This window comes from Choloepus didactylus, chromosome 21, assembly GCF_015220235.1.
Source record: "Choloepus didactylus isolate mChoDid1 chromosome 21, mChoDid1.pri, whole genome shotgun sequence".
NCBI classification, from domain to species: domain Eukaryota; kingdom Metazoa; phylum Chordata; class Mammalia; order Pilosa; family Megalonychidae; genus Choloepus; species Choloepus didactylus.
Window position 1 is genome coordinate 5,203,806 of NC_051327.1, and position 72,089 is coordinate 5,275,894.

Genomic DNA, 72,089 nt, shown 5'->3' on the forward strand with positions numbered 1-72,089 from the left:
TTTGTTTTTTCCTTCAAAATGGCCAATCTTTCCTTGTTTCTTTGAATGTTTTGCAATTTTGTTGTTGTTGTTTTGAAATCTGAATATATGAACATTTTAATATGCTAGCTCTGGAATTCTGATTTTCTCCCAAAGTTTTCCCTTAGTTTTTAATTACTGAAGGTGTTGTTAGCATATTTGTTTAGAGATTTTTTCCAACCTATTTGTGCAAAGACTATATTCCTTAATGCATGTGATCACTTACATTTCTCTTTCTTTAGCTTGTATTCAGGTGGTGTTATGAAAATGATTCCTTGAATTTCAGGAACTGAATGAACAACAACAAAATACACCTTCCCCAGTTTTTACAGATCAGCTGTGTGCTGAGTCTTCCCTTTCAAGCCTATTTAACCTTCCCCTTGGGGCCAATATCAGTAGGGAAGATTTTAACATTTCACTGTTACATTAGATGTTTTAGGCAAGAATTTTATAGATATCCTTTATTAAAATGATGTTTCTGTCTATTCTGTTCTGCCAGAAAGTTTATTATAAATTGATGCTGAATTTTGTTATATGCTTCTTTGTCTGTTTAGATATATTATGTTCCCCACAAAGCCATGATCTTTTAATCCATTCTTGTGAGATATTTGGATTAGAATGTTTTCAAGGAGATGTGACTCACTGACTGTAGGTGATAATTTTGATTAGAGTATTTCCATGGAGGTATGGCCACACCAATTCAGCATGGTTCTTGGTTAGTTTACTGGAGTCCTTTAAAAACAGCTGCACAGGCCCAGATGCTAGCTGAGACACACTTGGAGATGCTTTGAGAATTCCATTTTGAAATGAAACCTGGGAGTAAACAGATGCCAGCTATATTCATTCTGAGTTGGCAGAGGTGTTCCAGACACCAACAGCCTTTCTCCAGTGAAGGTATACTCATGTTGATGTCTTAGTTTGGACATTTTTATGGCCTTGGAACTATAAATTTGTGACTTAATAAATCCTCTTTATAACAGCCAATCCATTTCTTGTATTTTGCATAATGGAAACATTAGCAAACCAGAACAGATTTTGGTACTGAGAGTAGGGTGCTGCTGAGCTTGTAAATACCAAACATGTTGAAATGGCTTTTTAAATGGAAAAGGGGAAGATTCTGGAGGAATTGTGTGGAGATTGGTAGAAAAGGCCTAGATTGCTTTGAAGAGACTGTGGAAATATGGACTTTAAAGATACTTCTGATGAGGTCTTGAGCAGAAATGATGGATGTGTTGTTGCAAACTGGAAGAAAAGCAATCCTTGTTGTAAAATGGCAGAGAATTAAGCAAAATTGTGTTGTGGTTCTGGGTTCCAAACATGGAGCCAGCCAGCCATTTCAATGCAAGCCAGGATTGGAGATGGAATTATTCAGAAATGATTTGTGTAAAGTTCTGTTTGATGATTTTGATCACTGTATACTTCATGCCAAGCCAAAAAAAAAAAAAAATTGTGAGTTCTGTATAGACAGAACCACTGTCAGTCTGGACTAGAGGGGATGGAGAAGGGACAAATTGAATGAAATATTTCTTCAAAGACAGAGCCATGGTGGTTGAGGTCTAGAGATAAAAAGTCTCAGACAGGGAGAGTGGAGTGGCTCATGCATGTGGAAAGGGTGAGTTTGCCCCTAGAGGGAGAGGGTGGAATTTCTGCCTAGATGCTCAGGAAGAATGCTGCCACCTCAGGCCTTAGAGATTGTGGAGAACATTCCCCAGGAATTAGAGAGAGCCTGGCTACTACCCCACTGTTTAGAGAGGGGAGAGTCTTTGTCCCAGTGAGGCAGAGTCTGGGTGGCACCTAGATGTTTGAGGAGGGTGGTGCCAAGAAGAAAGTGGCCTCCCCAATGCATGAATATGTTGTAGCAGTCACCCCAGCATTTGAAGAGAGGAAGGCTGCCATGTAAGCCTTTGGAAAGTGCACGACTGTTGCTTTCTCAAGCCCTGAAGATGCAACATCATTTTATAAATGACTCTCAGACTTTGAAATCTAATGCCATTTGCCCTGTGGGTATTAGGAACTGTTTTGGTCCTGTGAACCCTGTTTTCCTGCCACTTTCTCCTTATGGCAATTGGAATGTTTATCCTAGTACTGTCCCTCCTTTGTATATTGGCAGCACATAACTTGTTCTAAGTTTCACAGGTCCACGACTAGAGGGGAATTTTGCCTTAGGAGAGACCATGCCTGTAACTGATTTTGGCATGATCTTGTTCTTACCTATTGTTACTGAAATGATTTAAGGTTTTGTGATATTGTGATGTGATGAATGTATTTTGTATATGGAACGATCATAACTTTTGGGGGTCCAGTGGGTGGAATGTGTTGGTCTGGATATATTATGTCCCTCAGGAAGCCATGATCTGTTAATCCAATCTTGTGAGATATTTAGATTAGGTTTTTTCCATGGACTCACCCACTATAGGTGATAATTTTGATTAAATTATTTCCATGGAGGTCTGGCCCCACCAATTCAGCATGGTTCTTGATTAGTTTATTGGAGTCCTTTAAAAACAGCCACACAGGCCCAGATGCTTGCTGATGCTGACACTTATAGATGCTGAGAGAATTCCATTTTGAAATGCAACCTAGGAATAAGCAGATGCCAGCCATGTGCCTTCCCAGCTGACACAGGTGTTCTGAACACCAACAGCCTTTCTCCGGTGAAGGTACACTCATGTTGTTGCCTTAGTTTGGACACTTTTATGGCCTTAGAACTATAAATTGTAACTTAATAAATCCTCTTTATAAAAGCCAATCCATTTCTTGTATTTTGCATAATGGAAGCATTAGCAAACCGGAAAAAAATCCTTTAAGTTTTTCTATTAAATTATAATTTTAATTACATAGATTGATTTTCATATGTGAAATCAACCTTTAGTTCCTGTACATATGCAGTACTCATTTAACTGTATCACATGCTTTAAAAAAATGTGTAACTTTTATAAACTGCCTGTTTTTTGAGTCCAGCTTAATATGTCTTAGTGTAATATACACCAGTGTAAGATTTTTGGGGGGTGTTCCAGTTTGCTAATGCTGCCTTTTCCCAAAACACCAGAAATGGATCAGCTTTTATAAAGGAGGTTTATTTGGTTACAAAGTTACAGTCTTAAGGTCATAAAATGTCCAAGATAAGTCATCCATTGGGTACTTTCACTGGAGGATGGCAAATAGCATATGGAAAACCTCTGTTAGCTGGGAAGGCATGTGGCTGGCATCTGTTCCAGAGTTCTGATTTCAAAATGGCTTTCTCCCAAGACATTCCCTCTCAGCTCCTGTGCAACTTCAAAGTGTCCCTCTTGGCTGTACCAAGCTCCCTTCTTCTGTCTGAGCTTTTACAGGACTCTGGTGAACTAATCAAGGTCCATGCTGAATAAGCAGGGCCACACCTCCATGGAAATTATCTAATCAGAGCTATCACCTACATTTGGGTTGGTCACATCTCCATGGAAACATTCCATCAAAGAATACCTAATCTAATCAACACTAATACCTCTGCCCACACAAGATAGCATCAAATATAATATAATTTTTGGGGACAGAATACATCCAAACCAGCATATTTCACTCCCTGGACCCCAAAATGACATGATATTTCCATATACAAAATACATTCATCCCATCACATCATCACAGAAACTTACATCTTTTCAGTAACAATATGTAAGTACAAGTTCCCATTAAAATCTGTTACAGGCATGGTCTGTCCAAAAGCAAAATTCCCTTCTTGATCTGGACCAGTGAAACCTGGAACAAGTTAACTGTTTCCAATATACAAAGGAGGGGCAAGCATAAGGTAAACATTCCCATTGCCATAATGAGAAACAGTAAGGAAAAAAGGGTTTAAGGGACCAAAACGGTTCCTAAAATCTGCAGGGCAAACTCTATTAGATTTCCAAATCTGAGAGCCATTTACAGAAAGATGTTGCATCTTTGGGGCTTGAGAGGGTGGCTTCCCCACACTTCTCAAAGGCCTATGCATCAGCCTTTTTCTCTCCAAATGCTGGGGTGGGTGTTCCAACATATCCACACATTGGGGAGACCACCTTCTTAGCCCCATCCTCCTCAAACATAGGGGCAGCACCCAGATTCTCTTCCATCTCTGGGGCATATGTTCATCCCCTTCAGAGCAGTAGGTTGTCTGCCAGACTCTCCCCAGTCTCCTGGGAATGTGTCCCACCCTCTTTGGGGCCTGGGGTGGCAGAACTCTTCCTGAGCATCAGGGAGTAAGATCCACCCTCTACCTCCAGGGCAAACTCACTCTTTCCATGTATGTGGGCCACTCCACTCTCCCAGCCCAAGACTTATTGACTGCAGACCTCAATGTCCACAGCTCTGCCTTTGAAGAAAATTTTCCTTCAATTTGTTCCTTGTCTGTATCCTCCAGTCCAGACCACCAGCAGCTCCATCTATAAAGATGTCACAAAAATTCTATTGACTTCACATGAAGCACACAGGGGTCAAAACCATCAGACAATAGGACTTTCCACAAATCCTTTCTGGATAACTCCATCTCCAATCCTGGCTTATACTGAAATGGCAGCTGGTTTCCATGTTTGGTTAAATCCTCACATTGGGCTGTAGCTTCTGGGGTTCTACCCCCTGACAGCCTGGAATTTTCCAAACCATCAGTTTCTGGTTTCTTTGAACCCAAGAGTTCAGTTCTAAGTTAATCTCTCTCTGCTCACATTTTACTATAAGCTGCAAGGAGAAGTCATGCTATATCAACAACTTTTAGTTTCAAAATCTCATCAGGCAAGTATCCCAACCTGTTGCTCTACAATTCTTCCTTCCACCCAACACCAGGACTCAATTTTGCCAAATTTTATGCCAGTTTAAAATAAGGATCACTATTCTTACAGTTTGCAGTAACACATTCATCATTTCTTTTCAAGGCCTTTTTGGAAGTATCTTTAGAATCCATATTTATACTAACAGTCTCTACAAAGCAGTCTAGACCTTTTCTATCAAGCTCCTCACAATTCTTCCAGAATCTTCCCCTTTTACATTTAAAAAGCCATTCCAACATGTTTAGTATTTGCAAACTCAGAAACACCAGCACCCCACTTCACTGGTACCAAAATCTTTTCCTGTTTGCTAATGTTGCCTTTTTGCAAAACACCAGAAATGGATCAGCTTTCTAAAGGGAGGTTATTTGGTTACAAATTTAGAGTCTAAAGGCTATAAAATATCCAAGGTAAGTCATCAGCAATCAGGTACCTTCACTGGAGGATGGCCAATGACATCTGGAAAACCTCTGTTAGGTTGGAGGACACGTGGCTGGCATCTGTTCCCATGTTCTGGTTTCAAAATGGCTTTCTCCCAGGGCATTCCTCTCTCTGCTCCTGTGCATTCTTCAAAGTGTCTTTCTTGGCTGTACTAAGCTTGGTCCTTCTGTCTGAGTTTTATAGGGCTCACATGAACTAATCAAGGTGCAGGCTGAATGGGCAGGGCCATGCCTCCATGGAAATTATCTAATCAGAATTATCACCTACAGTTGGGTAGGTCACATCTCTGTGGAAACACTCAATCAATGAATTGCAACCCAATCAACACTAATATGTCTGCCCACACAAGCTTGCATCAAAGTTAATGGCATTTTCTGGGACATAATACATCCAAACCAACACTGAGGGTGTGATTTTTGCACTTACTGTTACACCTATGAGATCCATTCCTCTTCTCCTTATCCTTCCTTATACTTCTCCTTCTTCAATTGCAGTATAAACTCCATTTTATGAATGACTTAGTTTGTCAGGGCTACAGTAAAAAAGTACCATAGACTAGTTTGCTTAAATAAAATAGATTTGTTGTAACAATTTTAGATGCTGGAAATCTGAATCAAGGTATTGAGAGGACCACACTTCCTCTGAAATGTACAGAGTTCTGGCAGTGGGTGGCAATGCATGAGGTTCCTTGATTTGTGATATAGTTCTATCTCAGTCTACATCATATAGCCATCCCTGTTCCTCTCTCACTATGCCCAAATTTCCTCTGCTTATACAGATACCATTCTTATTAGATGAGGATGCACCTAATCTTTTTGACCTCATTTAAACTAATCACATCTTTCAAAAACCCTGTTTCTAGATAAGGTCACATTCACTGGACCAGGGATAGGACTTGAACTTGCCTTTTTGGAAGACACAATTAAATTCATAGCAGTCTGCCATCTGCAGAAAAAAAGAGCCATTTGCTACTTACATGCAAAAAATGTTCATCCCATCTAAATATCCCAAGACTTCAGCCATTTCAGTAGCACCTCTATGACAAAAACCTTATCTAAATCCACTTTGGATATGGTCTATCCTGATTTAAAGTTCAACCCCATCTTCAAACCTGTGAAACCTAGAAAACAAGTTATCTGCTTCCAAAATGCAATGCTATGACAGAGCATATGACAGGCATTCCCATCCCAGGAGACAGAAATTGGAAGGGAAAAAGGCTGTGGAGAAGTCACAAGGTTTCGAACAAGTTCAAAACCAAGCAGGAAAACTACCATTAGATTTCACAACTTGTGGGTAATCTGGATCTTTTTCTTTTTTTTTTTTTTCATTTTTATTGAGATTGTTCAGATACCATAGAATTATCCAAAGATCCAAAGTGTACAATCACTTGCCCCTGGGTACCCTCATACAGCTGTGCATCCATCACCACACTTAATTTTTGTTCAATTTTTAGAAACTTTTCATTACTCCAGACAAGAAATAAAGTGAAAGATGAAAAAAGAAAAAAAGAAAAGGAAACTCTAAACCTCCCCTATCCCTAACCAACACCCCTCAATTGTTGACTCCTAGTATTGATATAGTACTTTTGTTACTGTTTATGAAAAAATGTTGAAATACTACTAACTGTAGTATATAGTTTGTAAGAGGTATATAGTTCTTCCCTATATGCCCCTCTACTATTAACTTCTAATTGTATTGTCATACATTTGTTCTGGTTCATGAAGTGATTTCTAGTATTTGTACAGTTGATCATGGACATTGCCCACCATAGGATTCAGTTTTATACATTTCCATCTTTTGACCTCCAACTTTCCTTCTGGTGACTTATATGACTCTGACCTTCCCCTTTCCACCTCATTCACACACCATTCGGCGCTGTTAGTTATTCTCACATCTTGCTACCAACACCCCTGTTCATTTCCAAACATTTAAGTTCATCCTAATTGAACATTCTGCTCATACTAAGCAAGAGCATCTACATTTCTTCCACAAGGCAGGAGGGAGAGTCAAAGAAGGTAGAGGGGCAAAAGGAAGAGGAAACAAAAAAAAAATGACAGCTAGGAAGCAGCAAAATGAAAAATAACCTTAAATCAAAGTAGAAAAAGAATCAGACAATACCACCAATGCCAAGTGTCTAACATGCCTCCCCTATCCCCCCCTCTTATCTGCATTCACCTTGGTATATCACCTTTGTTACAGTAAAGGAAGCATAATACAATGATTCTATTAGTTACAGTCTCTAGTTTATGCTGATTGCATCCCTCCCCCAATGCCTCCCCATTTTTAACACCTTGCAAGGTTGACATTTGCTTGTTCTCCCTCGTAAAATAACATATTTGCACATTTTATCACAATTGTTGAATACTCTAGATTTCACCAAGTTACACAGTCCCAGTCTTTATCTTTCCTCCTTTCTTGTGGTGTCTCACATGCTCCCCATCTTTCTCTCCCAACCGTATTCATAGTTACCTTTGTTCATTGTACTTACATTGCTACCATCTCCCAAAATTGTGTTCCAAACCATGCACTCCTGTCTTCTATCACCCTGTAGTGCTCCCTGTAGTATTTCCTGTAGGGCAGGTGTCTCGTTCACAAAGTCTCTCATTGTCTGTTTGTCAGAAAATATTTCAAGCTCTCCCTCATATTTGAAGGACAGCTTTGCTGGATACAGGATTCTTGGTTGGTGGTTTTTCTCTTTCAGTATCTTAAATATATCACACCACTTCCTTCTTGCCTCCATGGTTTCTGCTGAGAAATCCGCACATAGTCTTATGAAGCTTCCTTTGTATGTAATGGATTGCTTTTCTCTTGCTGCTTTCAGGATTCTCTCTTTGTCTTTGACATTTGATAATCTGATTATTAAGTGTCTTGGCGTAGGCCTATTCATATCTCTTCTGTTTGGAGTACACTGTGCTTCTTGGATCTGTAACTTTATGTCTTTCATAAGAGATGGGAAATTTTCATTGATTATTTCCTTTATTATTGCTTCTGCCCCCTTTCCCTTCTCTTCTCCTTCTGGGACACCAATGATATGTACATTATTGTACTTTGTTTCATCCTTGAGTTTCCGGAGATGTTGCTCATATTTTTTCATTCTTTTCTCCATCTGCTCCTTTGCATGTAGGCTTTCAGGTGTTTTGTTCTCCAGTTCCTGGGTGTTTTCTTCTGCCTCTTGAGATCTGCTGTTGTATGTTTCCATTGTGTCTTTCATCTCTTGTGTTGTGCCTTTCATTTCCATAGATTCTACTAGTAGGTTTTTTGAACTTTTGATTTCTGCCGTATACATGTCCAGTGCTTCCTTTACAGCCTCTCTCTCTTTTGCGATATCTTCTCTAAACTTTTTGAATTGATTTAGCATTAGTTGTTTAAATTCCTGTATCTCAGTTGAAGTGTCCATTTGTTCCTTTGACTGGGCCATAACTTTGTTTTTCTTAGTGTAGATTGCAATTTTATGTTGTCTAGGCACGGTTTCCTTTGTTATCCAAATCAGGTTTTCCCAGACCAGAACAGGCTCAGGTCCCAGAGGGAAGAAATATTCAGTATCTGGTTTCCCTGTGGGTGTGTCTTAGAAAATTGCTCCACCCTTTGATGCCTCGGGTCACTGTGCTTTTCTGCCCAGCAGGTGACGCCTGTTAGCCTATAATTCTTGACTGGTGTAAGGCGGTATGGCCGTGTTCCCCCAGGCTCTGGGGTCTGGTTCTGAATGGAAAGGGCCCCACCCCTTTCCTCCTAGAGAAGACAGACCCCTCAGGTGGAGGTCATTATCATTTCAATGGTCTCCCTCTCTGCTTGTGCTGTCTCCGCCCTTCCCTGAGTCACAGCCCTGGAAAGTTAAAATGACTGGGGCTTTCTCCACTGAGCCGAAAAAGAAACAGATAGTCCCCTTCAGACCCAGTCAAGGCGACCCTCCGGCTCTCCCAGGTCAGTCGTCACCCAAAGCCTCTGTCTGTTTTTTGGGGCTGTGTACCTGTAGTGAGCAGTTCACACTCACTACTTAAAACCCCAGTTGGAGCGCAGCTGAGCTGTATTTGCTTGCTGGGAGAGAGCTTCTCTCTGGTACCACGCAGCTCCGCAGCTCGGGCTATGGGGGAGAGGGTCTCCCTACCTGGTTCCGCAGGTTTTACTTACAGATTTTATGCTGTGTTCTCGGGCATTCCTCCCAATTCAGGTTGGTGTATGATGAATGGATGGTCTTGTTTGTCCCCCCGCAGTTATTCTGGATTATTTACTAGTTGTTTCTGGTTTTTTGTAGTTGTTCCAGGGAGACTACTTAGCTTCCACTTCTCTCTATGCCGCCATCTTGCCCGAGTCCTGTAATCTGGATCTTGATGCTTTGCCCACCCGGGTTGATGAAGTGGCATCTCAACCATCTCTGACTGTCTAGATGACAGTCCCATTCTTTCCAAACACCTGTGTGTGGCCATGTTCTCCGTGAACACTGGAGAGAATGCTCTACCCTCTCAGTACAAGTGACCTTGGACCTAGGAGATCCCTGTGACCCAGACATCTGTGTCTCTGATTTTGTCCTTGGATTACTTCTTCCTTTACTTATTCCATCTCTGACCCTTTCAATCCAGGCTGGCAGTGTTTTTGTTGATTTAATATTTTCAAGAAATTTACTCATCTCTGTGCAATCCATGGGAGTGCAAACCATTGGACAGGAGAATCCTTCATAAATCTTTCCTGAATTAGCACAGGTTTATTGCTAAGTTTTCTGTTTCCTTAAATAGTAGTGTTTTCTAAAGGCTTATCATAGGTAGCAAACTGTTGTAAGTGACCTAGTTATTGTATATTTATTCTTCCTTGAACTTAAATAGGAAATTTTCACAGATATTTCCAGATCCTGTGTAGGGAAGCCTTTACCTCTTTGTTCCTCAAGCTATAGATCATGGGATTCAAATGGGTATTATCATGGTATAAAATACATAGGTCATTTTATCACTATCAAAGTAGAGGCTGGACTTGAGATACACAACATAAAAAATAAAGTCCCATATAACACAAGTACCACTGTCAGGTGAAATCCATGTGTGGAGAAGGCCTTTTGCCTGTCCTTTGCAGAGTTCATCCTGAGGATGGTCGTAAGGGTCAGCATGTAAGAAGATGATGATAAGATACCAGATTAAATGCTGAAAAGAGATCAGTATTATAAACACAATGTCATGGGTGCTTGAGCACAGCAAAGATAACATGGGGAGACTGTCAGAGTAGAAATGACTAATGGCATTATAGACACAGAAGGATGAAATAAAAATCTTTATGTGGGCTACACCTTCTTAACTGAAGTAACTTAAAAAAAAGGTCCTATTTTAAAAGGGTTCACACCCAAGGAATATATTATATTTAAAAACGCGTTTTACGGTACCTATGGCTTCAAACCACCCCAGTCCCATGAACAGGAAGGCAGGTTACTTACCTCTAATGAGAAATATGTCATTGTCCTCCATGTGCTCCTAACACAACCCAATAAGAATTTATAGGTTTCTCTCCTCCTTTGAGACCCTCCCTTAGAGAAGGCACACTATTTATTAATTTTGCCTAAAGCATTTGGAGTATTCAAAGCAAGCCAATGGGTATCTACTAATTACAAATGACATCTTTACATCCCCATAAGAGGAAAGTTATTTTTAATAACTTTCCACAGCTTCTCTTAAGTCTCTTCTGCTGTCATCTAGAGATTTGGCATTAAAATATTGTACTGTAGGACATGTATGTCCATCTGTCTTATAACCCTCAATATTCTTTTATTAGAGTGGTTTATGAATGGTTTTATGGCTTAGAAAAAAATGGAGAAGTGACTAAACACTGTCTATTACATTGATTTAAAAATTCACAAGGGAAAAATAGGGTATTGTATGTAGCCATTTTTCCTTTATATGTTGTATTTTTGAACATATTGAAATATGATATAAATATAAAGATATGCACATATCATAAATAAATTATTACGAATTTGCACACATATATAACTAGAATCGAGATTAAACAATATAAAAAAAAACATTATCAGGACCCCTGAGGAATCCCACATGGTTTGATGAGTAGTACTACTACTTATATTCTACAGCGCATTCTTATTAACATATAAATGCATTTCTATTATGTATTAAATTCATTTGCCTGGAATTGCTCATTCATGGGTGTACATATTCTTCCTTAGTAAATATTGCCAAATAGTTTTCTTATGTGATTATACCAGTGTACACTGACACCAGCATTGCATAGTAGTTAACGGTGCTCAAAATCCTTGTCCTCCTTTAATATTTTCCATCATTCTGATCATACATTATTTTCCTGATTCCTGTTTGATCATTGTCCGTGTGTGTGTGTGTGTGTGTGTTTTCAACTCTGGCCTTTTTAAAAATGCTTGTTTTAAGTCTTTATCTACTAAGTAAAATATTCTGAGATTTATCAGGGATGTTTTCTGTTTTTGACTTCCTTTGAAGTCAAAATTGTGTTTATTTGAATGTTTTGTGTTTTATTTTTTATTTTTTTGAAATCTGGACATTTGGATGTTTTAATGTGTTAATGTAGAATTCAGACTCTCTGACTTCCAATTTTTTTTTCTTTAATTTTTGAAGTTGATAATAATATATTCCTTTAGTGATTTTCCAACCTATTTTTGCAAACACTGCATTCCAAAATATATGTAATCACTGACGTCTCTGTTTCTTTAGCTTGCATTCAGCTTATTTTACAACAGAGATTCCTTGAATATAAGGAGCTAAAAGAACAGCAATAACCAAATAAACCTCTCAGGTTTATTAGCTCTAGCTGAGCCTCTCCTTTAGAGCCTATTCAGCCTTGGCTTTGGGGTGAATTTCAGAGGGGAAGCTTTTAACTTTTCACTATAACCTTACATGTTTAAAATAAGAGTTTTATAGATATCATTTATCAGATAGATAATTTTTATTCTATTCTCCTAGAAATTTTATTATAAATTGATGTTGAATTTTATCATATGCCCATTTTAATTTTAAATTATAATGATTTTTATTACATAGATTGATTTTCATAAAGGGAATCAACCTTGAATTCTTCATATATGCAGTACTCATTTAACTGTATCATACATTTTAAAATATGTATAACTTTTGCAAACTGTCCAAATGTAAGTGTACAGCTCAATATGTTTTAGAATAGTATATCCTAGTGTAAGCCTTTTTGGGGGTATATCATTTCTTTCATTTAACAGTATGCATGTGAGATCCATCCTTCTTTTCCTTCTCCTTTTCCTCCTCCAATTGTGGTATAAAACCCATTGTATGAAAGCCTTAGTTTGCCAGGGTTACTCTAACAAACTACCATAGACTAGTTTGCTTAAATAAAAGAAAATTATTGTCTCACCGTTCTGGGGGCTAGACGTCTGAATCAAAGCCTTGGCTAGACCATGCTTCCTCTGAAAGGCATAGGGTTCTGACAATGGGTGGCAATCCATGATATTCCTTCACTTGTGGCATAATTATATCTCTGCCTTCATTATATAGTCATCTCTGTCCTACTCTATATACAAGCAAATTTCCTGTGCTTATACAGATACCAGTGTTTAAGGCATGGCAAGTTCAACAATACTGATTGCAGAATATAAAGACCTGACGTAATTCCTCTAAGGACTGACCCTCCCTGGCCCTTTAATTGAGCTGATTTTAAACTCAGTTTGGCCCTCATTAGAAAGACATTCAGAGATATTTCCAAGCCTTGCACCTCACTGTCATATGGAAACACCTACAAATTTAATACAAAAAGTGTAGGGTACAAAGCACTTTACTATTTTTGCCTAAGCCAAAATAATTAACATTTTATTTTGACTCTGAAATCTATTTAAAACTGTAAATATCATGTTGCAGAGCCATCTGTCTCCATAATTCCTATCACATTGGTCCACTTCTGATATGCCCTGCAGCTGTGTACAAGCTGCACCTTCTCTAATCTTTGGAAAATTCCAAGATTTCTGCAGAGCATCTTAAAGCATTTCAAGTGACTGAATCTCACTTGCTTACAGCACTAACTTGCTCTCTATTGCATGATTTTTTTTTTAACTTTTCTCCCTTCCCTGTCTCACATTATTCATTCCTGCATTCATTGTTACTGGAATTATCTACAAATTAAACATCATATACACAGGTCTTTCTCAAAGGTTCTGCTCATGAGGGAATTCAAATTCTGAAAATTCCTGTCTCTTGTATGGTATTGGTAAAATTAGAGCACAGATGACCATGGCACAAATGAAACTGTGTAGATGCAACTAGTCAGAGACAATGATAATTACTGAATAACTGGAAAGTCTTATTGGAAATTATCAGTTTTTGAAACATAAACACTTTTTCAGTATCAATAATCCTGACCTGACACTCACCATCTTTGCTAAGACCACATTGTAGGTGAAGCTTTCAAACACTGCTTACACCTTTCCCCTTCAGAAATTTCATCATTCAAATTTCCAATATCAATAGAGAAATCATAGAAAGTAGAAACAGATTCTTTGCTTTACTCAAAAAGCATAATAATTGTGATAAAAATACCAAGTTACTACAGAAAACAACATTAAAAATGAGAACATGAGTATGTATGGCATGCTTTGCTGAGTCTGTCATTGGTATTATTGGCATTTCCATAATTTAAATTGAAACCAGGAGTCAAGAGTTTTCACTGGAGCTAATCTGATAATCATGATTAGAGTCCTCTACTCACCTTCAATGACAAATATGTTATTGCTCCCTTATGTGGTTGCTAACCTCACTAAAATCAGAGGAATTTATGAGTGTCTCTCCCCATAAATCTGGGAGATTGAATGCAATTTGTTTTTATTCCCAAAGCATCTGAGACAAGGAAATGATGCTACTTCTTCTTTGTTAATTATCTAGGGTTTCCTTGATTACCCTATTGAGAAACACCAATTTGTGTACAACTTCCCTGCTTTCCTGTGTTGTTTGGTACAACCCCATTTCAATCAACTTGATATGAGTGTATTATTTGTTGGATACAGACTTTAATTTACCAAACAATATTTCAGTACTCAGCATTTACCACATGACTTCCTCTAAGTTTTATGTTTGTTGGTGAAGGTAGATTTCTTTAACATACCCTAAAATATTTTTAAAGGACTCAGAAAGAATTCAAATTATGAAAATGTGTATTACTCATTTCTTTCTTTTATTCTCACAAATAAATTGAGTTCATCCTACCTTAATTCCTTATCCCATAATCATCATCAGTCTTCATTTCTAATACCACTTCACTTTTCCTTCCTATGTAGGCAACTCTTCTAAGAAGGTTGATACAGGTCCTTGGAAAGGCACACATCTCTATGTGTTTCTGGCCCTGGCCATAGCCATCAGGTCCAGTTCTCCACATTATGCGGGAAGCAGTGGGGCCACTGCTGGGAGAAATTGTAGGAGGGATCATAGTATGTCTCCTGAAGAGCTGCTATGTCTTCTTCCTCAGAACAGAATAGCAGTAGTAATGAAATGAAAACCTCAAATCTTCAAGCTTCAGAGAAATTTCTATGGGCCTTGTACATGACCAGTTCTCCCAACTCTCATAGTTATGATTGGCTTGCCAGCCCAGGGGCAAAACTTATGTGTCCAAGAAACTTACATGCAATCTCAACTGGATTCGGGTACCCACCAAAATTCTCAATCTTGGAGTGTTTGGTATGAAGCAGTCAAGTCCTATAAGTCCTATGACTTCTTCTGGCATGACAATGAGGAGGCCATGAAGATAGTCAAACAGTGCGCTCTAGTGGTGCTGGAAGACAAGTGTATTAGTTAGGGTTCTCTGGGGAAACAGAATCAATGAGAAGTGTCTCTGATTATCAAATTGTAAAAGTGACTCATGCAACTGTGGGTATGCACGAGTCCAAATTCTGTAGAGCCATCAACAAACTGTCAACTCCAAGGAAGATGTCTGATGAAATCCTCAGGAAATGAACCAGCAACTTTGATGAACTCCTCAGGAAATGAACTGGGATCTTCAACGAACATGTTTGATGAACTCAGGAAATGAACCAGCAACTTCGATGAACTCAGGAAATGCTTCACTGGGCAGCTGAAGAAGAAGTGAAGGTCCTCTATCTGTCTTGCTTATAAGTCTTCAACTGATTAATTGGATTAAATCCAGCCAATTGCATTCTCTCATTGTGGAAAGCATGCCCTTTGGTGAGTCATCAGTCACAGCTGCAGTCAATTGACTGATGATTTAATAAACCAGCCTGTTGGTTTATTAACCAGCCTCAAACGTCCTCACAGCAATTGTTAGACCAGTGTTTGCTTGACCAGACAGCTGGGTCACCTGGCCAAGTTGACACATGAACCTAACCATCACAGTCCACCCCTTGTCAACTTGGCAGTTATACACATCACCTAAAACCATACCTCCAAAATGAACATTACAGCTTATGCCATATGATAAGGGGATAAGACAGAGAAGAAAGCAAAGATATTTGCTTTACAGACAAATACAAACATAATCATAACAAAATGAGGAGGAAATATTCATGCCATCATAGTCCTCATTTCTGTAACTGGTCACGTGGTCATAGTTCATATTTATCATGACCTTCTTCCACTACCCATTCCATGTTCCCTTTACCCTCAGCAAGCACTTCAGCTGGCCATGGTTCTTTGCCTGGTGGGGTGACCCAAACCTTCATTCCTGAAGTTTCTTGGCCATTGGTAGTCCTGCCTGGATTGGGTTGTTGCAGTTTTCCATTGACTTGAATCACAGGGGATGGTAGTACTAAGAGACACCCTAGGGGATCTCCTGTATTCCAGGAAAACTTCTTTACTTCCATTGTGTAGTTGCAGTGCTATTTCCTCTTGATAGCCAGGATCAATCACCCCAGCCAGTACAGTAATCCCCTTCCTTGCCTGTTGATTCAGAGGCATAAGGAGCCCAAAGTGGCCAGGTGACAGCCTTAACTTCCAGTTCAATGGGATTATTGTTGTGTTTCCTGGTGGAAGCACTCCTCCTTTTGTAACCCAGACCTGTAGACCAGCAGAGCTTAAGCTTGCAGGGACAGGAAGCAAAAATTTACCTAGTGGATGACTAGGAGTGATAGTGAGTTGTGCCACTCCTGTTTCCACCCCTTGATTCCTGGACCCATGAATCCTGGCTATGGGAGAAACAGCACCATAGAGTGGACACTGATTCAGAGCATACACAGCCTCCTGGAGAACACTGCCCCAACCCTGCAAGGTATTGCTACCTAGTTGGTGCTGTAATTGAGTCTTCAACAGGCCATTCCACCATTCTATCAACCCAGCTGCCTCTGGATGATAGGAAACATGGTAAGACCACAGAATTCCATGAGCATGTGCTCATTTCCTCACTTCATTTGCTGTGAAGTGGGTTCCTTGGTCTGAAGCAATGCTGTGTGGAATACCATGATGGTAGATAAGGCATTCTGTAAGTTCATGGATCGTAATTTTAGCAGAAGCATGTTGTGCAGGGAAGGCAAACCCATATCTGGAGTATGTCTATTCCAGTAAGAACAAATTACTGCCCCTTCCATGATGGAAGTGGTCCAATGTAATCAACCTGCCATCAGGTAGCAGGCTGATCACCTCGGGGAATGGTGCCATATCAGGGACTGAGTGCGGGTCTCTGCTGCTGGCAGATTGGACACTCAGCAGTGGCTGTGGCCAGGTCAGCCTTGGTGAGTGGAAGTCCATGTTGCTGAGCCCATGCATAACCTCCATCCCTACCACCATGACCACTTTGTTCATGAGCCCATTGGGCAATGACAGGAGTTGCTGGGGAAAGAGGCTGATTGGTAGCCAACAAACAGGTCATTTTATCCACTTGGTTATTAAAACCTTCTTCTGCTGAAGTCACCCTCTGGTGACCATTCACATGGGACACAAATATCTTCATGTTGTTTGCCCACTCAGAAAGGTCTATCCACATACCCCTTCCACAGAATTCTTTGTCACCAATCTTCCAATCATGTTCCTTCCAAGTCCCTGACCATCCAGCCAAACCATTAGCAACAGCCCAGGAATCAGTATACGGATGCATCTCTGGCCAGTTCTCCTTCCAAGCAAAGTGAACAATCAGGTGCACTGCTTGAAGTTCTGCCCACTGGGAGGATTTCCCCTCACCACTGTCCTTCAGGGACATCCCAGAAAGGGGCTGCAGTGCTGCAGCTGTCCACTTTCGGGTGGTGCTTGCATATTGTGCAGAACCATCTGTAAACCAGGCCCAAGTCTTCTCTTCCTCAGTCAGCTGACTGTAAGGAACTCCCCAAGATGCCATAGCTATAAGCTGGGAATGACAAGGTAAGGTGGAAGGAGTGGGGGCCATGGGCATTTGGGCCACTTCCTCGTGTAACTTACTTGTACCTTCAAGACCTGCTCGAGCTCTTTCTCGTATATACTATTTCCATTTTATGATAGAGTGCTGCTGTGCACACCCAACTTTATGGCTTGGTGGGTCAGACAAAAGGTCTCATGGTAACTTGGTGGCCCATGGTTAAGTGTTCTGTCTCTACTAAGGCCCAGTAGCAGGCCAACGGCTGTTTCTCAAATGGAGAGTAATTATCTGCAGAGGATGGTAAAGCGTTACTCCAAAATTCTAAGGGTCTGCATTGTGATTCTCCTATAGGAGCCTGCCAAAGGCTCCAAACAGCATCTCTATTTGCCACTGACACCTCCAGCACCATTGGGTCAGCTGGATCATATACTCCAAGTGGCAGAGCAGCTTGCACAGCAGCATGGACCTGTCACAGAGCCTCATCTTGTTCCGGTCCCCACTCAAAACTAGAAGCTTTTCTAGTCACTCGGTAAATGGGCTGGAGTAGCACACCTGTATGAGGAATATATTGTCTCCAAAACCCAAAGAGGCCAACTAAGTGTTGTGCCTCTTTTTTGGTTGTAGAAGGGCCAGATGCAGCAGCTTATCCTTCACCTTAGAAGGAATATCTCGACAGGCCCCACACCACTGGACACCTAGAAATTTTACTGAGGTGGAAGGCCCCTGTATTTTTGTTGGTTTTATCTCCCATCCTCTGCCACACTGTGCAGGTTTGAATGTATTGTGTCCCCCAAATGCCATTATCTTTGTGGTCTTGTGGGACAGACGTTTTGGTGCTGGTTAGATTTGCTTGGGATGTGCCCCACCCAGCTGTGGGTGGTGACTTTGGTGGGATACTCCCATGGAGGTGTGACCCCACCCATTCAGGGTGGGCCTTGATCAGTGGAACCATATAAAACATGCTGACTCAAAGAGACTGGACGGAGTACAGCTGTGAGTGACGTTTTGAAGAGGTGCAAGCTTGCTAGAGAGGAGCGTCCTGGGAGAAAGCCATTTTGAAACCAGAACTTTGGAGCAGACGCCAGCCATGTGCCTTCCCAGCTAAGAGAGGTTTTCCGGACGCCATTGGCCATCTCCAGTGAAGGTACCCGATTACTGATGTGTTACCTTGGATGTTTTGTGGCCTTAAGACTGTAACTGTGTAGTGAAATAAACCCCCATTTTATAAAAGCCTATCCATCTCTGGTGTTTTGCATTCTGCAGCATTAGCAAACTAAGACACACACAAATACCTTACCAACAAATCTAGAGTAGTTGCTACTTCTTGCTCACTAGGTCCAATCAACATGATATCATCAATATAATGAACCAGTGTGATGTCTTGTGGGAGGGAGAAACGATCAAGATTCCTGCGGACAATATTATGACATAGGGCTGGAGAGTTGATATAACCTTGAGGTAGCAGAGTGAATGTAAACTGCTGGCCTAGCCAGCTGAATGCAAACTGTTTCTGGTGGTCCCTACTGACAGAAATTGAGAAAAAAAAGCATTTGCCAGATCAATAGCTGCATACCAGGTATCAGGGGATATGTTGATTTGCTCAAGCAATGATACCACATCTGGAACAGCAAGCTGCAATTGGAGTCACCACCTGGTTAAGCTTATGATAATCCACAGTCATCCTCCAAGACCCATCTGTTTTCTTCACAGGCCAAATAGGAGAGTTGAATGGGGATGTGGTGGGAATAACCACCCCTGCATCCTTCAAGTCCTTAAGAGTGGCATTAATCTCTGCAGTCCCTCCAGGAATTCGGTATTACTTCTGGTTCACTATTTTGCTAGGCAGGGGCAGTTCTAGTGGCTTCCACTTGGCCTTTCCCACCATAATAGCCCTCACTCCAGGAGTCAGGGAACCAATGTGAGGATTCTGCCAGTTGCTGAGTATGTCTATTCCAATTATGCATTCCGGCACTGGGGAAATAACCACAGAATGGGTCCGGGGACCCATTGGATCCACTGTGAGATGGACCTGAGCTAAAACTCCATCAATCACCTGACCTCCATAAGCCCCAACTCTGACTGGTGGACCAGAGTGACGTTTTGTGTCTCTGGGAATTAATGTCACTTCTGAACCAGTGTCTAATAATCCATGAAATATCTGATCATTTCCTTTTCCCCAATGCAGTCACCCTGGTAAAAGGCCATAGGTCCCCCTGGGAAAGGCTGGAAGATTAACAGTATATATTTTTGGCAGTGTAACAGGGTCCTTCCCCAAGGGTACCCAGCCTTCCCTTCATGCAAGGGGCTCTGGATCTGTAAACTGTCTCAAGTCTGGGAATTGATTAAGCGGCCGTGACTCTCTGTTTTTGTAATTCAAGGGAGACTTTTGTTCACATGACCTAGAATTCTTCTGCCTATATAGTTCAAACAAGAATTTAGTCGATTGCCCATCTATTTTACTACTTGGTACTCCATGATCCACTAGCCAACATCATAAGTTTGTGAGTCATATTATTTTGATTGCTGCTTTGAGCCTGTTTTCCATTATGGTAGTCATGCCCACCTTGTCTGTGGTGATTAACTGCAGCCACTTGGCTTCTACCGACTCAGGACCCAATTATCCCCATTGTGTTTAAGGATTCCAGCTCAGTGACAGCAGTTCCTACAGTAATATCTGACCTACAGAAAAGGGCAACTACAGAGCTCTTCAGGGATGATGGAGCTAGTCTCACAAATTTATTCCTTACAGTCCTGGTAAAAGGTGTGTCCTCTGGACATTCCAGGGCTGTGTGAGCAGGTCTTCCATGATAAATCCACTCTAACATTCCAATCTCTCTAAGCCTTTGAATCCCCTCCTCCACATTGTACCAGGGCAGTTCTGGCATTTCAACCTCTGGTAATGCCGGCCACCTTTTGATCCATGTTTCAGCCAGCCACCCAAACTGTTAACACCCTTTCTAACCCCTTGAGCTACAACATTGAATGCAGAATCTCTGCTTAGTGGGCCCATATCAGTAAATTCAGCCTGATCCAACCTTATATTCCTTCCACCATTATCCCACACTCTTAATATCCATTCCCACACATATTCCCCTGGTTTCTGTCTGTTTAAGTTGGAAAACTCATTCAGTTCTTTTGGAGTACAGCGTACCTCTTCATGGGTCACAGTTTGTATCTCACCCTTTGGGGCTTGTTGGGACTTGAGCCTAGTTATAGGTCTTGAAGCAAAAACTGGTGGTGGGGGTGGGTCATGAAAAGAGTTAGAATTATCTCTCAAGCCATTCACCTTAGGACATTCTGTTGCATTTTTATCTCTTAAAACAGGATTAATCTCTCCAGACAAAGGAGTGAGGGCTGCTTCCTCAGGGGAGGTGATTACAGGATTAGCAGGCACTGAAGGGTTAATCTCCTTAGGTGGGGGTTGGGTGGCATGCTCCTTAGGGCAGACTAGAGGTAGGGAAGCTGTTTCCCCAGGACAGCCCTCTACAGGTAAATCTAACAATGACCCAGCAGAATCCAGGGTTCCAATGTCCTCACTGCCATTGTTATCAATCCATATGTCCCCATCCTGTTTCCGAATCCCATTCTTTTCCAATCAATGCCTTTACTTTAACAGCAGATGCCCTGAGAGTTTGAGATTTTAGTTTACATTGTAAATTTGCTACTCACACAATGAGAGACTGTGTCTGGTTTTCAGAAACTTCCAGTCTGCAGGCACAGAAAATAAGATTTTCTTTCAGGGCACACATGGAACCCTTTACATCTGTCATACAGTGTTTAAGTTTTGAATTTGAAGCCTTTAGCTCATCCCTTTCTCTTACAACTTTATCCAAAGTATCTAAGAGCAGCCAGCCAACATCATTATACCTCTTAATACTGCAAAACTCCATGAAGGTGTCAAAAACACTGTCACCCAGAGCCTTGCTTTGTACTAGAGTATGATTAGGAGAATCAAATGGTGCTATTTTGCATATTTCCTTTGCCAACTCATGCCATGGACTGTCAGTGCCCTGTTGATTATTGGAAATAGAGTCATTAGTGCCTCTGAATCTAATCAGAATAGAAAACAAATTGTAAAAGCCCATTTTAAGATTCTGTTTCTCAAGAACCACTCCCGGACAGTGGATTGTATACCACAGATGATTGTATGGTGTGTGAATGTATTTCAATAAAACTGAATTTAATAAAATAATAATAATAATAATAATAATAATAATAATAATAATAATAATAATAATAATAAAGAACCACTCCCAGTACCAAGTTGTATTAGTTAGGGTTCTCTAGGGAAACAGAATCAATGAGAGGTGTCTCTGATTATCAAATTATAAAAATGACTCACACAACTGTGGGTATGCGTGAGTCCAAATTCTGTAGAGCCGTCAACAAACTGTCAACTCCAAGGAAGATGTCTGATGAACTCCTCAGGAAATGAACTGGCAACTTCGATGAACTCCTCAGGAAGTGCTTCACTGGGCAGCTGAAGAAGGAGTGAAGATCCTCTATCCATCTTGCTTGTTAGTCTTCAACTGATTAATTGGATTAAATCCAGCCAATTGCATTCTCTCATTGTGGAATGCATGCCCTTTGGTGAGTCATCAGTCACAGCTGCAGTCAGTTGACTGATGATTTAATAAACCAGCCTGTTGGTTTATTAACCAGCCTCAAATGTCCTCACAGCAATTGTTAGGCCAGTGTTTGCTTGACCAGACAGCTGGGTCACCTGGCCAAGTTGACAAATGAACCTAACCATCACAACAAGGCATATCTCATTGAGGAAAGTGGGCAGATTGCAGTGTTTGATTCACCAATACCATGCAGGAGAGGAAGAACATGATTTTGAAGCTTGTCATGGAGAATTCCTTTAAGGAATTCTGCGTAGAATCTGTCTGTGATGATCCTGATGTCATTACTACCAACATCCTGAACCTAAAGCTGTTGAGCCTTGATGACTAAATGAGAAAAAGGGAGAATGTGATGGAGTACTTTCTGAAGAGAATAGAATGTTACAAAGTCACCTCTCTCAGCCCCTCAACCCAGACAATTATGACAAGGAACTTACTTTTTATCAAGGTAAAATACGTGGACAAGTAGTTTCTAGTGAAAATAGTACAAGACTATGTCCAGAGCAAGATAGTCTACTACCTCATGAATATTCATGTCCAGCCTGACACCATTTACTTTTGTCAGCACAGAAAAATAATGTTCAATATCTTAGGGGGAAGATTGAGGATGACTCTGGACTCTCAGTGCAGGAAAAGCAGTTTGCTCAAGCTCTAAGGAAGTTTTTGGAAGAACAAGATATAGTGGAGCTAATAGTGTGAACAAGCTAGTTGGAGTGGATTATCCAGACTGTTGAATCCCTGTGGGATGACTTATGAGCAATGGAAGTTTCTGAATGAGATTGATGCTGGTATGTGCAAGATTACTTATGCAGAGATCAAGAAGCAGTATCCAGAAGAGTTTTCTGTTCAAGAGCGAGAGAAATGTCTGTAGCCATATCCTGGTGGGAAGTCATACCAGGACCTGGTAAAGCAGCTGGATCCTACCCTCCCACACTCCTTACCATTAATCTTAACACAGAACATGAGGCCATGTGTATCTAGCCCAACTTTAGCTATTCTCCATTTGAAACATCTTCCTACTTGGGGCAAGTTGGGTCTTTTAGCACAGGCCCACAGATGGGGATGGTTTGGAGGAGGAAAAGGGACACACTCCCCTGGGGTGATTGGAGTAGCTGGTACTGAGGCTAAGCATGCCCCATTTACTTACTCTTGGTTCTCCTTTCTATTCCCTGGTGTCTAATCACTGATGTCCTCTTGTGGATGAAATGGGAGGTGGGGTAGAGGTGGCACACACAAGCCCATTGTTCCTTAACCTTTGTCTCTTTAGTGTGTGTTTTACTGACAGCCCTTACTTGTCTGTTTTCTTCCCCCACTTTCATCATTTATATTGTACAGTGACATGAATGACATTGTGGTATCTGTCTAGGAGGGAAGGGGAGGTTGATGAGAAATAAGTCTAAGTTCCATTATTGCTCTCTGCAGTGAGTCTAAAGGGGTCTGGACTTCAGGGGATCCTTCCCTTTTTCTCTCCATTCCTCTCAAGTTAGTTCCTACAAGATTCAGTCCAGGCTGCAGAACATCCACAAAATGCTCTGGGGCAAGGAAGTAGACATAGCTTGAGAGTTCTTGCCTCTTTCATGAGAAACAATCCTAAGTCTTCCTTGTCCTGGGGGAAGCTGACTTCAAGTATGTGGAAAATATCTTAGTCTTTTTTTTTTTTTTAAACTTGAACAGCCTGGCATAAAATCATTCAACTGCAGTGGAATGGGTTTATGAAGGTAGGGAGGTCTTTAGATTGTAGGGAAGTGAGCTCTTTTCTCCAGTGGCTCCCAGACTCTGCCAACCACAGCCACTTCTTGCCAGAACCAGTGACTCCTGTGTCACCAGTGACACTGAAATCTCTCCAGGCAAAAGTAAAGAAGAGTTCCTTAAAGCTGCTTGTTATTCCCTAGGAATTTTCTGCATACTCTCCTTAAGTAAAGATACAAAATAAATTTGCAGGCACAATTTGTGTTTTCCAAATATGGAAAAGCCTGGTGATGGATTTGATCCCTCTTACTGTGGTATTCTTTTGTTCACAAGGAGAAACACCCTAGGTCAGTCAATAACTTTGTTCTTGGGACCCTGAAGGGGATGTGGCTCTTGCCTGCATTTATTTCCTCCTCTTTTAGCCTTTATCTATTGATTCTTGTCACTTCATTTTCTTTGTGGGATTAAATAGGAAGTGTTGAAAGCAGGAATTCTTAATCCCTGAGTGGTCTATGATGACTCAACCTGCCCTCCCCACCCAATTTTTTATGCAAAATTTGCATTTTTCTGGAGAGCAAGTCTAGAGTTTTCTTGAGATTTTAAGAAATATGTGACTCCCCACTACCAAGTTAAGAGCCAGCTAGTCTTTAGAGGTAACCAGTAAGAATAAATTAGTTATTCACTAGGGTTTTTGTTTTGTTTTGTTTTGGTTTGGTAATAGAATATGATTTGTTGTAGCTCTCATCTAGGAGCAGTTGTTAGAATTGCCTACAGAATTTTTGAAACCTACACGTGCTTGGGTCCACTTAGGCTTATTGGCTCAGAAACTCTGGGAGTCAGATCTGGACATGTATGTATTTGAATAACTTCCCTGATGATTATGATTCATAACCCAGGTTAAGAACACCATTTTATGAACTTATGTGGAAAATACTGGGTTGCAGTTACTTGTACAGAGCTGTCACTAGGAATTCTTCCTCAAGGTTCTGAAAGGACAGTTCTCTGGAGTTAGATGTTTTAGCAAATCACCATATTGAATGAAATAACTCCTTAGAAGGCAGGTTCCTGTGTTTTAGAGAGTCATTCTTGGTTCTAGTCTCATCTTTAATCCTCTGTGTTTCAGTGTGATGTGGAACAAATCACTAAATCAAATAAATGCCCTTGGATAATAGCTGAGAATCTAAGAACACTGGAGAGCGTTACTGGGGCAAAACATTTAGGACGATAAAGGGTGTCAACCCAGGCAACAGATCCCTGACCTTGAGTTGCAAAGGTGAAGGGGAGAGAAACTATTTGGACTGAAATCAGTAATTAAGATTTTCTGGTTAACATTTACGGTCTTTTGTGAATTTTTATTTATTATTTTCTCTGAATTTGAAAAGAATCAGATGAAAATGGACTTTTGCAAATAATAGTGATACAGTTTGCTCAACTGACCAGCAGGGGAATACATGTTTCTGCCTTTCCTGATGGAGTTTTACTTAACAGTGATGTATCCAGGGGTCAATTTCATCCTGAGTAGGATACTACAGACAGTTTCCAAAGGCAGGCTGGGTAGATTCTGCTCCAAATTGTGTCCAAGACTTTAAGAAACTGGATATTCCTGTTCAGCCATTGCATAATGTATTCTTGGTGGTTTGAAGCTGTTATGTACCCCAGAAAAGGCCATGTTTTTTTTTAATCCATTACTGTGGGTGCAGACCTATTTTAGGTTATTTCAATTGAGATGTGACCTACTTCATTCAGCGTGGGTCTCAATTCTCATACTGTAGTCCTTTATAAGAGATTAAATTAAGAGGAAATGTCTAAATTCATTCAGGATGATACCTTCTCTGAAGAAAGGTCACTGGGATCTGGGACACCTTGTCACATAGGAGTATTCATGGCTTGCATCTGCTGGTCCTCCACATCTGGATTTTGTTTCCTTCAGCTTCTGGTTCCAGTGGCTTCCTCTCTGGGTGTCTGTGGATCCTCTCTCAACTTCTCCTGAGCTTTTCTCTTTAAACTTGTAAAACTTCATCTAGAGTGTGGTCTTAGGAAAGAAGGTAATGGTCAGGTCAATGATATTGATGCAAAGCGTTTGTTTAAGATACTAACAATTTCCAATGACAGCTTCCAGTTATTCACAATGTGATATTAACATTTTTGTTGTCTCCTATTAATTACATATGCAGTTTCATTTATGCCATGGTTAGCTGTGTCTCATTTTACCAATTCCACAGAAGAAATGTGGATTCTCAAAATTTAAATTCCTTCTTGAGAAGATCCTTTAACAAGGACTTGGGTATATGATATTTAATTTGTAGGTGATATCAGGAAGCATAAATGAGGGATTGGGGAATGTGAGACATGGAAGGAAGAAAAGCAAAGAGTGCAATAGACAACATGTTACTCATGTAAGCAAGGGAGGATTAACCTCTTGAAATAAGTTGATATGCTCTGCAGAAATATTCTAGGGTTTGTCTCAAGGTAGGTCAGAGAAGCTACAGCTTGGACACAGCTGTAGGGTAAATCAAAGGTGACCCAAACTGATAGGAATTGGAGAGACAGCTATTTCTGCAAAAGTGATATTTGCTATAGTAAATTTTTGGTAAAGTCACAATAAAATATTAAACATTTTGGCTTCAGTTAATATATTCATCAGAGCACCATAATAGAATGCCATGGCCCTACTAATTTTTTTATTAAAGTTGCAGGTGTTTCCATATGGATAGTGAGGTTCAAAGCTTGGAAGTATCCCTGAATATATTTCTAATGAGGACCAAACTGAGTTTAAAATCAGCACAAGACCTATTGTGCTATTGCTAACAGAACCATGAAGGAATAGTATACATACTATTATATGTTATACTAGAATATACTAGGATATATATAGTATATATCCTAAGATGGTGACCAGCATTTGACATGCAAACAAAATTTTGTCTATATGTCTTATGTTGTGATAGCTTTTCCATGTGGTTCTATTTTCAGTGATAGAGGTCTTACTCTAAATCATGTCATCGAATATTTTTTCATGGATTTATCTGACATATAATGACTGTTTACTAAAATTTTATCAGGTGAAACCTCCTGAAATCTTGTGACTCTTCTGATGGTTTTTTACATGGTAATTTTCCCTAATGATATGGATGGACATGCAAAATCTAACAGAGCTGAATGAATTCATTCTGACCAAGATCACAGAACACTCTGAGCTCCAGGCTCCATTCTTTGAGCTGTTCCTTGTCATTTACATGATCTCAGAGGTAGAAAACTTGGGCTTGATCATCCTCACCAAGAAGGACTCCAGGCTACAAACACGTATGTATTTTTTCCTCAGACATTTGTCTTTTATTGATCTTAGTTACTCAACAGCTGTGGAACCAAAATATAGGTAAATTTTAAAGTGAATCAAAATACATTCTTCTACATTTGTTGTGATAAACAGCTAGATTTCTTCATTATGTTCATCATTAGTGAACTTTTTATTCTTTTAGCAATGATCTATGACTGTTATGTGGTCATCTATAACCCTCTACTCTACACAGTTGTGATGTCCCGAAAAGTGTGTTTGGTGCTGGTGGCAATGCCTTATGTCTACAGTGTCTTTCTCTCTCTGACCACCTTAATCAGGATGGATCACAATCCTGCCCTGGAGTCCTTAATAAGTGGAGTGAAATTTAGACAGAGACAGAGAAAACCACAGAAGGAAAGAAGCTGAACCCCTAAGTGAAGGGAAAGACCGTGTGACAGAAGAACCAAGAATTTCCAACAGCCAGCCCCAGAACACCAGTGTTTGAGAAGAAAGTATCATCTTGATGATGCCTTGATTTGGCCTTTGTCCCAGGCTCAAAATGTGAGCAAATAATTTCCCACTCTTTATCCTAACCATTTCATCGTATTTGAGCAGTCTAGGAAAATTAAACAGGGACTATCCCTTAGATTTCCAGTGGCCTTTTATGGCCCCCATTTTCCATTTAACCTGTACTCTCTAGTGCCTAATTTAGTTGATTTAGCAATATTCATTTAGCCTTGATCACTTGATTTTCTAGACTAATGTGGTATTTCAACCATTTTTATTATGGTATTTGTGGAAAGCTAGACTTCCTTATCCTTATCTTCACTAGTTAATTGAAATCTTTGGCTGGTACAAAAAGGTACACTCTGAGGAGGGGAAATCTCACACCCACATTCCTAAGATTTTCATGATAATTTCCTTTCCTTTGGACCCACAAAAAGATATCAAGTACAATACTGTCATTTGCAGTTAATCAGGTGTGTTCCTTTGCCTTTAAATTGAAAGAGTATTATCAAATATTTCTATGATCCTTGCATTTACTGTTTTGAATATGCCCTATGTATTTTGCATATTTTCCAAATTTTTCAGTATAATTCAAATGATCAGTGTCATTTGCAAAGTACTACTTTTATTTGGAGGTGAGGCAAAATGAAAATATTAAAGTGTCTGTTCCAGTACAATGTAACTCAACCACAGCATAATGCCTAGTGAGTAAAAGGACTGCCCCTGGATCTTACCTGCAAAGTTTTGAGGAGTCTTTGATATGTCATGAAATTATCAATTGAATGACTAATACACATCAAAAGGAGATGAGTACTAAGGTTAATATCTGTACAACTATAGGTTTAAGCTAAGAGCTATCCTTGCAAAATAAAGCAGGAATATTGTACTCACTTTAAATTGTAGTTTGTCCACTACTTATTTATTAGTTTGTTCTATGCGTTCTTTCTGTTATCTTCCACTAAAAAATTACTTTGATATTTAAATAAATGTATTGAAATATATATTTTTCATGATTCCTTAGAGTATAAAAACTTTTATTGCCATTTATTTTATTGTTAAATGCTGTATTGGCTCTGGGGAATGATTTGACCTCTCTAATTTCCTCTTATGTCCTGGTTTTATAGTGCTATGACACTGTTATGTATTGAATTGGGAACCCCAGGAAATGTGTTTTGATGTCCCCCGCTATTACCGTAGAACTATTTCTCCCTTTAAATCTTTCAATATTTGATTCATGTAATTTGGGTTCTGCTGTTAGATGTATATATGCTTATAATTCTTATATATTTTGAATGGATTGACTTATCAGTATTATCAACATTTAATGTTCTTTTATGTCTCTTTTAACAATTTTTAACTTAAAATATTTTGTCCCTTTTCTTTATAGCCTCCACAGCCTTGTTTAGTTAACCGTTTTTTTTCTTTTGTTTACTATCTTTATCCATCATTTCTTTTCTACCTATTTCTGACTTTGGAATTAAAATGAGTGTCATGTAGACAGCATATAGTTGTGTCCATTTTTTACATCTATGTAAGACTCTGGGCTGACACCTCAGGTAACTAATAGACAGATCAAGACACACTATAAAAATTATTAGAGAACAGGATCAATATTTACCCTGGAACAATGAAGAAGTCCCAGGAGTGTGGGCCAGCATCACTTTGGCTGGCTTGGAGTCAGAGAATGGAGGAATGTAGGCCAGTAAGTTGAAATGCCACCACATTCTGTAACCAAAATTTAACAGTTTCTTTCTTTATTAATCATTCACATGGACACTGTATTTTTTTTCTTTTTTATTAGATTCTTGAGTTTCCAAAATCTTGATTCTTTATGACAATTTTTGACAGTTTAATCCCTTCTTTAGTGGAAGGATGGGGTTTTGGAGTTCCCTGCTCTGCCACTTTCATTTACATCTATCTGTGAAAATTATTTCTTAATTAATGATATCTATGTCTCACAACATTGTCAATTCAATTGAAATTCATCATAAATTCAATTTCATTTAAAGGGGTAGTGTCTTTATTTGATGGAATATAAAATAAAGATAGAAAGATAGTATCTGAAACTATGAACATATAGATTCCACGAAATAGTCTAAGTGGCATGTTGCTGACAACATTTGTGTAACAAATATATTTTGTCTGAGCCATGCGAATTAAAATAAAACAATGCTGGAAGTTTAATGTTTGCAAATGGGGCATGTATTTTGTTTCTCTTTGTCAACATTATTCTCTACACTGGGTTATTTGATGTATTCCATGTTGTCTATCTAGCCCCCAGGGTAATCTAAGGTTTGATCATTGCTCTTTTATAGCACTGTAACCTTTAATATTGGAGATTCATATGAGGATTTTAGGTAAATAGCCAGCATTCATGTTTTTAAATAGTTATATATCTGACTTAATACAAAGTAAAATAAATATAATCACACTTTAAATCCTTGCTTTTATAGAGAAGTCAAAATAATTAAGCATTTTTTGTCAATTCACCTTTTTTCAGACTACACTGATAACTACAATATGTAAGGGGTACCCAGCTATAGAAAAATCACCCAAGTGTCACTTCAGTGATTAATGATGATTAAACGACAACTTAAAGGAAATTAAATTAGTTATTTGACTCTATTTAGTGTTGAATGCAGGAGATGATATATGTTAGATATTCAAAATGTAACATCTGAAATGATAAACAATTGAAGAAATAATTTTGAAATAATGATTTTCATGGCCCAAGAGGGCTTTTGTAGGTAAAGGACTAAAGAAAGCAGCAGACATGGTCTGAAACATGAGCCTTTATTATGGGCCTTACCTACAGGGGGAAGTCAAGTCACATTACCCTGAATTCAGGAGCTTCTCTGAATGGATTCAGAAGCTTTCTGAATGGCAGTGAGTTCTGAACACAACATGGAAATAGTCTACGCTTTGGGGGGCTGAATAATCTGTTTATAAGGGCTTGACATTCCAACAGGTATGAGAGCATAAGGTGGGGAGTGAATCATGCAACTTAGGGAGGGATTGATTGTAATCAACAGGGAGGAGGGGAGGATTATAGATTATCTTGTAGATAACAGTATCTCAGGGAATCTCAGGGAGGAGGTAGTTTTGGGTATAGATTACATTTAGCACCTGATGTTACAAGTAGAATAGGTCAAACCTTAACTCTCCTAGGTCATGTGTGCAGTCTTCAAGGCACTTGGGAGTCCCAGGCTCCCACAGTCCGCCCCCATGCAGAGATTTGCATTGACCATAGGACAGGCATTGCATCCATAATTCACAACAATACAGTGAACAGCAGAGTACAAATAAACAAGTACAGATGGATATTATCCTATTATCCTATTAACAAGTGGCACCATGGCCAAGTTAAAGAATTAAACCATTTGGAAAAGGATTATCAGATAAATGTTCAATATTTTGTATATGATCTGGTGTGCTATCAAGAACTTGTGTTACATTTGTGAGTTATCAGGTGTGTTCTGGTTTGCTAATGATGCTGGAATGCAAAACACCAGAGATGGATCTGTCTTTATAAAGGGGTTTTACTTGGTTACACAGTTATAGTCATACGGCCATAAAGTGTCCAAGGTAACACATCAGCAATCAGGTACCTTCACTAGAGGATGGCCAATGGTGTCCAGAAAACCTCTGTTAGCTGGGAAGGCATGTGGCTGGTGTCTGCTCCAAAATGTCTTTTTCCCAGGATATTCCTCTCTAGGCTGCTGTTCCTCAAAAATGTCACTCTCAGTTGCTTTGGGGACATTTATCCTTTCTTAGCTTCTCTGGAGCAAAAGGTTGCTTTCAACAGCCATCTTCAAACTGTCTCTTATCTGCAGCTACTATCTCAGATTCTGTGCATTCTTCAAAGTATCCCTCTTGGCTGTAGCTCCTCTTCAAAATGTCACTCTGAGCTGCACAGAGTTCCTTCTGTTTGTCAGCTCATTTCTATGGCTCCAGTGATTTAATTTAGACCCACCCTGAATGGGTGGGGTAACACCTCCGTGGAAATTATCCAATCAGAGTCATCACCCAGAGTTGGGTAGGGTGCATTTCAATGGAAAACATTCAAAGAATTAAAGTCTAATCAACACTGATACATCTGCCCACACAGGATTACATCAAAGATAATGACATTTTGGGGGACATAATACATTCAAACTGGCACAGAGTACATATATACAACATTGAATATTAATTAAAGCACAGGTACACTTGGGGCTAAAATAGCTAAAGTATAAAACTACCAGGCAGTCTGCTCTATTCTATATATAGGTTTTTTTGTGTTTGTTTGTTTTAACATTTCCTAGCTTTGTCTGCAGAAATAAATTTCCCTTTCTGCAAACTTTCTGCAACTTTCTATCCAGGTTTTTGTCATACATTTTCTCTTTTCCATTCTGGAACAGCAAGTCCTTTAGGACAAAACTACTTTCCTTTTCCTTTTCATACAAAAAATTCTTCATACCTCTTATACTTAAGTATAAGTAATTTTGGAAACCATTTTCAAGCAGACATTCTACAGCATACAATTACCACTAAAATTAAAACTTGTTAGAATAATGCTAAATGCACTTTAGTTAATGCATTATTGAAACAGTATTATATAATTTCTAACAAGAATTAATAGCACATATAGGAACAGTATATAAGTTGTTTTCATTAGTGGATAGAAGAGTTCCAGGTGAGGATTTTTATTATTTCTTTTTTTTAATGCCATGTTTCTCCCCCAGCAAGGAGCCCTTCAGAGTCAGATCTACAGTTAGTTTGGGGTTGCAAAGTTATGTATACAGTCCCCTGGGGGATAGGGGTCCCAGATGGGGAATGCAAATAACATTTGGTGCCATACCCCATGGGCTTAGGATTCTCAACCAGCTTGACTGCATTGGCCAGAATCAGAGCCAACTGACCTTATTTTCCCTAATTTCTAGTGTTTGAGGCACAAGCAAGAGCAGGTTATTATCACTGCCTCAGTGTGGCTTGAGGGCAACTGAACCCCCTTAATTGAATTAATAAGGCTTGCATTAGCCCCATGGTTGCCATTTCCACAGGAGCAGGAGCCACACTTTGGGTCTGGAGTTAACGCTGATAAAGTCCTTGAGTCCATTGTTGTAAGGAGTTTCTATCATCCTCTAAGCGTTCCTTTAAAAAGCCATTCTCTCTTTAAGTTAACCTAGCTGCTGTGGGATTATTAAGCAAGTGAAACATTCAAAGGACATTATGTTCTTCAGCCCAGGCCTGGGTTAATTGATTGTTGAAGGGGGTCCCTCTATCACTGTCCACATGTGTGGGTACCCCAAAAAATGCACTTAATTTTTCTAAGCTATCTATGGTAGCTTGTTAGTTGGCCTTGCCCCCTGGGAAGGACAGCAGCAGTCCCATAGCTGTATCTACAGTGGCAAGGATATATTTTGCCCCTTCAGACAGAGGAGGAGGGCCAATATAGCCCACTGGCCACCATGTGAGAAGAATCTAGTCTTGCCTGATGGGTCCAAGTTGGTGAGGAAGCATTCTGGGCCATTGCAGTGAGCAGGAGGGGCTAGCATCCTCTACTCCTTTTAACTCTTGTTGGGTGACAGGAAGATGAAACTGCTGTACCAGCTTCCACAGGGTCTGGTACCCTCAGTGTCTGGTTTTTGGATGCAGCCATTCAGTTGCCTCATGCATTGTTGGTGTTAGGCTGTGGAATTTCACTAGGGCATCCACTTCTGCATTACCTGGCAATGAGTTAACATTATGAGCAGACATATGGAAAGCAGTTACCTTATATTTCTGGCAGGCCATCCAGATATCTTCCCTCAGTTTCTTTCCCCACAAGGGCAGTCAAACACCATCTGTTGCTCCTGCTTCCATGTGGCCAACCATACTCTTAGGCCTCAATACACAGCCCAGTTATCTGGGCAGTCAAGGTTTCTCCTGGTTCATGGACAATGCAGCCCACAACTCAGCCCACTGGCTGCATTTCAAAGTTCCAGTCTCCCACCAGATGATGTCAATACTTGACTGGACAGTAACGGCCATCCAGGTAGAATGCTGCCCAAGTGCCAATCCATCAGTATACCATGTACAGTCAGGAATACTCCCATGTCCATCAATGTCCATAAGAGGAGCCACCTCAGGAGGATCAAAAAGAGGCAGGGCATGTTGCTTTTCTGCATGGGAGACTGGTCCTAAAATTTCATGCATCTCTGTACTCATAGGGCCATTCTTAAAAATTCAGCATTGTAGGATGTAGGCTTTCCATTTCATCAGTGTGCTTAGCTGAGCACTCCCTGAATAGGGCTTATTTATAGTCTCCTGTGTCCAGCCCTGTATGATTGTAGTTATTGATTATCTTTGAGTTAAAACTTCAACTTGTAACAGAGCATAATAAGCTGTGCACAATTGCTTTTCTGAAGGGCTGTATCTGAGTTCTGTGCCTTTCCAAAGTTGGTACCAGAATCTAATAGTTACACATTTAGCCTGTTGCCTTTGTCACAAACCCCACCCAAAGCTGATATTGGCACTGGCCACCTCAAATTCGTAGGATATGTCAGGGTCTACTCCTCTTAAAGCCTGTGTTTGTGTGAGAGTTCACTTAGCTTTTATAAAAACAGCCTGACAAGGAAAATCCCATTCCCATGTTTTTCCTTTCCTAATTAGGGTACACATTTTTAAAATTTTTAAATAGAGTATAAACAGTTCCCAATAACCTAATAAACCAAGAAAAGCTAGTAACTGTTTAGGAGTTAGCAGTATAGGATAACTTTGTATTTTAACAACAACAGCTAAAGGAATAGCTTTAGTTTTACCCAATGAGACAATACCCAAGAACTTGATAGAATGTCCAGGCTCTTGTAATTCACTTTGATTTATCACCCATCCTCAACTTTCAAGGTGGTTCACCACTCTGTTAGTGGTATTTCTACTTCAGGAAAAGAATTACTGCTTAGCATAGTATCATTATTATAGTGCCTTTTCTTTAAATCTTGTGCTACCAGTACATGGCAGCTGGTGGGGCTGTAGAGGTATCCTTGTGGAAAGCAAATGTCCATTGTTGATTTTCCCAAGTGAAGGTGGACACAGTCTGGCTGGAGGGACCTAAAATACTAAAATAAGCTTTAGCATAGTTTAACACAGAGTTAAATTGTCTTAATTCTGTACTCATATCCTGTAACAAGTTAGCTATATTTGACGCAGCTGCAAACAAAAAGTTATTAAATTAAGTTTGATATAATTAATAGTCATTTGCCAGGTACCATTGGTTTTTTTTGTTTTGTTTTGTTTTGCTTTGTTTTTCATTGGACAGACAGGGCTATTAAATGACCCTGGTAATTTGTACTGATATATTGCCACATTACCTCTCGGGGAAGGCAATTTTTGTTGGAGCAAAGAATGTGCATTCTTACTTTCCTCAGTTTTAATTTCCTAGTCAGACCGGGGCCCATCATCATTTTATGAGGAATCAACAGGGTCCCACACCTTAGGGTCCCAGTCAGAGGAAGCTAGAATATGCCTAACTCACCCTTTGGGCAGCTTATGCCCTCTTACTCTAGTGAACTGGCTTGCCAGTATTTCTAAACTTTTATCCAATTCTGCTTGGATCAATTGCATATCCCTTTCTAACTTCAATTCTTCTTCTAAGTAGTAGACTGCTATATCAGCCATTCAGGTCTTTTCTGTAGATGCATACGAAGCTTCAAAGAATGGCCAGGTTACTGCTGCAGCAGCCTGGTAGCTTCCTTTTATTTCATGAAATCTTACTAGTCCTGTGGTCTCTTGCAGTGGGGCTATTAGTCTAGTTGGGGAGTTGTACACATCTCCATACCCCCTCAGCAGACCCCATTCATCTAGGAGGGTAGCCACCCCTCCCCACATAGGTGTCACAGGTAACCCCGTTATCCAACCTGGGGACTTCCCCTTTCCCTTCCCCAAGTTCACATTATTAGTGGCTGGGATTTCTTTAGTCTCCAGGCTGGCACACCAAATGTCATGGCCCAAGAGGGCTTTTGTAGCCAAAGGACTAAAGAAAGCACCAGATTCATTTTGAGATGTGAAACTTTATTATTTGTCTTACCTACAGGGTGGGGAAGTTGAGTCACATTGTCCTGAATTCAGGAGCTTCTCTGAATGGATTCAGGAGCTGCTCTGATTGGTGGTGAGTTCAGAAAACACCATGGAAATGGTCTGCACTTTGGGGGGCTGAATAAGCTGATTATAAGGGCTTGACTTTCCGACAAGTATGACAGCATAAGGTGGGGTTGAATCAGGCAATTTAGGGAGGAATTGATTGTATTCAACAGGGAGGAGGGGAGGATTATAGATTATCTTGTAGATAACAGTATCTCAGGGAGTCTCAGGTAGGAGGTAGTTTCAGGTATACATTACATTTAGTACACGACATTACAAGGAGAACAGGTCAAACCTTAACTATCCTAGGTCAAAGAAACTGCTTTGTGCAATCTTCAAGACACTTGGAGGCACAGGGCTCCCACATTGATATGATCATGAGAAAAAAAAATGCAGAAACAGTTAACAGTACCTCCTTTTTCCATCCACATTTGCTTCACAAAAACACAATCTGGGCAATAGGAATATGGGATGCTGAGATACAGAGCTGGGGAAATTTTATTTTCATTGTAATATAGTCTTTACACTAATTGTTAAACCCCTCATATGATTTCTCTCATTAAGAAAGTTTTGAAAAAGCTACCACAATTTCCTCTGTCCTTCTATTTGATCCCCCAGTGTTCAGTTTTTCCCTGTCTAATTGGAAGATACATTAAAAGGGTTATGTTTGTCATTGAAATTATCTTAAAGAAGAAAAAGTATATAACATAATCTGTAGCCATTTTCTTGTTTGTGTTGCTTCCCAAACACTTTTCAAGGACATTACTTCTTTTAACCTTTCTCATTTGGATGTATAATAGATTTCATATGGCTACCTTATGAAATAAGACTTTCTAAGTTTTTCTACATGCTTTTGTCAACTTTTATTATGGATACTTTTAAGCGTTAGAGAAAACAGAAATGGCAACACAACTGTAACACATTTACCACTACCATCAATTCAACAATTATTAAAACCCAATGTATGTTTCTGTGTGTGTCTGTGTGTGGGGAGAGAAAGAGAAAGAGAGAGGGAGGGAGGGAGAGAGAGAGAGAGAGAAAGAGAGAGAGAGAGAGAGAGAGATTAGAGAGATCTTAATATGCTGAGGCATTGAAAAGCAATTAGCAAACTTCATTCACTTTCACTCCCTTAATATTTCAGCATTGATCTCATAAATTAAAACATTCTCTTCATAAAACTTCACATCATTTTCATATCTAAGAAGAAACAAATGCAAAAGATACTGTCCAAAGTAGAAATACCTAATTTATTGCCTCAATAAAAATGAGCCATTTGTCAAAAAGATATATTTTGTATATATTATCATTCACCTTTCTTCCCTCCCTCCCTCCATTCTTCCCTCCTTTCTCTTTCTCTTTCTTTCTTTCTTTACTTCTTTCTTTTTCTTTCCCTTTCTTTCTTTCTTTCTTTCTTTTTCTTTCTTTCTCTTTCTTTCTTTTCTTTCTTTCTTTCTTTCTTTCTTTCTTTCTTTCTTCCTTTCTTTCTTTCTTTCCTTCCTTCCTTCAACAGGATCCAATCAAGAAATCCATTAAGTCTTTCTTTTGCAGATTTCCATAATATTAATTATATTATTGATAAATTCTTTTTTAATGATATCAACTTTGGAAGACATCAGACATATTATCTCCTCAAATGTCTTCACATCATTTCTAATGAAATTCCATCCACTGCATGGCCTATAAACTGGAAGTAAAGTCTGAATTGTGATTATATTTACGATAAGAGTTTTGTCACTAATATTTCATAGTCATTGTACATAATCCATTATGAGGCACAGGATGTTAGGTTGTTGAATTATTATTATTGCTAAATTAATTCATTGTTTAAGGTTTTAATAGTAAGATCTCTTCAATGCTATGTTTTTCATTTTCAACTAAAAATGTGTGGGATAAAAGTTTGGCACAGCATGATCACCTTCTAAACAATTTTCCCCAAAATGACAGTAAAATTACTTAGTGAAAGTTACAATAAATTTATCTTACTCATGATGTACACCACTCAACTATGTGTGTGTGTACGTATATATATAGATAGATAGATAGATAGGTATGTATTTGGTGTAACTCCTCTGTGTAATATTGTCAACTTACAAAAAGAGAGTTCTTTCGGCTATCAAAATTTGAAGGATTTTTGTGCACATTGAAGTTATGGATTGATTAATGCAAATTATACATATATGTATATTACAATAATATTTCTCTAAAGTTATTGGTTCTTATAATTATTTTCAGGATATTTCCTATTGAGTGGACTGGATGGACAAAACCAAACAATTCTGAATGAATTATTTCTAAAGGGGAACACAGACTGCCCTTAGCTGCAAACTCCACTATTTGGGCTCTTCCTCATTATTTACATGATCTCAGTGGTGGGTAACCTGGACCTGAGAATCGTCACCATGATAGACTCCAGGTTACTGTGCCAGTTTGGATGTATTATGTCCCCCCAAATGCCATTATCTTTGTTGCAATCTTGTGGGGGCAGATGTATTGGTGTTGATTGTGTTGGAACTTTGTGATTGAGTGTTTCCATGGAGATATGACCCACCCAACTGTGAGTGACATATTTGACTAGGGAGTGACCTCTTGATTGAATATTTCCATGGAGGTGTGGCACCATGCATTCAGTGTGGTTCATTATTGGATTACTGGAGTACTTTGAAAAGAGCCACACAGGCCCAGATGCTGCTGCATCCTAGAGAGGAATATCCCAGGAGAAAGCCATTTTGAAATGCAACATGGGAGCAAGAAGATGCCAGCCACATGCCTTCCCACATAACAGAGGTTTTCCATATGCCATTGGCTATCTTCCAGTGAAGGTACCCAATTGTTGATGCATTACCTTGGACACTTTATGGCCTTAAGACTGTAATGGTGTAAACAAAAAATACCCCTTTATAAAAGCCAATCCATTTCTGGTATTTTTCATAACAGCAGTATTAGCAAATGGAACAGTTACAACCATGTACTTTTTCTTCTGATATCTGACCTCCACTGACCTTGGTTATCCAACAGCTATGGGACCCAAAATGTTATTTAATTTTCTTGCAGATCAAGATACAATCTCATTTAATTAGTGTGTTACCCAATTCACTTTCTTCTGTATTTTTCTCACTAGTGAAATTTTACTTTTTTCAGAGTGGCCTATGACCACTATGTGGCCATCTGTAACCCTCTGCTCTACACAGTCATCATGTCACAAAGAGCATAATTTATCTCTACAGTGGTAATAATTTGTCTCTAAACTGTTTTTGAGTCTTTGCTGATCATCAAAAAAATGTATTACCTTCATTTTTTGGCTATAATGTCATCAGGCATTACTACTGTGATACTCTGTCCTTGACATATTTGCTCTGTTCAAATATACATGAAATTAAATTGATAGCACTGATATACTCAGCTTATAATTTGGTGCCTTCTCTTCTGAAAGTCCTCATGTTCTAAGTGCTGGTCCTCTTGACCATCTTCAGGATGCACTCTGCAGAGGGCAGGCAAAAGGCCTTCTCCACAGGTGGCTCTCACCTGACAGTTGTGATGGCTGTCCTCAATGGAACTCTATTCTTTATGTACATGAAGACCAAATCCAGTCATTCCTTTGATACTGATAACATGGCTTCTGTAGCTCATACATGGATGATGCCCATGCTGAATCCAATGATCTACAGTTTGAGGAACAAAAAAGTGAAAAAGGCCCTAAAGAAAACCTAGAAATTATGTGAAAATTTTCTATTTAAATTACAATGTAGGGGAGTGGAGTAAGATGGAAGCATAAGGAGGTGTGGAATTTAGATAGTCCTCTAGAACAGCTGGCAAACAAACAGGAAAGACTAGTAAATAGTTGAGAACAACGGTTTGGGGGACATCCATAACTGCACACACACTGCACAACAGTCTGGAATTTGTGAAAGGGCCAATATCACATCATTGAACTGTAAGTAAAGCTTCCAAAATTTCAAAGGCTGGTGTTCATCCTCCAATGGCATGATAGGCTGAGTTGAAATACACCTTTGTGGGAAAAAGAAGTGGTCTCTGCTGGAAGCAAGGGAAGGTAGCTCAACCATGCTCTAATTGAGATTTTGGTTAATAAATTTGGACTACTGAATACAAGCTACATGCACAGATAAACTGGAAGTAAGCAGGAAAGTAACCCTAAGGTCTCTCACAGCAGAGAGGTGGAGAGGCTGATGAAAAATAAATAAATAAATAAATAAATAAATAAATAAATAAATAAATAAATAGATAGATAGAAGCTTTTGGAGTCAGCTGAGCTCAGATTATAGGAAAAGGGTTGTCTCAATAAAAGTGGCACACTGAACCAGTTACCAAATCTGGCTCTTGACTGGCAAAACTGGAGGGCTAAGAATATCTCTGAAAGGGGATTTCTTTCTATTTCTTTTTAATGTCTCATTCTAAGTAGCACATTAGAGAAAGTGTCAGACAGTTTCAATTGTCAGCATTGACCCAGGCAATGGTTGGGTTAAGACAGAGAAGCAAAAGAAGTCAAATGAAAGAGATAATTCCCTAAAGGGCATATATTCCCTAAGAAAATGGTGGGACCCAGCTCAAGTGGTGCCCCAACCACAGAGAATTCAGACCCAAGGGCTTGGGGAGAAAAAAAAGAAACAGATTAACTTTGGCTTCAGACTCACCCTCAGTCCCTGGAAGGGACATGGTCTGCTGAGCATTTAAGACACCGCATCTCTTTACACTGGTGGGGAGCTGCCAACTGATAAACACCACTTGCTGGACAGGACAGGAAAAGCACACAGTCTAGAGGCCTTACAGGAAAGTCTGACAATCTATTCAGTCTCATATTCAGGAAAATGATATGGATTACAACCTTCTCCTCATAACTGGGCCCATCTGCTCTAGAAAAATCTGATTGGGGAAATCAAGAAAACCAGATGCGTAGACAAGAGAAAATTATGAATCACACTAGGAAAAACAAAGATATGGCCCAATCAAAGGAATAAACTCACACTTCAGATGAGATACAGGAGTTGAAACAACTATTTAAAGATGTTCAAATAAATATGCTAAATCAATTAAAAAATCAAATCAATGAGTTGAGGGAAGATAAGGTAAAAGAGATGAAGGATATAAATAAGATATTGGGAGAGCATAAGGAAGAACACAAAAGTTTGAAAAAGAAACTGACAGAACTTATAAAATGACACAATAGAATGAAAGACACAATAGAAGAGATGAAAAACATAATGAAGTCATATAAAAGCAGATGTGAAGAGGTAGAAGAAAGGATCAGTGAACCAGAGGACAGGGCAACTGAAATCCTATAAACAAAAAACAGATAGGAAAAGAACAGAAAAATATGAGCAGGGTCTCAGGGAATTGAATGGTAATATGAAGCACATGAATATACATGTCATGGGTATCCCAGAAGGAGAAGAGAAGGGAAAGGGGGCAGAAAGAATCATGGAGAGAATAATCACTGAAAATTTTCTATCTCTTATGAAAGACATAAAATTATAGATACAAAAAGCACAGTTTACCCCAAACAGAATAGATCCAAATAGACCTACACCAAGATACTTACTAATCAGATTATCAAAAGTCAAAGACAAAGAGAAAATTCTGAATGCAGAGCAAGAGAAAAGCAATCCATCACATAAAGGGAAGCTTGATAAGATTATGTGTGGATTTCTCAGTAGAAGATACTGAAAGAGATAAACAGCCAACCAAGAATTCTATATCCTGAAAAATTGTCCTTCAAAAATAAGGGATGGTTTGACATATTTTCAGACAGACGCTGAGATAGTTGTGAATAAGATAACTACTCTACAAGAGATACTAAAGGGAGCCCTACAGGAAGATATAGAAAGATTATAGAGAGAGGTTTGGAGAAGAGTGTAGAAATGAAGGCTACTGGTAAGGGTAAAAACAGAGGGAGAAAAAATAAAAATAAAATAAGATATGATATATAAAATCTAAAAGACAAAATGATGAACAGCAGGCATAAGGTGGAGTGAAATTAGCCTGAAACAAAAAGATGCATACTCTATGGTCTCACTTATATGAACTCACATTAACAAGTGAAGTTTGAGAGTTAAAATTTAAAGCACAGGTTATAGAAGATAGAAAGAGGGTATAAATCAGGCATTTAATGCTGAAGGAGTATAGAACATTCAACAGGATTGATTGTATATATCCAGAAATGGATAACACAATACAGTATGATGGTAGCACAATATTGTAAGTACTCTGAAGAAAGATGAGAGTACAGTTGAAAGAGGAAGATTAGGGGCATGTATGACACCAGAAGGAAATATAGAAGATAAAGACTGGGATTGAATAACTTAGTAAAAACCTAGATTGGTCAGTTGGTCGAACACTTGATCAATTAGGAAAACCTAGATTGGTCAACTGATCAAATACTTACAAATCAGATTATCAAATATCAAAGACAAAGAAAGAATTCTGAAAGCAGCAAGAGAAAAGTGATCCATCACATAAAAAAGAAGCTTGATAAAACTATGTGCAGATTTCTCACAGAAACCATGGAGACAAGAAGGCAGTGGTATGACATTTAAGATTCTGAAAGGAAAAAAAATGTCAACCAAGAAATCTATATCTGGCATGCTATCCTTTACAAAAGAGGGAAAGTTAAAATACATATTCAGAAAAACAGACACTGGGATAGATTTTAAGCAAGTCACCTACTCTACAAAAATTGCTAAAGGAACCACTATAGGCAGATAGGAAAAGAGAGGAGAGGGAGGGTTGGAGAAAAGAATGGAAATGAAGACTATCAGTAAGGGTGGAGAGAGAGAGACAGAGAGACAGATGGAGAGAGAAAGAAAGAGAGAGAGAGAGAGAGAGAGAAATAAAATAATATAGGATGTATAAAATTTGAAAAACAAAATAGTAGATGGTAACACAGTATTTTATGTATAGTGAACAAAGCTGAGTGTGAGTATATTGTAATAGGAAACATAGGGACACATATGACACCAGAATGAAAGATAAAAGATAAGGACTAGAACTGTATAACTTAGTGAAACCTAGAGTGGACAATGATGGTGATTGAATGTATAAATATAAGAATATTTTTACATGAAGGAAAAAAATTAATAAAATTGCAAGCTGTTAAAAATAGGATGGTATATGGAAAAATACAATCAATGCAAATTAGTCTATAGTTAACAGTAACACTGTAATATATTTCCATGAAATGTAACAAAGCCAATACACAAAAGCTAAATGTCAATAAGAGGGGAATAAAAGGGAGGGGTATGGGAAGCTTGGTGTCATTGTAGTTGTATCTCCTTTTAATTTTATTTATTTTGTTTTTTATTTTCTATATTTTCTATTTTTTATTTTTCATTTTATTTTCCTCTTCTATCTTTGTGGAAGAAACGGAAATGTTCTTATATAGATTTTGCTGTTGAATGCATAACTATGTGATTATACCACAAACCATGTTTTGTTTACTTAGCATGGATTTTATAGTGTGTTAAGAAAACTGTTAAAAAATAAACAGAAAGATACAGGTTCTGGGGAAAATATGGAGAGATGGATGTCCCTATCTTCTATTGGTAGGGAAGTATAACAGTGCAGCCCATCTGGAGGTCAGTGTGTTGGTTCCACTGAAGGCTAAGTATAGGGTTTCCATATGATCCTGCAATCCTGTTATTACATATATATTTGGAAGAACAAAGCAGGACACAAATGGACATTTGCGCACTTGTGTTTGTGGCAGCATTATTCACAAGTTTCAATGGATGGAGGTGGCCTAAGTGTACATTGACTGATGAATGAAAGGACAAACTGTGGCATATGCAAACAATAGAGTATTGCAAGAAGGAATGACATGTGACATGCAACTAGATGTATGAACCTTGAGGACAGTATGTTAAATGAAATAAATATAAAGCAAACATTATAATTCTTCACTAATATTGGCTGTGCTGGTTTGAATGTGTTATGTCCCCCAGAAAAAGCCATATTCTTTGATACAATCTTGTGGGGCAGACATATTAGTGGGGGTTAAGTTGGAACATTTGGATTAGGTTGTTTGCATGGAAATGTGCACCACCCATCTGTAGCTGATAACTCTGATGAGATTTTTCCATGGAGGTGAGGCCCCACCCAGTCAGGGTGGGCCTTGATCAGTGGAGCCATATAAATGGCCTGATAAACAGAAGGAACTCACTGCAGCTGACAGTGACATTTTGAAAAGGAGCTATAGCCAAGAGGGACACTTTGAAGGAAGCACAGGAGCTGCAGATGAGAGACATTTTGAAGACAGCCGTTGAAAGCAGACTCTTGCTCCAGAGAAGCTGAGAGGACAAATACCCCAAGTGTAGTTATGAGTGACATTTCTGAGGAACTGCAGCCTAGAGAGGAACATCCTGGGAGAAAGCCATTTTGAAACCAGAACTTTGGAGCAGATGCCAGCCACATGCCTTCCCAGCTAACAGAGGTTTTCCAGACACCACTGGCCATCCTCCAGCGAAGGTAACTGATTGCTGATGTGTTACCTTGGACACTTAATGGCCTTAAGATTAACTGTGTAACCAAATAAACCCCCTTTTATAAAAGCCAATCCATCTCTGGTGTTTTGCATTCTGGCAGCATTAGCAAACTAGAACATGGACTAATTACAATGTGCAAACTCTGACAATTTAATTCAAGATTATAGGTTGTCAGGAAAAGGCTTATTATAAAGGTTCCTAGATTGTAAGCTCTCAAAGAAGTCACCCCTATTCCTGAGTTGTTATGTTTCTTTCTAACTTCTGAGATGCTAGGGTTTTTGTGTATAACCTGGTTGTTCCCTGGAACTCTGACATCTGAGACTCAGAGCTAGAGATCTGCAGCTATGAAAGTCAGTGTTACCACATACAGCAACTGTTAAAAAAGCTGAAAAAAAGTGATGAAACTTCAATTAGAGACATGAATGAAGCTGATCTGGTTAGGGCTAAGGCAAATCAGACTAGAGGGCAAAACAGAATATTGAGTGTTTTAGAACTTAAACTTCTGTGTGAGACCAAAGGAAGAGATGTTTATTATTTGACTACAGTAATTACATGGAACCTTGGATAGGGAGTGAAATCTGGTTGTTTTTTACAGGTAAATGTGAAATCCCAAGACATTACAGGTAATTTGGGCAGAGAATAATAATGTATTTGCAAAGCCCCCTTGAGTGACTGGGGGAAAATGTGGAAATATTATGTTTCAGCACCTGGGGAATTCTTGTTATTCTTGCAAGCATTGGGGACTACCAATTAAATAGGTCAAGACTTTGATCTTGCAGCTTGCCCTTATGAAACATTTCTGTAAAGGAGAAGATAAGGTTACCTATAATTATGCCTGAGTCACCCATAGAGAACCTCTTTTTTGTTCAAATGTGGCCTCACTCTCTAAGCCAACTGTGTAAGTAAACTCACTGCCCTCCTTCCAACATGGGACATGACTCCCAGGGTTGCAAGTCTCCCTGGCATCATAGAATATAACTCCTGGGAATCAGCCTGACCCTGGCATCATGTGATTGAAATAGCCCCCTTGGGTCAAAAAGGGGAAGATAAATGAAACAAAATAGAGTTTCACAGGCAAATAGTGTTGAGAGGTCATTCTGGAGGTTATTCTTATACAGTATATAGAGATCCATTTGTAGTTTTTAGTGTATTAGAATAGCTAGAAGAAAATACTTGATACTGTTGAACTGTAATCTAGTGACCTTGATTCATGAAGATGATTGTAGAACTATACAGCTCATAAGATTTGACTGTGTAATTGTGAAAACCTTGTGACTGGCACTCCCTATATCCAGTGTATGGACAGATGAGTAAGAAAATAAAGATGATATACAGATAAGTAATAGGCAGATAAGAGGTATGGGATGTTTTGAGTGTTCCTTTTTTATTTTTATTCTTATTTCTCTTTTTTGGGATTAATGAAAATGTTCAAAAATTGATGTGGTGATGAATGCAAGACTATATGATGATACTGTAAACCGTGGATTGTACACTTTGGATGATAATCTGATATGTGAATATATCTCAGTAAAATTGCATTAAAAAAGAACATGGCCTTTTCTGGGGTACATAACAGCTTCAAACCAGCAGAGATGGCAATGGACCCCTCCCAAGTGAGAATGAGAAGTGGTTTAGGAGGTACCCATGGACCTTTCATTTAAGGTTGATTCATGAAGCTTTGCTAGGCTGGTGGCATCTTTAACTCAAATGAGCATTCAGTCCTGTTACTTGCTGTGAGGTGAGAGTAATTCAGAGCTAACTGAAGAGAAGAGAGGGCCCTTTGATCCAAGGACTTTGAAGAGGAGGCCCTTTGATCCAAGGACTTTGGATGTAGGCTGAACCTTATCTTAGCCAGAAGGGGATTCTCATGCAAAACAGCATTGTGCTGCCTTGTTATAAACCCCAGTTTTAGAGACAGGCCACTGAAATATTTGATTCTGTCTCTCAGCCTGGTGATTATTTCTTCAATCTCCACTCACCGCCAGTATTAGTCCCCAAAAAACAGGAGCCTGAGGCATTTTTTGTTACCTTCAGTTAGTCTTGACAAATTGGAATTTAACAAGTTTCAGCATCCTTCAGTTTTTAGGAGATCACTTGAGAGAAAATTCAGCAGGAAGAAGCCAGGAGAGTATAGAATGGAATAAAGAACTTACCTGAAATTCTATGAAAGTCCTATTTCCCATATTGTCTTTCCTGTCCTCCTCACTTGTCTTCTTGCTTGACCAATTTTTAGTATGTATGTATGGAATTTAGCTTAATTGTGTATTTTACTCAAGAATTCTCTGAGTCAAATGAGCATATTTCTTATCTAACTCCAAAATTATGAAGCAATTTTTTCTATTAGAAAAATCCTTCACCTAGATCTGTGAGAGCCTTTCTAGGAAATTTTAAGATTTTTACACTCTCTTCTTGACTTATGAACATCTCAATATGAAAAAACAAAACAAAACAAAAATAAACCTTGGTTTGTTTCATGTTGTGGATGTAAATCATTTGTAGGTCACTGAAATCAGCCTGACCCAATGAATGACGCATGCTTTAGCCTTTAAAATCCTGAAACATATAAGGCCAATGGATTAGATGAGGTCACACACATTGGTCTATGACACACTGAGGTGTGTGACATGGTGAAATCTTGTTCCTATTTATGGATCCTGAATTTAACCCTGTTCTATTACTAAGACTTCCAGTTCACATACAGGAAACTCTTCAAGGTTTTTTTTTTCTTTTTTTTGTTATGCAGTTGTTTTTCTTCACACTCCACTGAATGAGAAACAATCTGATGGCATAAGGAAGAACACAGAAATCAAACACTATTTGTCACAAATATGATTAAATTCTTTCAGCAATAGCTTTTATACTATTATATTAGTAATCATTTGGTGATACTTGTTTCAGTTATTTTTGAAAATACATGAGCAACTATAATGGATAGTAAAATGGCTGTACTTTCTTTTTGACAAAATGTGCCTTAAAAATCCACCCAAGAACATTGTAGTAATAGTGAGCATATGAGAAGCACTGGGTATTGTTATTAAATTAAAATTTGAACAACCAAAATGATGGTACAATAAGCAACAAAGGCCAAAATAGGAAGTTTATTGACATGCATTTCAAGAAAGAAAACTGGAAAATAAAGTACATTTCAAAACTTTTCTTTGTAAACAAGGTGCATCTACCTCCAGAATACTTTCTGCTGCCCTGTTCACCATTATTACTAAAGTACTATTGAAACAACATCATTGCCATGAAAGAGCACAAAATCATTTGGTATGAAGGACTGCCCTATCATATAGGTTGCCATATGACTAACATCCCAATGTGTAGTCATCTGAAAATATTTTAAAATTACATAAATTTTGCAACTGCTTCATTTTTAAATTTAATGTAATCTTGTGAATGTCATTGTTCTCCTTTTATAATTACAACCATTAAGGAAAGACACTTTATGCATATCATAGAAAATATAGGACTCGTACTCATATTTTTTCTTTTCACTATGACATTTTTTGATGTAAAAATCCCAACCCTCATTTGTGTTTGTAAACTTTAAGTAATGTGAGAACAGGATGTAGAAAAATGGTCAGAAATGAACTGGAAGATAAATATTGAATTTTGCAGATTTTTCTTAAGACTCAATGAGCCAACAAAAGAATGATATATTGTCATCCATTAATTTACATGGAGAAATCCATCCACTTGGGCTCAATTTTGTCATTGCAGATAGCATCGATGCTTTAGATTTCAGGATACCCTTCTAAGAAAAAATACGAGGATATAATTGTGAGGACTGTACTTTTACAGGATATTGCCTTGAGGACCCACTATAAATATAATTGAAATTTCATGGTTGCCATCAAATTTTGATACATACAGCCTTCAGATGAACAATGTGACTGGATTCATTGTTTATTTGATGAGTTTCGTGGATGATTTGAGCTGAACATCTTCCTATTTCTATTATTTCTAGCAATTTATCTCTTTATTCTGGAAGGAATTTGGGGACTGTTTGTATTTGTCATTGGAGATTACCAGCTCCACAATCCCATGTATGATTATCTGAGTGTACTGTCATTCTTGGAAGCCTGCTATTCTTCAGTTGGCATGCTCAAAATATTAGTCAAATTCCTGACAGAGAATAAAGCCATTTCATTTCTTGAGTGCACAATGCAGATATTTCTGTTTGTCACCTTTGAGACTACAGAGAGTTTGTTCCTGGCTGCAATGGCTAATGATCACTATGTAGCAATCTACCACTCACTGCTCTATTCAGTTGACATGTCACCCCAAATTATTTACCACTCATAATTGCTTCCTATGTTGAATGCTACTTTATACCCAGTGGCCACCTTTAACCTATCCTTCTGTGCATCCAATAAAATTAGACATTATTTTGTGACATCCCTCCACTCCTATATCTTATTCTGACACTCACATCAGCTTCTACTCTTCTACTTTGTGGGCTTTATTGAGATAACAACCATACTACTTGTCTTGATATACAATGGAAGAATTCTGTTGTCCATTCTGAAGATGCTTTCTGCTGAAGAGAGCCAAAAGGTTTTTTCCACCTATAACTCTCACCTAACTGGTTTAGCAAGTTTTCCTGGGACAATTCACTTCATATATGTGATGACAATTTCCAGCTATGCTTTGGACCATGATATGATGTGTCTATATTTTGCACTATTGTGGATTCCCACATAGAATCACATAATCTACTGTTTGGGGAAAAAAGATTTTAAATAGGCAATGAAAAATTGAGAGAAATTGGTTCATGAATAAAGTACAATTTCACCACTGAGTAAAACTTAAAATTTTAGATATTAATCCATATCTCTATGGTCAAAAACTAGGGAAGAAAATATTTTAGTTAGTAGAGTTTGCAGATCTTAGAATATTTCCAACAAAAGCACTAATCTGTCCTCTAATGCAGTATTATAGATAGATAGATAGATAGATAGATAGATAGATAGACAGATAATATGTGTCATCTGTATGCCTATGCTTATGTTCAACAGATCCGTATTAAATATTCATTTATTAACTTATACTGATATTGTTAATATTTATGTCTTTGACTTTGACGTAATATAATTACAGGACATGTCCTCAGGAGATGATGGCTTGATATAAGCTCACATGGTTTATAGTAAATATTTAATACTTATTTTGAAGTTAATTTCCCATTCTGGAATCCATATTAAAGTCTCACAAATGTTACCTTACTTGCTCTATGTGCCCGTACACTCTCCAGTCCATTGCAGCCTCTGGACATGCCTTTTGCACATTTTGGCTCAACATAATGAATATTTATCTCATTATTTCCTTGTCCCTGTCCAATTACAGAAATTTACTGGATCCATTTTGAAGCTCCCAAAAGTATATTGAGACTATATTTGTGGTGGTTTGAAGCTGATATATACACCAGAAAAATCCATGTTCTTTTAATCCCTTCCTGTGTATGCAGACCTGTTGCAGGTGGACATTTTGGTCAGGTTATTTCAATTGAGATGTTACCACTCCCTTTCAAAGTGTGTCTTAATCCTTTTGCTGAACTCTTTTATGAGACAATAAAACATACAAAAGAAGAGATGATATTCAGAGAGAAGACCTGGAGAAATGGAGGACCCACAGAAGTTCAGAGAGGAAGCCACTGGAACCAGAGCTGAAAGCAATGAAACCAGGGACAAAGGACCAGTTAATGCTGGCCATTTGCTTTTCCTTTTGACAGAGATGTCCCAGATGCCAGGAGTCTGTCTCAGTGTCTAGGTATCATCCTGTAGATGCCTTGATTTGTACATTTCCATGGCCTAAGAACTGTTTAAATTGTAAGTTGATAAATCCCCTTTGTAAAAGCCAACCCATTTCTGGTATATTACATTCCAGCAGCTTTGAAAACTGAAACAATATAGAAATATTTATTTAGCATATAATTAAACCTCAGGGAAAAGAAAATACAGTTGAAAGAGTCACTTGCAACTCACTATGCACAGATGGACCAAGATATGAAAGGTAATTAGCTGAATTTGGGGAGTCCCTTTGATGCAGATTCTTGCTCATTTCCCAGCTCTCCCTTTACCCTCTATGTTTAAGAAAAGAATTCTCATTTGGCATTATTCCTTAAAGCTTACACCTAATGAGCAAATCCTTGAAAAACTGATCTCCCATTATCTCAACATACCTCTCTTCTACCTTATTCTGCTTTGTGTATTTTTGTTTTAAGATTTGTTTATTCAAAGGGATATTAGGGGTGGAAATTTAGTTTTCTTTCAATTAAGTTCACTCTTTATCCAGCAGGGATGACTGTCCTGTGAGTCCACCATAACAATCCCTTGAATACAAGGTAAACAAAGAGTTAATTATTAAGTCTGAATTTGAGATCCAATCCAAAAATTTTCAGGACCTCAATTTCCAATCAGTTATGTAAAGAGTGCTCATATATCTCATTGGAGCAAACATGTTTGAGAGCAGAGTGTGTTTAAATCTATACTTAAAATTCCTTTTGAGAAAAAAAAAGAAATTTTCAGAGAAAAAACACTGAGCATAATGTGCATATCATGTTGCCTTATAAAGAAAATAACATATTTTAAACCACAAAACTTAAAATTGGTTTTCTTTATGAAGATCTGTTGAGGTGATTTTCCTGTAATAAAGGAAGAAACTATTTCAAAAGTGTTTCTAAATCTAAATATCTATTTCTTACAAAAATTAAAATGTTTGTAGTATTCCAGGATCATTGTGGATTGATTCTTCCCTTCAAATCAGGTTTTCAAATTATTTAGGCAAAGTTTTAGTCATGGTTGCACCCGAGTTTATCAGTTTAGTTGCTCCTTCACATTAACAAAAAATATTTTTCTATAGGAAAGAGAAATTAGCATTAGGACTATGGATGCACTCTATTATGCCTATCAATATCTGAACACTAATTACATCTACAATTTCTATCTTGATATGAAATTAATCTGCATGAAAATTGCACTATCATCTATTTCTCCTAATAAAGTAGAAACTAAATGTTGAGAATAAGCAATTATGATGATTTTCCACTCCTGAGATCAATACGGTAAAATGGTACAATAAACTTTCAAGTTAACATTTTTCACTTAATATCTCAGCTCAATTATCATTCCAACAAGAAAAAATTCTTTGACTTCCATTACCTATAATATACCTCTCTTTTACACCACTTAACACAGTCATCATTTAATATTTGTTACACATGAAAGTTTGATTAATATCTAGATCTACCACTACACTGACATTGAAACTTGCTTAAAGGTAGAATTTTGTCTGTTCACATATTTGTATCCCCAGGGCATAACAAACTTCCAAGACATATAACTTACTCAAAATATATTTATGTTTAATGAATGGTGATCAAGAAGTAAGTAACAGTTAACAGCAACAGTTAGAAATTTTATGCAGTTTATTAGTTACTGGGCAATATGTAAATATTTTACATATACTCCCTTATTGCATCCTCATAACAACTCCAAGAAGGGAGTCCATTCTTATCTACCATCACAGATAACACATGAATAAAGAGAGGCATGTGAACTTTAAGTAATTTCCTCAAAGCCACATAGCTCTTATGAGTGATTCCAGTACTCAAAACTAAGTTTCCTGAACAGAGCATCTACTTTAAAGCACTTTAGAATAAAATCATCTTTTCCCTTTATCCCTTGATTATTAGACCTCCTGACCATACCTTATGATGTAATGAAGATCTTCATTGAGTCAATGGTGGAAATAAGAGAGAAAGGAACATTTTAAGAAGTAGGGGATAGTTAGTTTCACTGGATTTGACAGATCTTTCAGATTGTTGATACATATAAAATTCTCAGGGTTTTATGGTGGATGATCAAAAATATGAAGACAATAAATAGAAGTAGAACTGGAAGTAGAAAAGGTGGAGGAGGAGGAAGAGAAGAAGATGATGATGAGAAGGAAAAGAAGGAATTGAGTGAAGAGAAGGAGAATATTTAGAAAAGGCAATGAGATCAATTATACCTATAATGACTCTGAGGTTCCATTACATTTTCAAAGTACAGAACTAGAACCCTTGATAGATTTTACAAGAAAATGTGGAGTTATCCAGAAAAAGAAATAGTTGAAGCAACCTCACTGGATAAAATTGAAAAGGTAATAAAGAACTTCCACTTCTACTTTGGATGTAGAAATCCACCAAAAAAAATTGCTCTGACTAATAATTTTTAAAAAGCTAGATAATCTAAAGAATCATAGCTTTTCATGACCCCACAGGAAGCTGAGTTTGCAAACATCCAAGAAATTTGAATTCTGAGCAGGGACAAGACCCTCAAAGAGGAGATGTGAGAAATGAACAGCTCCAACTTTCAGAGAGGGTAGAAAATGGAGGTGAACATAGTAAAAACAGGCACAAAGAAATCAGACTTTTCCAAAATAAGGAAAGGCATCAAATCATAAGGCCACAAATGTCAGTGAATCCGCAGGAAGGACAAATACAAAAAGTAAATCAACCAACCATACAACACATCCAGATTTACCAGACTCACTGCTGAAAAGGAAGGATAAGTATACAATTATGAAAACAGTCAGAGGATGATATGTATCACATATAGATAGAAAAAATAGTTATTATAACTACATACAACTATTATACATAGTTATTATTGGTAACAATGATACAAGCTGGAAGATAATGGAAAGATATATGTAAACACTTAAAGATAAAAATACATTCCAGAATTCAATATCCACTGAAAACAACTTTCCAGTATAAGAAGAACATTAAGACTTTTTAGGAAAATTAACACACACACACACACACACACACACACATACACACAGAGAGATCATTTTTTTGCCAAGAGACTTGTGCTTTCAAAATTATCCTGCCAAGAATATAACAGGAGAGTTGAGTCTAAACATAGATATAAATGTTGCTAAAAGATAAAATTGAAATTAAATATATCAAATATTTGATGTGTAAAATTTTAATGGCTTTAAAAATAATTACTTAAAACAAAACTAGGTGGGTGAACTGTTGGGTATTAATATGGAATAATATATTTAAAAGTAAAATTTATGGAAAAAAATGATATTCCAAAGAAGTGATTTTCTACTATTTTACAGTTCTAACATTTTAAGTTATGTGGTATATTATTTTAGGTAGATTATGATAAATAAATATGTATATAGTAATCCCTAAGGGTACCACTACAAAGAGAGAAAAGATAATACAAGTATGAGGGATTAAAGTAAGGATATTACTATAGTCACAAATATTAAAAGGACAGTAAGAAAATGTTATAAACAACTTTTAGTTGTTAAATTTGATAATCTAGAAGAAATGTACAGTTCTTTAAATGATCACATAAGGAGAAATATGTAACTTGTTTAGTCCAAAGTCTATTAAATAAATGAATTCTTCCTAAAAACCTTGCAAATGACAAAAATTATGACATTATTTTTCAAATGTGCAAATTTCACCTTTCCCTCAGACTGGAATGTGGACAGTGCAATGTGATATTTGTTCACCCATGCAGACTTGAACAACATCTGGGGAGACAATAGGGCAACAATACAAAAGAAGCCTCAAGAAAGAGTCACAGAGCCTACTCAGTTCAATTCTGCATTATCACACACAAGAATGATGTTTTCACTTTTGTTGAGCCACTCTGTTTCTGAAGCATTTTCTTAAATCAAACAGCATGTACCTGACTAATACAGGTTCTATCCCCAGCCCACTTGCATCACCTAATAAATCTCTTTCCTTTATAATGCTTTTCTTTCTGTAAATGAGTATAAATGAATGCTTGAGAACATTTAGCAGATACTACCAAAATTACACTTTCTATTTGCAGTTCTAGTGAAAACTGCCAGCAACATACCCATCTCATAACTTTTAATAATTTTAATATAACAATGAACTATATAGCTTCAACTCTGCTAAGAGTGTTAAAATTTTCTAGAGAAAATTGTCAAATAAAGTAGTGATGAAGAATGTGGTCTCAAAAGTCAGTCTGCCTGGCTTCAAATGTGAGCTTCTCCTTTAAGTTGTTGCCAGACCATGAACAAACTACAAAACCTCTCTGTGACCCAGATTCATCATCTGCAAAATTCAGGCATTCAAATACATTTATTGAGGCACTCTGCTAAGTGTTGGGGATATAGCTTTGAACATAATTGGTAAAAACTTTTGATTATAGGGCTGTCATAATGAAGAAGAAAAGAGTTAACAAAAGACTCAAGCATTGAATATTAAAGGGAATAACTGCTATGGAAAACAAATGCAGAATTGATGAGAGGTGGGACAGTTGCTATTTTAAATAAGTTGTAAAGGATGGTCTTAAGAGGAAGAGGTCAGAAAAGACCCATGCATTTATCTGGGGAAAGGGAAGTTCAGGAAGAAGAAAATATACACTTATTCCAGGCAGCATGAGAACTAATGTGTATGGGGAGGGTGAGAAGGTCAGTGCAGCTACTCCAAAATGAGTGTGATAGACACTATGATAAGAATGAGCTCATAGAAGTAAGAAGTAAGAGCAAGATCATATTGGGCATCAAATTTTGATTTTTACACTTAACATGATGGGAAGTCTTATAGATTTTTTTGAAGAAAACTGACATGATGCACCCCACATTTTAACAGTATCACTCTGAACTCTCATTGTGATTTGACTCAAGGGGTATAAGCCAGAAAGAGGGAAACAATCTAGAAAGCTGGGGCAATAATTTAAAGAATGTGATTATGGTCCTTTTGACCAGGATAGTAGAAGAGGAGATGTTGAAAAATGGTCAAATTTCAAACATATTCTGCACAGAGAATCAATATGATATGCTGATGGATTCAACATAAGGTTTGAAAAAGAGGATGCCCCAGAAAGAGACTTAAGCCTTTGTCTGTGCAATTAGGAAGATAGTTTTCCATTACCAGTCTTAAATTTTAGATATTTCAAGCACCTACCTGAGGGTTGTCTTGTGAAGAAAAACTAAATTAATTATATACCTAAGGCTCTTTGAATATTGTCTGATACTCAGTAGCTGCTCAGTAAGGATAATATATTTTGATCATTATTTCTTTTATTAAGTTTATTTTTCAAAAATTAAAAAAAAGCATTTCAAATAAAACAAATCAAAGGAATAAGAAAAAAATATCCTAAAATAGCTGCATTGCTTAGAATATGCTCCTACCATACCTCATGAAGATTAATGAACCATAGTCATTCCTGAGCATTCCCAAATCCTTAAGATTACCTTCAATATCTTATCTGTTCTTATTTGATTATCATTCTCCTTTCACTAGTTGCTGTCTATCTCTATGTCCCCTATATTCTACTATATAATACATTTGTTTTATGTTTTTCACAAAGTTCAAATTAGAGGTATCATGCAATCTCTCCTTTTGTATCTGACTTATTTCACTCAACATTATGTCTCAAGATTCATCCATGTTTTCATAACTTCATGACCTCGTTCCTTCTCACTGCTGCCTAGTATTCCATTGTATGCATGTACCACAGTATATTTATCCACTCATCTGATGTAGGTTTTTTCCATCTCCTGGCAATTGTGAAAATGTTGCTATGACCATCAGTGTGCAAATATCTGTTCATGTCACTGTTTTCAGGTTCTCTGGGTGAATTCTGAGAAGTGAAATTGGTGGATGGTAGGGTAACTCAATACCTAGTTTTCTAAGGAACTGCCAAACTGTCTTCCAGAGTGGCTGAACTATTATATAGTTCAACCAGCAATGAAAACGTGTTCCAATCTCTCCATATCCTCTCCACATTTCTCCTCAAGCTCACACCCAAAAATTGTAAACATCCTGGTCTTGTGATTTTGGAACAAACACAGGTCCCTGAGGAAATGGGAAAACAATCATGTAGCCCAAAAAATGCTTATGCTGTATAATCCTGTACTAAAAAGCCAATAAAGAACTTCTAGCAGGAAAAGAGAGACAGACTCAGCTCCCTTCTTTCACAATTGGAGACCCCTGTGAGGAAATTCCAGTCCTGACAACAATGTTTGGAAGCTGCACAGTCCCCAGTGGATCCCTGTGAGACCCATCAAACCATGGCATGGCATGGATGAAGCCAAATCTGGTTCCCAAACTCCACAACTTGCATATAGAAGAGACCGCACCACTGATGATGAGGCTGCTGAAAACCCAGCAAGCCCATTGATGACATGGGGAGTCCTGAAGAAAACTACACTAAAGGCTGATGTGGTGCTGCAAAAAACTGGCACCCCTGTAAGTCCAGAAACACTGTTTTTGGCAATGGTGTCTACTATCCATTGCCAGAGCATGAACTCCAGTGCAGGTGGACCAGCCTAAGAAGACATCGCACCCATTCCTGGAAGCTGCATGATATCCCTGTGAATGAACTTTATGTTATTACACAAAATTGTAATCATAATCAAAAGGAGGGAGATGTGGAGGCACGGAAGTTTCCCTGGCTTGGCAGGTTAGTCAGTGAGGCCACCTCCTGAAAGGTCAAGAGGAGGCCAAAGCATTGTGTGCCTGAAGGCAGGCAATTAAGTTAGAGAATGATGCTGGGCTCCTTTTGTGTTTCTGTTTTCCCACCTAGTTCAGAAGAGATTGTTCCCTAAGATTGTTATTGTCCTCAAGCTTGCAACCAAAAATTGTAAACATGCTAGTCTTGTGATTTTAGAACAAATGTGGGTCCCTGGGGAAATGGGAAAACAAATCATGTAGTCCAAAAAATGCTTATGCTATATAATCCTGTACTAAAAAGCCAAGAAAGAACTTCTTGCAGAAACAGAGAGATGGAGTCAGCTTCCTTCTTTCACATATACACATGATATGAGTCTCTTATCAGATATTTGGTTTCCAAATATTTTCTCCCATTGAGTTGGCTGTCTTTGCCTTTTTGACAAATTCCTTTGAGGTACAGAAGATTTTGATTCTGAGGAGTTCCAATTTATCTATTTTTCCTTTCCTTTCTTGTGCTTCAGGTGTAAGGTCTAAGAAGTGACCTTCTAATACCAGGTCTTGAAGATGTTTCCCTAAATTATGTTCTAATAGTTTTATGGTGGAGTCTCTTACATTGAGATCTTTGATCCATGTTGAATTATTTTTTGTATAGGGTATGAGGAAAGGGTCCTCTTTCATTCTTTTAGATGCAGATATCCAATTCTCCAAGCCCCATTTGTTGAAGATGCTATTATGTCCCAATTCAATGCATTTGGGGGGCTTATACAAAATCATTCAACCATAGATCTGGAAGTCTATTTCTGAATTCTCAATTCAATTCCATTGATTGATATGTCTATCTTTGTGCCAATACCATGCTGTTTTGACTACTGTGGCTTTATATTAGGCTTCAAAGTCAGGCAATGTAAGTCCTCCCACTTCATTTTTCTTTTACAGAAATTATATACATACATATATTCAATTTGAGGCATCTTTCCCTTCCATTATTAAATAACATCAATCATTTACAAACAAAAACTGTTGTTCATATTTTGTCATGCTCTCGTCCAGTCTTATTTTCTTCACCATTTTTAAGTTGTGCACCCTTTGTAATATGTAGAATTTTGACATACCACCATGAACAAAAGTATTTTGTCTGAAAAATACTTTAGACCACATCTTACATAAAATATGATATAGACTGATATAAGTAGGGAAAATAGAGGGACAATGTAAATAGTCAAAGTGTTATCACATTCCCCAAATTTTAGGTGACATTTATATAATAACATCATACATGCTTTCTAGAATATAAGTGGTGAGGGTGGTGAGAATTTAATTAAAATATAGGCAACTCCTGAACTTACTACTGTCTGAAAATTTAGAAAATCTGTTGACCATGGTTGCCAGAACAAACAAGGCATACATTTCCTAAATCACAGAAATGTACATAAATGAAAGCAGGCCAGCACAATTTATAGTAAAAAAAAACAGAAAATGTAAAGACTTTATAAATATAAGGAAAGACACAATGCATGTATATGAGAGGTTAGTTAAAAAGTATATTATTAAAAAATAAATACTTATCAAAGACATAGCTAATCTCAAACAAAGTGAAGAGGAATAACAATAAATATAGATTCCAGTCAACATAGATTTCAGAGAAAAATTCAATTTTACTAGAGCAATTTATACTGAAATTATATATAAGTTAAAATGTTTATGTAAATTCAGGATGTAGAAGAAAGTAAAACATTTTAATTATTTGAATAATAAATGATGAAATTTTGATTTTTCATTGAAATTTTAGTCATAAAAGAGACTTAAATTTATTTTAATATTTTAAAAGTCATTTAAGAAAATGAAGAAATATGATTCTACAAAGAATAGCAATATAAATTAAAAGAATAAAAATCACTTGAAGGGAAAATATTTCTAACAACCATTGCTTATATTTAAATGCAAATAATCATATATAAGAAAATGAAGAACAATTTCTTTCTTAAATATACATTGAATAGAAGAGAAAATTAAAACTGCAATTCTAGACTGCATACAGATATATTTAAAAGGAAATATTAGCAACTACCTGACCAAAATTTATGGTATATAACAAAATTTAGATCCATTACCAAATCTTAGCTTTGCAACATTTCTCTATTAAAATTCTTAAAGCAAATGAGCCAGGAATTTAACTCAAAAATTTATCATTTAAAAGAGCATGAACTTACAGAAACCAGGAAAAAGCAATAATTCTTTAATCATACCAATTTTAAACAAAGAAATAGTAACTACTGAAGCTTGATTCATCATGTAATACTAGTGCTTTCAAGTAGTTAGCAAGTAGACCAAAAAGAGATATAACTGCATGCATATATTTAACCTTAAGAATTTATAAAACTTCAGGAATTAAAACATTTCAAGATGAGATTCTTGATTTCACTCATGTACCAATATCACCCAAGTTGAAATGACAAAGCAATTACCAAAGTTTATAGTGATGAGTGGAAAACAAAAGTGGCAAAATAGAGACAGATAATGAAAAAAGTATATGTATATAACATAAATATGTTACATGTGTAATATATATAGACACACAATATAAATTTACCTAAATGTAAGATTAGTCTAGAAGACCATGAACAAAATTCTCAAAAATTGTTAGGATATATCTAATGAGTTTACAATTTAAAATATTTTCAAAATTTTTTTCAATGTTTATATATAGTTTTTTCTAAAACTTAATTCTATCACAGTATTTTACTTTACTCTAGGACTAAATACTGAAGTTCTCTTTTTCCTTTTTAACCATTTATTTATGAATAGGATTAACAAATATATATATAACAGCAGTGAATATTTTCAAACAAGAGCTATTGGGTATTTAAAATTTTGCAAGTAGGTAAAAATTCTGTTAATTATTGTCAAAATTTATTAGTACTGCATTAAATTCTTTCTATTCATAATCTGATTTAATCTTGAAATTAACACTATAGATTTAGAATTATATTTCTTATAAAGATACAGCTGGGGGTACTAGATTTAAACTTTCAGTGAGTTACTAAGGGGCATACAGCTAAAAAGCCTGCAGGTCTAGAATCTAAAGTCCAGATTTCTCAGTCCAAAGTAGCATTCCTTAAGACTGTTATACCTCTTCCCTGCAGAATATGTGACTTCTTGAATGTTCTCTCCATATTAAAATTCTCTGAATTTGGAATATGCATGGGGATTTCCATGATACAATTTGAAGGATAACACATTTTTCCCCATATTAGTTGCCCTTGAAAACACTTTCATTTAAACCATGGGTTTAACACTTAGTTCATGGCTTCCAATTAGTATGCAATTTCTAAAAACATATTTTTGGAAATTTTCCAGATCACATATGGTATAATAGAGGATTCCTCAACAGAAGTTCAAACTAATGAAATGATGCCACTGCATTTAAGGAAAGATCAAGTAAATACCCAAATAGGAAAGTACAATGTACTTAAATATTCAACATCACTGTCATTTCAATTGTGTGGGGCCCTCTCTCTTTTGCATGATTCTGATGAGAGCATTTTTCACCTCTTTGTTCCTAAGACTATAAATGAGTGGATTCAGCATCGGGATCACCATAGTATAAAACACAGAGGCCACTAGATCCCTTCCCAAGGAGTAGGACTGCTTTGGTTTTGAATAAGTAAAAATAGTAGTGGTGTAATAGATGGTGATGCCCAGGAGCTGTGAGGCACAAGTAGAGAAGGCTTTATGCTTTCCTGAATTGGACTTAATTTTCAGGATAGTAGACAAAATGGACATGTAGGACACAGAGATTGTGCTAAAAGACAACATTACATTGAAACTAGCAAAAATTATTATCATGATTTCAGTGTTAATAGTTTCACTTCAAGACAGGTCTAAAACTGGGGTTGTGTCACAGAAAAAGTGAGAGATTACATTGGAGTTGCAGAACTTCAAACTGTTTATGTACAGAACAATGGCTAATGATTCAGTACCTCCAATCAAGCAGGACCCAGAGATGAGGGTGAGGCAGAGTCTCCTGGACATAACAATAGGGTACTGAAGAGGGTTGCAGATAGCTACATAGCAGTCATAGGCCATTGAAGAGAGAAAGAAAAATTCAGTGACACAAAAAAGGATAAAAAAATACATCTGGATGAAGCAGCCCATGAATGAAATATACTTGTTGGAAGTCAGTAAATTCTCTAAGGTTTTAGGGGTTATGTCCGTTGCATAACCAAGGTCAAAGAATGACAGGTGACTGAGGAAAAAATACATAGGGGTGTGAAGCTGGAGATCCAGGCAAATTATCAGCATCATCCCTGCATTCCCCAGCACAGTAAAAAGGTATATTAGTAGAAACAGCATAAAGAGGACCCACTGGATCTCTTCAGAGTCTGTCAATCCCATAAGGATGAAGTCAGGCACATTTGTAATATTCCTATTTTCCATAGCATTCAACTTTGCAAACTGTTGAGAAATCAAAGTTGTTACTTAGCATGAATGACTTCAAAACAGTTTTGGTTTATAGGTATGATCTGGCATTTTGTTTAGTGATTTAGAAATTAATGATAAAGGGTAGTTTGCAGAATATGACTAACAAATATATTAGGTATAAATCAACATTGGGATATTTATAGTAGAAACTCATACATATTGCCTAATTAGTAAGAATATGACACTGTCATAAATATCTCCCTTCATTAACTCATTTATCCAGATGAAAATGTTGTACCTCAGCTGTTACCTTGCTACACATTTTTTAGAAGAGAAAAAGGCCATGGAAATTTAAGTAATTTATCCAGAGACACAATCACTAAATACTGTTGGCTCTGTGATTCTCCCAAGATTGGTTGGGTGCATAGATCATGCTGATAACACTATATTCCTACTTACATTTAATTTCAAAAAATAAAAATCCAGTTGTATAATAAACAATGATAGAGAGTTTTAATACATCATTTACGGTCCTTTTGTATCCAATATTATGTAACACAAATTACAGCTCAGAAGTTAAAATCTTTGGTGTGTTAACACAAAGCACACATCACTATTAATTTACCAAAGATATGTTTTTAAGGGATTATATAATTACAATTCTTCCAAAAGTTATATTTTTAATATATGTTTATTGGTTGATCTCTCTGATTCAAATCAATTCTATATTTCTATTTCTATAAATCCTGCCATAATTTTGGTAAGGAAATCCTGCATGATACATGTATGTATATGCAGACTCTTCTAATAATATTCCTATTTTTTGAGATAACTAAAACACTCTCCTTTGGGATTAATACTTACCAGGAGTTAAAGTAGGTGAAAAACTTCCTCCAGTATTGTCTCTTTAGAAATTTTTAAGCTCAAGTTTTTCTCACAAATAAAATATGTAAATCATTAAAGGGGACCGAAATTTCTGTGATATGTTTCCTTTGAGATAACAGGTTTAAGTTTTTGTTCATGTATTCTTGAGGTAAAATACATCACATTAAAATTTTGTTCACATCCTATTCAAATAGAAAGCTCAACTGAAAATTCTGTCTCCTTTGTATACCAGGGAGCTCCTGTGAAAATGAGCATATCAGAGTATCCCTTGCCTTTCTCCCTGATAATGCCATGGCACCTCTTATATTGAATAAGGCTGATAATGTAACATTTGCTCATCTATGGGACCAATTTCCAAGGTAGATTTCTTGGAATCATTCCAAGAGTAAAAGTTCAGGGACTAATGCATCCACATCAGGTTTGTAATAGAGAGTTGCCTTCCCCATGGAAACTGTATAATGTTGAGCATCATATTTTGGTATTCTTTCTGCTGCTCTAATTCGTGACTGGGTGAAAGAGAGTTATTTCTAGAGATATACTTGATATATCTATGGCTGAAAGGCCAGATCACTAACCACCAGGGATGGAATAGCACATTTTCCCCAATAAAGCATTTTTTATATTTAAATGTGTGACACTATTGTAGGATTAAACATTGTTCATTACACAAAAATTATCATATCACAAAATTCAAAGAAGAAAATGAAAATTATAAATGTTGTTATTCTTTAGATGTATTTTCTTCCAAGTATTTTCCATTATGTGCACTAGCTTATTTATATATATATACATACTTGTATATTAACATAATTTGATAATACTAAATTTTGGGGAATATGCTGGTTTTATTTATTAGGCATTTATAAGAAATCTTGACCTATGTTTAAGAGACTTTTTAAAAACCCACAATTTCATATATTTTCCACTGTCTGGTGCAGCATACCTAACTTCTTTCTAGGAGCATGTGTCAGCTGATGAATAGGCTTTTTGTGCTATCACGAGAAAAATATGCTGATGTTTCTCCACTTATATTTGAGAGTGTCAACTAATTCATCAAGAAAACAGATATAATGTTGTATTTAGCTACAGAAATGTTTGTTCAATTTGTTTTATTATTTTAGTGCTTGCGTTTTATTATATTAAAAGAAACATGAGAGAAGAAACTAATGATCAATGCTGAGATGAGTAAAGATTTTACAATCGTGCTAATGGCCAAAAACTTATTTCCTCTACACATAACCAGGCAAAATGTATTCCTGTGATTCTTACATTAATTAATGATAATTAAATCAATTTTCACATAGATTTGGAAGTAACTTTCCAAGCATTCAAGAAATGCTGTTTATATTGCAGAATTTCAGAAGAGAATTTGATGGTATGGATTATGGAATTGCAAAATAATATATTATATATCTGATGAAGTTTTGAATGTGCAATTCTCAATTTCTGAAAAATTCAGTAATAGTGAGGAAAGCAGATTTGGAGATTAAAAAGCCAAGATCAATTTATTTTACAATAGGTGAACTTGGAATTTAAGGTGTTCTATGCCAATGCTACCTTAATAGGGTCTGCTTACTCATTGTGAAATTACCATGAGGGAGTTTTTCTTCCAAATTGAAATCAAATTTTTATAGTCATTAAGTGTAATTTCAAATAATATAACTGATCTTTTTTTGCTATGTATCTATTGTTGGGATTGCAATACCCCATCTCTAATAGTAAAATAATTTTGATGGATCAGGAATAAGAAACAGAAAAAAAACATGATATTTGTTCTACATTTCACAGAAATTGGAACTCTATCCCTGACAATTATTCAATGACATTTTTTAATTCCTTTAAACTAACTCAATTTTTCATGCATTTGCAAGCTCTGTTTAGAAATTTTATACTTTTCTGGAAAACCAGTCTCTTGTTATTTTATACTGTCCTTCATATCTTTGGTATAGAGGTCTACATTTTCTAGTAGTGCTACTTAGCACAGATTTATTCATATGCTTATATTCATAAGTACACATTTTTACATTCTTTTGCTATTCATCTTTTCCTTTTCTAAAAATTCCTTTTTCTTAATTAGAGAAGTTGTGAGTTTACAGAACAATTGTACATAAAATACAAGATTTTCATACACCACCCCATGAACAACACCATTCATTTGTGGAACATTTGTTACAAGTGATGACAGCACATTTTATAATTATACTATTAATTAAAGCCCTTGATTATCTTTGGGTTCACAGTTTGTATACTGTGGTTCCATGAATATTTATTGTCATTTTTATTCTATCATATTTAAAATTGAATATTTCCCCTTTTAATCACATTCAGATATATATTTCAGTGCTGATAATTGTATTCACAATGTTATGCTACTAACACCACCATCCATTACCAAAACATTTCCATAATTCCAGATAGGGACCCTGAATATTTTGAGTCTTAAATTTCCATTCCCTAGCCCCATGCATCTCATGGTTACCTAAATTGTAGATTCTGAATCTCCTAGTTTACTTTTTCTAATTGTTTCAAATTAGTGAGATCATACAGTATTTGCCCTTTCCTGCCTGACTTACTTTACTCAATATTACACTCAACTTGATGTCTTCAGCATTCTTCTATGTTGCTGCATGAATTAGAACTTCATTCCTTTTTAGGACTGAATAGCTTCCCATTGTGTGTGTGTGTGTGTGTGTGTGTGTGTGTGTGTGTGTGTGTGTGTGTGTATCACATTTTATTTGTCCATTTATCAGTTGAGGGACACTTGGGTTGCTTCCATCTTTTGGAAATTTTGAATAATTCTGCTAAGAACTTCAGTGTGGAGATATCTGTTCAAATCCATGCTTTCAATTCTTTTCTCTATATAGCTTGTAGTGGGGTTCCAGTCATATAGTAGTTCTATACTTAGCTCTCCATAGCAGCTGCACCATTTTGCAATGCCACCGGCAATGAATGTTTGTATTTCTCCACATCCTCCCTAACTCTTTGTTATTCTCCTTTTTTTTTAATAGTATCCATTCTAATGTTTGTGAAAAGGTATTTTACTGTAGTTTTAATTTGCATTTCCTTGATGGCTAAATAACTTTAGCATTTTTTCATGTGATTTCTGGCTATTTGTATATTTTCTTTGGAGAAATGCCTATTCAAGTCTTTTTCCCATTTTTAAATTGGGTTCTTTCTCTTTTTGTTGTTAACTCAAAGGATTTCTTTATTTTTTATATTAAGCATGTATCAGAGGTGCATTTCCAAATATTTACTCCTACTGTGTAATTTGTTATTTTATTCTCATGAAAAAGTCCCTTGAGACACACAAGTTTTTAATTTTTATGAGGACCCATGTATCTAATTTTGCTTTGTTGCTTGATATTTGGATGTAAAGTCTAAGAAACCATTGCCTAGAACAAGGTCCTGAAGATGATTCCCTAGTTTGTCTTCTAAGATTTGATAGTTCTACCTCTTATGTTAGGTCTTTGGTCAATGTTGAGTTGATTTTAGAATATAGTGTTAGGCAGGTTTCCTCCATTTTTTTTTTTTTAATGGAGATCCAGGTTTTCCAGCATCATTTGTTGGAAAGACTATTCTTTCCTAATTGAGTGGTCTTTGCCACCTTGCCAATCTTCAATTGGCTATAAATGTGAGGGTTGATTTCTGAACTATCAGTTTCATTACATGATCTGTATGTTTGTTCTTGTACCAGTACCATGATGTTTTGATTACTGTGGCTTTCCAATAAATTTTAAGGGCAGAAAGTGTGGCTCCTCCAACTTCATTGTTCTTTTCAAGATGGCTTTAGCTATTTCAGGCCCTTTAGCTTTCTGCACAAATTTGATGATTGGGTTTTCCATTTCTACAAAGAAGGTTGTTGCAATTTTGAATGGGATTGAGTTAAATCTATAAATTCCTTTGGGTATGATTGTCATCTTAATGATATTTAGTCTTCCAATCTATGAGCACAAATTATCCTTCCATTTATTTAGGACTTCTTTTATTTTTTAGCAATTTATTTTTGTAATTTTCTGTGTAAAATTCCTCTAAATCATTGGTTAGATATATTCCTAGATATTTGATTCTTTCAGTTGCTATTCTGAATGGAATTTTTTTCTTGATATTGTTTTTTCCCTGATTGTTCATTGTTTGTTTACAGAAACACTACTGATTCTGGGGTCTTGCTTTTGTACCCTGCTGCTTTTCTAAATTCCTTTATTAGCTCCAGCAACTTTGTTTTGTATTTATCATGATTTTCTGTATTTAGGATCATGTCATCTACAAATAAGGAAAGCTTTACTTTTTCCTTTCCAATTTGGATTTTTTTCCTTTTCTTTCCTAATTGCTCTGGCAAGAACTTCCAGTACAACACTGAATAAATCTGATGACAGTGACCACTCTTGTCTTATTCCTGTACTTAGAGGGAAAGCATCCAATCTTTCACCATTAAGTAGAATGTTAGCTGTGGGCTTTTCATATATGCCATTTATCATGTTGAGTAAGTTTCCTTCTATTCTATTGTTCAAAGTGTTTTACATCAAAAAGGGATGCTGGATTTTGTCAAAAGCACTTTCTGCATCAATTGAAATGATTACCTGGTTATTTTCCTCCATTGTGTTAATTTGGTGTATTGTGTTAATTTATTTTCTCATGTTGAACCAACCTTGCATAGCAGGGATGAATCAAATTGATCATGGCCTATAATTATTTTACTGTTCTCTTTGATTCAGTTTGCTAGTACTTGTTGAGGATTTTCCTGTCTATATTCATAAGAGATTTTGGTCTACAGGTTTCCTTTGGCATCTTTATCTGACTTTGATATGAGAATGATTTTGGCTTTAGAAACTGAATTAGGGAGTGTTCCTTTCCTCTTCATTTTTTTTTTTTTTTTTTTGAAATGGTTGAGCAGAATTGGATTTAAGTCTTCCTGGAATATTTGGTACAATTTCCCTGTGAATCCATCTGGCCCTGGGATTTACTTGTTGGGAGATTTAGATGACGGATCCAATCTCTTTACAAGTAATTGGTTTGTTGAGGTCTTCTATTTCTTCTTGAGTCAACGTAGGTATTTTGATTGTTTTTAAGAATTTATCCATTTCATCTTGGTTATCCAATATATTGGTACTGGCTGTTCATAGTATCATATTATGGTCCTTTTTATTTCAGCATGGCCAGTAGTAATGCCCCTATTCATTTTTTATTTTAGTTATTTGTATTCTCTTTGTTATTTGTCAGTCCAGTTAAATATTTGTCAAATTTATTGATCTTTTCAAAGAACCATATTTGTTTTGATTCTATATTTTTTTTAAATTCTATTTCATTCTTCTCCAATATAATATCTTCTATTCCCTTCCTTCTGCCCGCTTTGGGTTTAGTTTGCTCTCCTTTTCCTAATACATCCAGTTTTGACATTAGTTCTCTGATTTACAGATCTTCTTCTTTTATAATGTATGGATTTAGAGCTATGCTTTTCCCTCTCAGCACTGACTTTGCTGTATCACATAATTTTGGAATGTTGTATCTTCATTTTAATTCATCTCAATATATACCCTAAGTTTGCTTCTAATGTCTTTGTCAGCCCATTGCTTGTTTAAGAATATTTTGTTTAATTTCCTTGTGTGAATTTTCCATTTCTGCCTCTGATATTCAATTCTGTCTTCACTCTGTGGTGTGAAGATACAGTGTATGATTTCAGTACGTTTAAATTTGTTTAGATTGTTTGTGACCTAACATATAATCTATCCTGGAAAATGATCTATGTGCACTCAAGAAGGATGTGTATTTTTTTATGGGTGAAGTATTCTGTGTATGTTTGTTAGGCCTAGTTGATTTAGAGTATCATTGAAGTCCTGTACTTGCTTATTGATCTCCTAACTAGATGTTCTATCCATTATTGAGATAGTGTATAAAAATCTATTCATATTGAACCTTCAATATTCCCCTTCACATTTGTTAGTATTTGCATCATATATATAGTGGCTCTACTGATAAATGCATACATATTTTTAATTCTTACATCTTCCTGTTGAATTGCCCCCTTATCAGTATATAATAACCGTCTTTGCTGATCATAATTGTTTTTGACCTAATGTCTGTTTTAACTGATATTAGTACAGCTACCCTAGCTCTGTTTGCTTACTACTTGCCACATCTATCTATCTATCTATCTATCTATCTATCTATCTATCTATCTATTCCATTCTTTACCTTAAACTTACTTGTATCTATGATTTTAAGATGAGTGTCTTGCAGGCAGCCTAGAGTTAGGTTATGCATTTTTACCCATTCTGCATGTCTCTCCTTGTTAAATGGAGAGTTTAAGCTACTTACCATTAAAGTCACTGCTAATAATGCAGGACTTTCCTCTGCCATTTTGGTATTCAGCCTTCATAAGTCTTATCCTTTTCATCCTTCATTTCCATTAATGCTTTCTTTTATATGGCATGTGACTTTTTGTTTTGTACCATATTGAATGCCTTCTCTTTTATATCTGGATATATTTTTCATTTATTTTCCTTGTCATTAACCACATGGTTAAAATGTAACATCCTAAAAATGTAACAATCATATTGGTTTCATACCAACTTAACATCCATAGCATGTGAATATACTTTCCCTGTATCCTTCTCTCCCCCACCATTTTTTGTCCTTGTCACCACTTATATCTTTGTTCATTGCATGTCCCAAAACATAGATTTACCATTACTTTTTATGTGTTTGTATTGGCATTTGTTGGAAATAAAAAGGTGGAGTTACAGACCAAATGATACTCTACAATAACTCTGGCATTTTTAATTACTTAAAAGTTTACCTTTACCACAGGGCTTTATTTCCCTATGATGCTTTGAACTACTGTTTAGATCCCTTTCCTTTCAGTCTGAGGAATTCCCTTTAGCATTCTTGTAGGGTAGGTATCATGGCAATGAGCACCTCTTTCTTTTGTTTATCTGAGATTTTCTAAAACTTTCCTTCAGTTTCGAAAGAAAGTCTCACCAGATATAAAATTCCTGGGTAACAGTTGTTTTCTCTCAGAAGTTTAAGTACTTCAAGCCACTGCCTTCTTGCCTCATATTTTCAGATGAGAGATTGGCACCCAACATAATTGAGTCTCCCTTGTATGTAACACATTGCTTTTGTCTTGCAACTTTCAGAACCCTTTCCTTGTCCTTCACAATAAATAATGTGATCAATATATGATGGGCTGCATTTTTCATGTTTATCCTCTTTGGTGTCCTTGGGCCTTTTGGAAGTGCATATTCACATGTTTTGTTAAGTTTGGGGCCTCCTCTTTCATTATTTCTTTGAATATTCCCTATGCCCCTTTCTCTTTTCCTTCTTCTGGGGCTACCATAAGGCATATATTGGTGTATTTCATAGTGTTCCATGGTGTCTAAGGCTCTTTTGGCTTTTAATAATTCTTTTCTCTTTATGCTCTTCAGACTGAATCAATTCACTGATTCTTTCTTTTGCCAGCTCCAGTCTGAACAATAACATTTCAGTTATTACGGTCTTAAACCCCAGGAGGTCTATTTGGTCGCCTTTTAAAATTTCTTTCTCTTTACTAAGAATCTTGTATCACTAATTCATTGTTTTTGTGATATCCTTCTGTTCTTTATCTGTATTTTATTGGCTACAAGCCTTCATTACTTATTTAATCATCCTCAGATTACCTTCTGGATATGAGGCTGTATCTTACCAGGCAGAAATGAATTATCTCCTGGAATACAGGCTGCCTCTGACTGAGCAGAGCTAAATTACTTCTTGGAGCCTGAGCTGTGTCTCACTGGGCAGGGCTGGATCTGTGGGATTCTTTTGCCCTCAATTTTCCAGGCAAAGTCTGACTCAATGTGAAGGTATTTACCTCACTCTCCTGCAGATGATGCTCCCCCAGCTGCCAGTTTTCAGCCATCTCCCAGGCAAGGATCAGGCTGCCAGTTACTATTTCCTTGAAGTGTTGGGGAGGGGCTTTCAGACTCAGGGCTGGAAACAGTCTCAGCCCATGTTTTCTCTGACTCTTTTTCCCTCACTGATCTGGGACTTGAAATGTCCTCCCTATCCCCAGGCTCTCCAACTGGTGGGGTTCTCTATCATGGCTGTGAGAGATTTTATATTCTTTGTCCCTGGTAGGAGGTGAGAGGAATCCCAACTGCTAGTTCTGTGTTCCATCTTTGCTGTGTGAGACTGAGTGAGGGAGAGTGCAGAGGACCAGCAGGTCCAGAATGGAGTTCTTCTACCTGATATTTCTCTTCTTCTTCAATTCAGCAACTCTAGGGTCCTCGTCTAGTCCAGAACTTCCTCCAGAGTTCTGAACATATCAGGGCTATCCCCCTTTCTTGCTGAATATCTAGGAAGGAATTTTCCATAGCTGTTTACCTCACCAGGTTGATGATGTCACTTGTTGTAATGTACCATCTTGCTTCATAAAGGCAGTTCTTGTGGCTTTACTTAGCCTTTACCACCATAATAGCACTCAATCCACAGTTCAGGGAACCAATGTGAGAATTCTGCCATAGAACTCACTCCACAAGTCAGGAAACCAGCATGGGAATTCTGCCAGTTGCTTATTATATCTGTTCCAACTGTGCATTCCAGAATTGGGACATAACCACAGAAAGAGTCCAGCAATGCACTGGACCCACTGTGAGACAAACCTGAAGTAAAATTCCATTTGTCACCTGACCTTCATAAACCCCTACCCTGAATGGTGGACCACAGTGACATTTTGTGTCTTATGAAATTAATGTCACACTCTAGCCAGTGACTAATAATCCCCCATATATCTGAACCTATCCTTTTCCCCAATGCTCACTTATTATTGTTAAAGGTCTTAGTTGGAGGCGTGGCAAGATGGCAGACTGGTGAGCTGTATGTTTTAGTTACTCCTCCAGGAAAGTAGGTAGAAAGCCAGGAACTGTGTGGACTGGACACCACAGAGCAATCTGACTTTGGGCATACTTCATACAACACTCATGAAAACGTGGAACTGCTGAGATCAGCGAAATCTGTAAGTTTTTGCGGCCAGGGGACCCGCGCCCCTCCCTGCCAGGCTCAGTCCCGGGGGAGGAGGGGCTGTCAGCTCCGGGAAGGAGAAGGGAGAACTGCAGTGGCAGCCCTTATCGGAAACTCATTCTACTGATTCAAACTCCAACCATAGATAGACTGAGACCAGACACCAGAGAATCTGAGAGCAGCCAGCCCAGCAGAGAGGAGACAGGCATAGAAAAAAAAAAAAACAACACGAAAAACTCCAAAATAAAAGCGGAGGATTTTTGGAGTTCTGGTGAACATAGAAAAGGGAAGGGCCCTGAGGCGCATATGCAAATCCCGAAGAAAAGCTGATCTCTCTGCCCTGTGGACCTTTCCTTAATGGCCCTGGTTGCTTTGTCTCTTAGCATTTCAATAACCCATTAGATCTCTGAGGAGGGCCCGTTTTGTTTTTTTTGTTTTTTTTGTTTTTTTTAAATCCTTTTTTCTTTTTCTAAAACAATTACTCTAAGATGCCCAATACAGAAAGCTTCAAAGACTTGCTATTTGGGCAGGTCAAGTCAAGAGCAGAACTAGGAGAGCTCTGAGACAAAACACAATAATCCAGTGGCTGAGAAAATTCACTAAACACCACAACTTCCCAAGAAAAGGGGGTTGTCCGCTCACAGCCATCATCCTGGTGGACAGGAAACACTCCTGCTCATCGCCAGCCCCATAGCCCAGAACTGCCCCAGACAACCCAGTGTGACGGAAGTGCTTCAAATAACAGGCACACACCACAAAACTGGGCGTGGACATTAGCCTTCCCTGCAACCTCAGCTGATTGTCCCAGAGTTGGGAAGGTAGAGCAGTGTGAATTAACAAAGCCCCATTCAGCCATCATTTCAGCAGACTGGGAGCCTCCCTACACAGCCCAGCAGCCCAGAACTGCCCTGGGGGGACGGCACTCACCTGTGACATAGCACAGTCATCCCTCAACAGAGGACCCGGGGTGCACGGCCTGGAAGAGGGGCCCACTTGCAAGTCTCAGGAGCCATACGCCAATACCAAGGACTTGTGGGTCAGTGGCAGAGACAAACTGTGGCAGGACTGAACTGAAGGATTAGACTATTGCAGCAGCTTTAAAACTCTAGGATCACCAGGGAGATTTGATTCTTAGAGTCACCCCCCCCCTCCCTGACTGCCCAGAAACAC

The 72,089-nt window shown here is 37.5% G+C and overlaps 1 pseudogene; it reads left to right on the forward strand.

Moving 5' to 3' along the window:
* Positions 1-14,665: 14,665 nt before the first annotated feature.
* LOC119518048 lies at positions 14,666-33,310 on the forward strand (annotated as a pseudogene).
* The last annotated feature ends 38,779 nt before the right edge of the window (positions 33,311-72,089 follow it).